The sequence below is a fragment of the Cryptomeria japonica genome, chromosome 3, assembly GCF_030272615.1.
Source record: "Cryptomeria japonica chromosome 3, Sugi_1.0, whole genome shotgun sequence".
NCBI lineage: Eukaryota > Viridiplantae > Streptophyta > Pinopsida > Cupressales > Cupressaceae > Cryptomeria > Cryptomeria japonica.
Window position 1 is genome coordinate 744,034,960 of NC_081407.1, and position 72,089 is coordinate 744,107,048.

General features: G+C 34.2%; 1 protein-coding gene across 1 annotated transcript; it reads left to right on the top strand.

Moving 5' to 3' along the window:
- The first annotated feature begins 31,102 nt into the window (after positions 1–31,102).
- On the top strand, positions 31,103–60,401 carry LOC131042283 (E3 ubiquitin-protein ligase DA2L). Its single transcript, XM_057975621.2, has 8 exons — positions 31,103–31,882; positions 35,216–35,267; positions 35,374–35,419; positions 35,543–35,624; positions 35,746–35,908; positions 36,013–36,148; positions 58,611–58,680; positions 58,945–60,401. Exons 1-8 carry the CDS (start codon positions 31,691–31,693, stop codon positions 59,728–59,730), a joined length of 1,527 nt encoding a protein of 508 aa, XP_057831604.2. The 5' UTR covers positions 31,103–31,690; the 3' UTR covers positions 59,731–60,401.
- Positions 60,402–72,089: the final 11,688 nt, after the last annotated feature.

Below are 72,089 nucleotides of genomic sequence, written 5' to 3' on the forward strand. Positions count from 1 at the left end.
CATAAAACATGAGGTAGTGTCGCTTTCCTCGGGGTCAGTATGTTGTATGATAACTCATGTATATCATGTATGTATATGTGCATATAATAATTGTCATTCCTTAAAGAAGGACAACACCTTAGAAGAAAGGGAAGAGAGGATGTCTTTTGAGTCAACATGAAAGAGACCAAGAAAATATCTCAATGCTTTGCATCATCTGCAAGTGGACAATAAGGGAACAATAAAAGAACAGGGATACATATAGAAGAATAGTCACAAAAGAGAAAGAAAGGAGAGAGAGAGAGAAAGATCTACAGTGCTAATATTTCTAATCTAGCATGACATCCACCTCTCGATCTTGCTAATCATTAATTGAGGAAGGCAAGCAACATGCCAGAGGAGCGACATAGAGCATAGCATATGGAGCTATCATAAGATCCAAACAAGGAATATGCTCATGTTGTAAGTCACTTTGTTCGATTCTAGGAGCTGGGATTAAGGTTTCTAAAAACTCATCCGATAAATGCTTGTCCACATCAACATACTCATACTCACTATCAGAAGGATTAGGAGTTGTATTGCCATTATGAATAACATTTTCACCCATTTCTTCATCAAAGTTTAGAGAAAGAGGAGCAAGCACACACATAGGAGTAAAACCATAACATGTTTTGTACAACTTATGATTTGGAGATGTAGGTTGAACATCTTGCTTGGGAGAAAAGGGAATCATGTCAACTATCAGAGTCTGAGGAGATTGAGTATTTTGAGGGATAGCTCCACGAGCTCGAACACAGCGCCTTCATCGATGTTCTCTCGCCCAACAATTCCGTCGATTCTTAGTGGAAGGCTGAGAAGGAGGAACATTGGAAAAATTAGGAATTTTTCTCTCCTTGATAGTGGAAGGTTTAGGTTGAGGTCTTTTTGGTTGAACAATAGGAGAAGAAGACCTCTTCTCTCGATAAGAGGAAGGAGGTGGAACCGCGCCATAGAAAGGAGGAATATTAGGTGTAGGAAGGAGATAAGGTCCATCATGAGGAGGAGCTATAGGTATAACCTTAACAAGAATATTAATTTTCTCCTTAAGAGAAGGCAAATTCACATTCATAGGAATAGGTTGACGATCTTCCTTAGGAGGGAGATTAGTTCTATCCGTGAGGGTAAGAACCTCATCTTGAAGAATAATAGGAATGTCAAGTGTTGGGGATCTAGGTTGACTTAAGGATAAAATCATATCGTTCTTCTATTTTTTATAAGATTGAAAAAGAGTATCGCTCCTTGATGAAAGAGATTGAAATTGTTTAGGCCAAAAGAGATCAATAGGAACACCAGGGCTTCTTTCGGATGGATGAAATAAGCTATGGCTCATAGTTATGATTTCTCCATTGTGAGGAAATTTTAGACACTTGTGGATTGGAGAAGCAATAGCCTTCATGGAAGATAGACAAGGATAGCCCAACTTCACACAAAATTGCTCAGAAGAAGGTATGATAACAAAGTCAACATCCATGCATTTAGTATGAACTTCAATAGGAAGGGTGATAGAACCAATGGTAGGATAAGAGAAGCCATCAAATAACTTCACAACCACATTAGAAGCATCATATATTAGTTTATGTAATCGTAGAGTGAAAAGATACTCTTCAGTTATGATATTAACCATGCAAGAGGGATCAATAAGGGCACCACGGCAAGGGATATCCTTAACCTTCGTAACCATGTATAAAGGGCCATTGGGTTCTCTAATGGTCTCGCTAGGGTCAAATGTAATACAAGGATACTTAGGTGTATCTTGTGTTTCTACCATATTAACCAAGTTTGGAGCCATAGAGGTGAATTCTTCAGAAGAGAAAGAATTAGGCACAATCTCAATAACGTTAGAGGTATGAGAAGGCAAAGGATCAGTGAAAATCTTAAGATTTTGATTAGGAGGAGCTACTGATTTATTCCCTTTATCATTCACACCTACCACATATATAGTATTATTATCAATCAAGTCTTGAATCTTATTCTTCAATACAAAACATTTCTCAATATCGTGACCAAGCTAACGATGAAATTGACAAAAGGAATTGTTATCAAAATAAGGGGATGCAAGTTTAGAAGGATCAATTTGTTTTATAGGAGGAAGTTTGATAACATTTCTATGCAACAACTGAGACATAAGACTATATAAAGATTCATTCAAGGAAGTAAACTGTCTTTCTCTTTGGAAAAATTTAGAAATAGAAGGCACACTTGTTGTAGCATTCACATTGTAGTTGTTGATTATATCATTGAACTTGATGAATCTTTTTGTTGGTTTGAACTTCACAAACGGTTGTTGAACACTCTCGCCCTTATCACTCAAAGCCATAGGAGTGGATTTCTCCATTTGACTCACAGCCAGTTGATAATTGTGGAGTGTTGCACACAACTGCAGAAAGGAAGTAAACTCAGACAAAAGAAGCTTTTCCCTTATATCTTTTTGTAAATTAAAAATAAAAATCCTTTGAATATCATTACTAGGTACATGAAAAGGAATTTGAGCACACAAATGCTTATATCTACCAATGAAATCAGTCACTTTTTCTTAACACCTTATTTATAATGCATTAAATCAATCAAAGTGATTCTAGGACCAATGTTGTTTTGAAATTGTTGGATGAAAGTATATGTCAGTTGTTGAAAAGAAGTGATATAATAAGAAGGCAAAGCGCAATACCATTGTAAAGCCTTATCTCTTAGTGTTCTTGTAAACAATTTTGCAAGCAATTGTTGATCATAAGCAAAATCAGTGCACAAGGTTTGAAATATTTTGACATGTGTAAGAGGATCACCTTTTCCATTATAGAGTTCCAATTGAGGGATCTCAACATGTTTAGGTGGCACAACTTTAACAATATCAAGAAAAAGTGGGATCACAAAAGTCAAAGGTGGGCACACTAAACTTGGATTGACTCATAGAAGCAATTTGTTGTTGTAGGAAAACACGGTTTGAGCAAGATTGTTAATTGTCGCTTCGGTAGAATAATTGATGTTACACATAGGTGATTGAGAAGGTGGTGTAATGTTATTGAAAGAAGGAATGGACTGAGAATAAGGTGGTGGGACATTATGATAAGTAGGCATAGGTGATGATTGGGTAGGAAAAGGGACACTTAAAGCAGAAATAAAGTTGTTGAAGGATTTGCCCCCTTGTGTCACACTGATTGGTTAAGGAATAATAAGAACACTCATGGAAGACATAGGTAAAGATGGAGGATTAAATGAAGAAGAAGGATTTTCCCCATGACCAATGGTTGTAGGAATGACATTTTGAGTTGAAGTAGCCATGATTTTGGAGGTAAAAGTAGGAATACTAGTCATAAGAGTAGTCAAAGGAATTGAAGGATTGACTTATGTTGGAGGTTGTGAATAACCTAGGGTTTCGGCACAACTCTTGATAGGCATGACATTAGAATCAACAATATGTGCAATGCAACACAATATATCAATTTCATTCTTATCACTTTGAATCATGCATTTAAGGCCTTCAATTAATGGAAGAGCTTCACTATTAGGGTATTCTTAGGACATCCATTGTTGAAAGTTATCAAATTGATTGTCCAATTTGGAAAGTTGATCTATAGAGACCCTAGTTAAAACTTCTTCTTCATCATGGGATTCATCAATGGGGTGAATAGACACATGATTAGGATGGGAAGAATTAGCATGATCCTCATTAAAGAAGTCACCCAAATTAGGCTCCGTCTCCTTGGTAATTAAACCTTGGGAAGCCTTAATCCTAATGATTCCTCTAATGGGGGTAGGATAGGTAGCACTAATAGTGGTAAAACTCATGCACTAGAGGGAAAATTTAAATTTTGAATTTTGGAGCAAAGCTTACAAAAACGATTAATACAAAATTTAAGAAAATAATGATTACACAATTTAAACTTTGTTGGGGAAAGAGGATGACACAATTTCCAAAAATGAAAGGAAATTTAAATTTTAAAATTAGGGCCAAGGGAATACCACTTAATTTTAAAATCATAATTTTTTAAAATCAGGGCAGACTATAATTAACTTCTTAACTTAAAAAATTTTCTTGAAATTTGAAATGTTGAATTTTGAAGGTATTTTCAATTCTAAAGGGATCAAAAATCGACAAAATTAGCCAATCTTCTATATTTAAGCTATTAAATATAGTCATAATAGTCTCCCAAAATTTCAAGAAAAAAGTCGAGTACCGTGGTGGGAACGCACATGGTCCGACCAACTTTTTCGAAATTTTCAAGGATGGATATTACGATGATTTTAAAGCTAACCCCAAAAAATTGATGAATTTTACAACTTGTAGATGGGTGAAATGAAGGCACAAATGTGAAAATAGGACCCTGATAGGGTTTTGAAGAAAAAGAGGAATTGAATTGCAAATTTGAAAAAGGGCAAACCTAATGGATAGGAACACCTTGGAAAATGTTTAGAAATCTGAATTGGAATGAAATTGATTTGAAAGTTGCACAAAAACCAATTAATTTTGAAAATTAGGGTTTTATGACCTAACCACTTAATTTTAAAATTTTAATTTTGGGAAAAAGGGGGGAAATTAAAAGTTTGAATTGTAGGAATGAAGACACATTTGAGAACAATCAAAAATCTGAAAATTAAATGGAAATCCAATTTTTGCACAAGTTCAAGATGTTTTTTGAAAATTAGGGTTTTAACAAGTAACCTCTTAATTTTGTAAATTTTAATTGCAAATTGAACAAGACAATGAGGAAATTGAATTTGACAATCAAAACAATTTTTAGATTTGAGATAACCACAAGCAATTTTTACAAATTACAAGTTCAATTTTAAATTTAAAAACTAGGGTTTTTAATGATTTAACCACTAAGTTTGCAAAAATTTGAAACTTGTACATGAAAAATATGCAATTTTGTTCAAAGGAAAGCATGCAAGACATTGGGTTCACCAAAATGTAATGTGGAAAAAAGGTGAAGGATGGATCAAGAGGAAAACTACCCTTTCCCTCCAAGGAGAGATGAGAGTTTCCACTATTGATTACCCTTCAAACACTTTTTACCATGTTACATTTGGAAGAGGAGAGGAGAATTCACTAGATTCAACCTTCAAAGATGAAGATTGAATTCTTAATAAAATGGGAATGATAAGTTGATCCCCTCTTCCTTATTTGAAATGGAAAGGAATTGATTGAATTATGTAGTGCAAAAGTAACAAAGAACTAATTATAACTTAAGATCGGAACATGGGATGTAGTTGTGCACCTGGATCTGGTAGTAACATGTCAAGACAAAGTTTCCCTGTGAATTTGGGGAAAAGTTGCTTAGACATGGCAGGAACGTACATGGTCCTCTGAAAAAATCTGTGAAACGAAAAAGGGTTTTTCCGCCTTTGCAAATGGAGCCCGAATTTGAAAGTACAATTGCGCACCTACAACCTACACACAAAAAAGAGAGGAAAATGGGTTGGGATTGGGGTTTGCCTTTAGGTCAAACCCTAGTTTTGGAATTAACCAAGTAATGAAAGAAAGTACTTGCAAGTAGTTGTAAATGAAAGATTGAATTATAAATCACCTCAAGGGAGGTTGTGATAGCAATGTTGATAGAAATGCTTGTGTGGAATTGAATGTTGGAATCAATCTCCTCTTGAATGGTTGAATCCTTGACTTGAATGCAACACCTAGCCTTGAAGGGAGACTTGAGAATGCTCAATCCTGGAAATGAATGCTTGAATGCTCTTGAATGCTTGATCTCCTATAAACTTCCCACTCATCCAACTTCAACTTATTGAACTTGAACTTATGCAAATGAGAGGATGAATTCCCCTTAAATACACATTCGTGAATTTGATTTTTGTCACAAGCTGACATCGGGGGAGTTTCCCGCCCAATGCACAACTAACAATGCAACCCCAGGAAGGGTCCTGCCCTAAAATAGGGCAAGGATAGGGGTGCCACACCCCTATCTTAGGGGGGGTAGGGGTACTCCACCCCTACCCTGGGGGGGGACTTGGGTGCTACGCCCCTGTCCTACCCCTTTCTCCAGGGCAGAGTGCGGACAGGGTGATGCAAAGGCCAAGAAAGAAGTTGTTTCTGAGGGTTGAGCAATCTTTGGTCTCTAATCAGGCTAGAGGATTCGATCTTGTGTGGTGAGGACCCTAATGCAATCAAAAATTGTTGGGGTCACAATTTTATGACACTGCAAAAACTTATAATAGATTATCTTTATTTACTATGGATTCTTTATGACTTTTATAATGTCTAGTAGAGCTAATAAGATTGAGAAATCTAATAGGATTGACAAGATTTTCCACCACCAAAAAATTTCAAGAGGTCGTGTAAAACCAACCAAGATTGCTTTAATAGTACAAGATATCATAGACGCTAATTTAGAGCATGTAAGTTTGCAAGAATTTTATCAAAGAAATTTTGGGGATTTAGTTCCTATTCAATTATAAATCATTACAAAATTAGTATTAACACATATTGCATGTTCCCATCAATACACAAATTTCAAAGTTAATCTTAGCATGTGTCTAGGAAAATGACCCTAGCTTAAGAACATCCACAAACAGATATAGAATTATATTTTTAGATAATACCCCACTAATTGTATCACATGCCTTCTACCTTTTATTTTAGTCACAATTAACTACAATGATGGAATAAGTATCACTTGAATAATTTAAAAAAGATGAAGCATAAATTATGAGACATTTAAATAGGAAGTGGTTGAATGAATGAGAGGAAGGTCATTACCAAGATACCTAGTAATTTAGCTAGGTAACACTTTTAGAAAGAAGTAGGGGATATAATTATATTACTAAATAGATCTATAGGAAATTATTGTTCTATACAAATCACATGAAGGTGGATATTTGTTTGAATTCACTAACCAACTTTAGTAATAATATATAAATAGAGAACCTGATGTGAACTCGCCTTTTGTATAAAGCATTTAAACTTTTAAAAAAAATTGTTCTCTCTTCTTCTATCATTTTCTAAATTTGGTTGAGTGTCATGACACTACAACCTAGTCTACTTCTGGACATGTAGTCAAAATGAGCTTGAGACATAGCATAACTCTAAATTGCTATAGTCCTACTAGACTTGGTTTGATGTTCTTTGGTAATGTCGATCCCTTTAGCTCTCAAAATTTTCCTCCAAGATTTGAGACTTCCTCTACCTCAAATTATTATCCTAACTATCAAGGTAGTACCCCTCCTCTCAACCATGAATGTGACCATAGTGCTCCTATGGAGAAAATTCAATTAGTGGAGGATAACTTGAGGGATTTCAAAGGCTTTCTTAATCATTAGACTATAATATCACAAATCAGTCCTCTAGTAAAAAAATTGATACTTTCTCATCTCAAATTGCAAGGGCTTGAGTTACTTTGAGCCTTGATGCATATCATGGAGACGCATGTGCCATCTTATTCAACTATTTTGCCTCCTCCCCATGATACCCATTCAAACATCATTGGTCTCCTGTTGAATTTCTCGATGCTTGAGGTGTAGATTAATATGGTTAATATAGATCATATTGCTAATCCTCTATCTTATGCTAGTAACATAAATAATGCATATGTGAACCCTCCCATTTCTAGTGTCAATGTTCCTCAGATCATTTGGGGTACCATATTCCCCTGCCTCCTAGTTTTGCCATTGTTACTTTCATAGCTCATGCTTCCATAGTCAGTGTCGCCATGGGTAATGTTTCCTTAGCTCAACTTTCTACTTGTATGGAAAATCTACCTCCACCTCCCCTTCCAAGTAATATCATCCTAGACACCCTATTGTAAATATGGGTCAAATGCAATCGCAACTCGCAAATATAACCAATTTCGATACTAAAACTTCACTTACTCCCCATTACCATTGCAACCCTCTTGTTGTGCACATCATGATTGCACCCATACCCCAAGGGATCAAGATTCCTAATTTCAAAAATTTTGATGGTGATTGTGATCCACAATTGCATGTTAATGCTTTTACTACACTGTAGTGACTTTTATCATCATGACCATAATTTTCTAGCACGACTATTCTCATGATCTCTTAAAGAGACCACATTAGAATTTTATTGTTCTTTGTTTGATAGATCTATCGTAATGAGTTCCTATAGAGGTTCCAAGCAAATATTGGCTCCAAGGTCACCATGGTTGACCTTGTCCATTACAAACAACAACCAAATGAGAAACTCACTGAATTTATCTCTCGATACCAATATATTTCTTCTAAGATTTCATATCTTTCCTTGAAAATTAACTTTAGAGGATGTTCATTAGCAGTTTGCAACCAACATTGAGTGGTTTGGTTACCAAAAGATACACTAGATTTATGTGGAGAATCCCCCACCAGGAAAAAACTTCACCATAGAAGGAGGAAAAGTATATTATTATTCTTCAAAAGAGAGAACACAACAATAAAACACTTCACTACACCTCTATAGCTAGACCTTAAACTACTTAGAATCTTCAAAGAAACTAGTGATGAAACAACTAGATGCCTTGCTCCAACTTATAGCCAATGGAAGAGGAAAAACTATTGTTGTTTTCCCAAAACAAGGGGCAAAAATCACTTGCAATAAACCCACAACTTGGAGGATAATAGTCAATAGACATAATAAAACAATAAAAATCTTCAGGTGACTCATCCTTGGGTGCCAAACCCAAATCCACTTAGACTATTGACATTCCAAGTGTTGTGTAACTCTTAGTGAATGTTTAGATCCCCAAATTGACACCATTTGTCTTCCCAAACTTGGGTGCCTAATGTATGAACCTTCAAGTCTCAAAGTGGACATGGGAAAGAGTGTATTTTTTTCATTTTAATTTATCTTTATCACCTCTTCATGCTCACCTCTTGAAAATGCAATTACAATTAGCCATAAAGTACAAATATTAAATATTTTTCTCACATGTCCTACGAAACATTTTTCAAGGAACATGGAGACATGTGAATGGCTTAGGATTGCAAGGTAAATATCACCTTATCCTAAAAAATTCAATCTAATAAAATGTATGGTTTGAATTTACTCTTTATAGTGTCAGGTATTTTTTTTGTGGTCAAATTAATGAACTCTGCAAATTGCTATTGTGTGGTCAACCCTAGTATTTTATCAAATGAGCATTTGATGCAACAACAAGGTTAGAATAATAAAAAAATCCTTTGTATCAAAGTCCTTAAACAACCACATATTAGAATTCTTTATTAGGTACCTTCTAAGCCAAATTCTAGTAACAACAATACTTGTAGGATATTAAATATCTTCCACATCAAAAGTTATGATAGTCAATTTATTTTTAACCTCTTTAAAATTACACAAGTAATAATCTAATATTTCTTCATTATTGTCACTAACAACTATTATATATGCATGACCTGTAAATTGAATTATATATATGAATAAATTACTTCTACTAAATGATCTAAAATATAACAAAATGGACTAAAATATTAATTTAGATTAAATAATAAAAAAATAGAATGCATGGTTGCATTAAAGGTCTAAAACATGGTTAGAGTTAACCAATTTACTTCCATTTTTTAAAATTATAGCGTAGATATAGGTTGGTATGCAACGAGTGGAATTAAAGATATATAAGACAATTCATCAACTCACTTTTAAATATTAATAGAAATTGATGCACTTATTCATCAAAAAAGAAAAAAAATCACACATGAAAAACAAAGATATATCTTCTCTCTTGTATAAATATCTTTGAATTTGTATTTGAAATTTTAAATGAGTGTAACATACTTAATTACAAATTATATAATAATCTTCAATTTTTTAATGTTAGATTCTTGTATCAACCCAATAAATCTATTAATTATAGACCTAGTTTTGTTACTTGAAATAATTATTAATTTACATCATTCCATAATCATTGTTACACTTATTAATTTGCTACCACATGGGGTGCATTAACTTTTCTAGGGCTCTTTTTACACATGCTCCCACATTAACATGCTCCCCTTTTCATGATCATTCTTAGTGAAATTCTAATTATGTTGGATACCATTGATCATATGCATCATGATCAACAAATAAAACATCTATGTTTTTTTTTAATTTTGATGTACAATTATCTAACCATGTAATGTGTTGACTAAATATGATATTTATGGTCCTTCAATTAGCATGGGACATCTAAAAGAAACCTTGTGTAGAAGTGATATTGCCTCAAGATATTTTTGGATTCATCTATACTCTTAGGTGTATGAATAAATGATATATGTATAAAATTAGTAATCTAGATAGAGTTATAATATTATGATTAGACTTCACTTTGCATTTGCAATGTATAATTCTCTACAAAAGTTACAATAGACACTATGGTACTAAGAGGAAGTGTTTTCTTACTTAACTTGTAGTGTTCATCTAACCATCGATGTTTGTACATATGCATTGCATACTCATATACTTTCTTTTGAAATATTCTCATAAGTTGTAATTATATTTTTTCTAACTAAGTCACATATCTTTAACTCTATGCCATCTTTTATTGATTTGGTCTTTTCAAACTAACTATTTTGTTTCTAATCATATATGTGTATTCTTTGCATGTATACAGTTTCGTAAATATAATAGACTATCACAACTAACACATGATTTCTTAAATAGAAGAAATCATCCATCCACTTTTTAACATAACACATTCGAAATCAAAATCTCTTTTGATGATTTTGCTAGGAATTCTATTGTATGTTCTTGCAAAAAATTATTAGTATGCAAAGTAACACGTATATGATGAAAAATATCACAATTCATAGAAACTTCAATATGCATCTTAGAACAACAGGTAGTGCATGAGTGGTTTATTTTAAAAGAGAAATATTTGTCCATCTAAGAATATATTTCACTAGTTCTTATCTCGGGATAACTCTCCATGAAATTTTGATTAAATTATGTTGCAGTCGTATCCAAAAATGCTTAGGATGTGGTTCATTAATTATTCAAAAACCATATATTTTTCTTACAATATCTCTTTGATTAGGTGAAATTGTTGCTTAGCCGCAATAAATTATAAAATAACATTGAGAATGTTGAAAAATATGTAAAATATTATGGAAGCTTATTGAAATAAACATTTAGCGACAATCAACAATTTGGAGGTAAAAATTAAGTCAACTAACTGCAAATGGGACAAATGGGGCATACGAACAATGAACAACAATTAATAATTGGTAATTGAATTAAAACAAGAAATGGAGTTAATAATTGATAATTGATAATTGAGTTCGTGTGAATTGTAATTAATAATTGATAATTGAGTTAATGTGAAGTGTAGTCATGATAGTACCATTACTTTATTCACATCTATTCAATTAATTATTTCAAGACATCAAATAAAACCTTATCTTTGTATGAAAGTCTACCTAAGAATGTCCACAAACTCTTTTACATCTCCTAACAATTTTTAATATTATTTTTTCATTTATTTTTAGTAATTTATTTTTTGTGCTAATTAAATTAAAAAAATATATTTCATTAGTTATTATTGTTGATAGAAGAATGCATGTAACTTTAAAGTGTGAGGTTCTTACAATATTTTATTTACCGTGGGTAGTGGACGATCTTAGTGCATGAATCTTTATAGTGTCTATAAAATTAACTTTTTTTTATTAATTCAATAACTAGTTGGCATATTATTTTTCATTTAATTTTTCATAAGTGCATTCTATAATTTTATTATGAATTGGTTTTAAGATATTTTATCAACTTTAATTATATACTTTAGTTTCTTATGAATAATTTTAGGTGGTGACTTTATTGACAAATGCTCTTGGCCTGTTATATTAGTTTTAATAGTTTTTTAATTTGGTAATGTTTTTAACTTTTTTAATACAGATATTTTGTTTATTTCTTATAAATTTGATCATTTGGTATGATTTGTAAATTAGTAAAATAAATATCATTTGCAATTGATGTTTTATTAACAATCATAATTTTATGGTTTCTTATGTCTTTATGTAATTTAGCACTTGTTTCTACACTCAATTTAATTTGTAATAATGATGTACCTTCACTTCCAACTTTTCTCATTAAATGAAACCTTTACATATGCCCTCTTTATGTATTTTTCAAAACTTTAATTTTTTCAAATGTTCTCCACTTGTTCCTTACCATCATAATTGTCAATTCTTTCTTTTCACACAAAATTATCAAATATAATTTCATTGAAATTGACAGTTAAATAAAGATATATAATGATCACTCAAAGTGAACATAATGAATACACTTATATTTAAAATTAAATTAAATAATTGTTAATCAAAAAACTTATAAATTACCAAATTTATATTAATAGAAAATAAAATTGACGATTAAAATTCTTCAGTAAATAAAAAATATGATTGAATAATTATTATTTTCGTAACAAATAAATCATTTGTAATGATGTAAAATCAAAACTCTCATAATATACCATAAAAGCATGTAGACAACATGTGTAATGTATATGGTTGGAACAAATCACATGTAACATTTTATTTTTTCTTGTTTGTGAGCTTTTATGTCCTCTACATAAAATACTCGCATTGCTTATTCAAAAATTTGTTCCCTCTATTTTATGTATGATTTCAAACTCCAATAATGAGCATAAGTTTCAGAAATTTATTTTTGTCTCTAATAGACATGTTTTTCGTGTTCATTAGCACTTTTAAACTTCAATGTCACCATATTTACTCGTCTGATAAAATTATCTCTAATATAACATTTTTATTTATATTTTTTAATACATTTATATTTATTTTTACTAGTGCCTTCCTCTAATACATGTATTGATTGTTTTTATAACTTAAATAAAAATAAAAGAGATTATTTTACACATTAAAAATTTATCAGTTTTTTGAAGTTATGTGATGTATACACTCAATAATAAAATTTTCAAGATGCATTCAATTTGAATATTTTTTAAATAATAATAATAAATTAAAAAATGCACAATTTGTAGTACTTTCTTAATATGAATATTTATATCAAATCATTATAAAAATATCTTATGCAACAGAAAAGGGGGTGCATACTAGAGAATGTGTTATTTGATAAAAATAGAACCATTTTTGTGCGCACTCAATATATCACCCCTTAACCTTAACCATTTAAAATAATAATAGTTTATAAACTAGATTCAGAGAACTAGAATTCTTATTTTTATTATCTCTTAAAATTTGAAGTGTACACATATTGAATTACATACCCAAGTTTAGGTTTAATTGAATTTGGAAAAAAAGTGTTCCTAAATTTCCATGCAGTTACCCACTTGATGGCTTCTTGTATATATTTTTTCTATACATGGTTGCTAAATTATCATTAGCATGATAAGTGGATTCTATTATTGTGTTATATTATTTAGAATAATACAACCAAGTAGGTCTCTTTGGGGTGGAGTTTTTTTCAATGATTGTTTCTTCACATAATATTTATAGTTTGCATTTAATGAGTGTTAATTTATTAAAATGTTTCTTCATTATTTCATTTATTAAAGTTTATTTGCTTATTCATGTTATATTTGAAATGAATCTATTGTTCATTATTTCCATTGTGTTGTTTACCCTATTTCAACAAATATTATATATGTAATTTTATCTCTAAAGTTGATTGTCTCTTATAATACGAATCGTATGGGTTATGTATATTATTTTATGTGCACAGTTTTGGAGTAGTTAACAACTCATATATCAATGTTTTACTTAGTTGGCATGAGAAACTGTAAGAAAGCTAAGGTAGTCGAACAACTTTCTACAAAAATATTTAGAGGAGAGTTACATATAACTTTTTCAAATCTATACAATAGTTACATAAAGAGAAAAATATATAGCATTAGTTATAGGTATTAGTGATTTCCCAACACTATCATAGATTATCTTGGTTTTTGGATCATAGCTTTTAGCTAGTAGAATTATCAAGTCGACACTCACAAAGACATTGGGAACTACCAATTTCCCTATATTGTAGACCCATGGGTTGCATGTCGGCTATGCCTTGTTTCTCTTTCTATAATGGTACAATACTAATTCATATCCTCTCATTAGTGTCCATATGCCCCTTAAATCTTCATATTTATCTCCTAACACATCTGATTTCAACTAGGAAGATCTTTTAGATTTAGGGTCAGAATCTGGAAATAGGTCCATTAAATCTTGATTCAACTGTCTCCCTTCCCTTTTCTATTTTTTTGGCTTAGTCTCCTGAGGGATTTCTACTTCGATAGCCTTTTCTTTTTGTTTTCTAGCCTTAGGTATTTTGGAGGGGCCTTCCATTGTAACAAAGATAGAACAATTGAACCGACAAGGAATCGAGCACTTACTTGGAGTTAAGGCATCGATCTTGAATCTTTGCTTGCTTCTTGCTCGCCCTTGCTCTTGCCTTCACTTTCAATAACCTTCGACATTTCTTATACTTATCAAATGTATACGAGATTGCCCCTTTAAATTCAAGCCAAAGAGTTTGTGTCACTTTAGAAGTAGTTGCAGAACGGTTATTAGTACTTGAATTCAAAAATTCGTGTGATATGACTTCAAATTGGCACAACATTAATGTCAAGAGATCTCATGGATTATTACATCGACACCTAGGCTTTTCAGTGTAAGTAACCATTTCAGTGAAGTCATTTTAGCCTTCTCCATAACTATAACCTTCTACAAACTTCTCTGATATTGCTTTCCTTAGTGTAATATTGGTTATTATTATAGTATTTTTCACTTCTTTTAGATCCTTACACCTATGCCGATACTTGTATTTCATCTATACAATCAAGTAGATTTGTCAATAACCTCCTTTTGGTAGAACAGGTGATATGTTTCACTGGTACCTTTATTATTGTTATCTAGCATCCATGACCATACCAAAGTTAACTTTGGGTGAGACCCTGCGCATGTTTCTCCAACAAGTGTCTTTTTGGTGTAGCACATGCTTTCGGCAAGATATTTTCGCTCTTGGCAAAATAGCCATATTATACCGACACTTATGTTTTCGGTGAGACCTAAAGGGAGTTGCATCGATAAAGAGGCTTTTCGGTGTAACTTAGTTTTTTGGAGAAGGTTATTTTCACTTTGTCGTTGTTGCTTGCTACTCCAAAATGGTGTCTTGTTGATGTAGAGTTCAATGTACTTTATTGAAATAGGGTCTTTGACACACTGAGGATTATAATATTCTTCCTCTATCATTGAAAGACATATAATGCATTATCAAAAAGAAGACTTCATTATAGAAGAAATTTCAGTATTCTCTTGTTAAGCTATACGTTGGGCCCTACCCTTGTGGGAGTCGCATTTTACCCCACATATAGCATGTCTTTCATTAATGAACTTGTAACGATATTAACCTCCTCTGGTGATTAAATAAATCATTCTTCTTAAACCAGTATCCATAGATAGGAGGAATTAAGTGTTAGCAAGCTAAAGAGGTTTTTCCTAGATTAATGAATTACAAGGTCTAGAAAAAAGGCTATTTGAGAACTTGAGGAAGACTAAATTTTGTCAAAAATTAAGGTTCCAACACTTTCCATTTTGTAACTTAGCCATTGCTTTAAATTCTTTAAATCAATTGAAAAAATCACATTTACTCTTTAGAAAATAAACCCTTGTCCTTCTACTATAATCATCAATAAATAAAATATAAGATGCGAATTTCCAATGGAAGGAACATCTACAAGAGCACACACATTAGAATGAATAAGATCCAACACACCATAAGAATTATGATAACTTGAGTAAAATTGAATGCAATTTTGTTCTCATAAAAATCACAATCAAGATTACAATCAATCAAACCTTCAATAGGTATTTTATTTTTCAAGATCCTTAGGCTCTTTTCTCCAATGTGACCAAGTTTATGGTGCCATTACATGGTCCTCTATGTAGGTAACTTTGATTCAAAAGAAAGATCACCCTTGAGTACACAAAATACATGACCATCCTTTGTAGATGAAACCCTCACCTCTTCCAATTAAGTAGTCGTAGAATTAATTTTCATAGAAGTATGTTCACCCACCCTCTTCCATTCTCAAGGAATACAATTTCTTCCTTAAGAAAATTTTAATCACTAAATATTTGGTTTAATACATCTCATCTTCTTCCATAGCTTCTTTACAAATGTATCTTCATGGATATTGATTAAAATATATGTTGCCAAGCATAATTTGATTAGAACCTTAGCTATACAGTCTATAAAATAATATTGATCAACCAAAGTAGCATCTATAGGTCTTATAACATTATCGTTGATAACATTCCACATATCTCAATTTATTAATAAATCCTCGATCTTTAGCTTCCACATCTCAAAATTATTACCAAAAAAAAGTCCACCTCTATTCTCCTTGGTGAAATTGCCATCTAAAAAAATCTTGCACAAGATCACAACATACCTTCTACACAAGCTCCCACTCAAAATTGGATTAGCTCAAAAAAATCAACAACCTACAACTGAAACCAAAGTTGATTAAGATCTAATATAACTTTTAGGAAAGATAAGGCAACAAAACAAATTCCAACATTAATCTTGAGAGGAGGATTTTTAAAAAAAATCTTAGATGTTTACAATAGATACAAAGATTAAAAAAAATAAACACGAATTCTATTCATACAACATAATGATTTACTTGGAAAAAAACCCTTTTGAGAGAAAAACACACACTCCAAAAGCTACCAAGTATATTATTCTAAAATCAACAATATTACAATATTCTTGCAAAGAAAGCTTCTCATAGGAGTATCAACAACTAGAGATTTTGAGGCAACTCAACAACTATCAAACTCTCACAATACATCAAATACTCAACTACAATATAATTCCTTCTTAAAATAGAGTTTCCTTCTAGGGAAAATAATGACAACATAATCTCTATCATCAAATCTAGGACATAATGATGAACATTATATATTTATAATAATAAAATACACATAAAATGTGGCTTTCAAGGGTGCTACCCCTAAACCCTATGTAGGATGTGTGGCCCTTGAATCCCATAAAGGGGACCTCCCCTAACAACCCCCACGCTAAATACATTAACTTGTTATAATTACAAGGTCAAGGTACCATTTTTCCCAGTGGAACTATAAATACAACAATAACACTAACTATTGGAGCAGCTAGAGACAACAACTCGCAAACCAAAGGAACACTTCACAACACAACGCCAGGGAGAAGCAATACAAAAGATTCTAGTTCATCAATGAATTGAGATGATAAAAAATGTACAAAGGGACCTATTTAGAAAGGCAAGGTGAGAGTAGGTAGAGACAAATAATTGTCTAACAATCACAAACAATTATTAAATGCACCATCAACATTATTAAACAATGTCTACCTAATAATTAATATCTAAAAGCATAATGTGCTGGTTACCTAAGTAAACTTAAGTAAATGTAAGTGTGATTAAACCACATGCACCAACACCCTACTGAAGTGCAACTTAGGGAGATTATTATCCAATATGAGATGTAAGATGGATCCCAACAACAAAGCCATGTTAGGCACACATGTACAACTACAATGCAATGCAATGAAATCTCTCATAAATAAATAAAATGAGAAAAACCCTATGGGAGAAAACTCCTATCCAAAAGAGAGAAAATGAAGGACTAAGAAACCTCCAAAATGATGTTGCAAAACAAGAGCATGAAGAAAACCATTGAAGCACAAAGAGGCTGCAGATAACTATCGAACAAAGAAGACTAATATTGTATTGTAATTGAAGAACCTTTGATGAAACAAGATGATGACCATAATCAAGAAGACAACAATCTGCATGAGTGCCCCTCATATGGAACAAACAAAAGAATGAGAAACAAAACAAAGATTCAATTCTACCAATGAGACAAAAATCTTTGTAGTCAAAGAATAAATTCAAACAAAGACAATATTCTCTGCAAACAAGGCTAAAATTTTTCTTTCTTCCAATGTGCCTTTGTGAGGAGAAATATACAAATATATAGGCATTAATATGCCTAAAATAAAGGATTTGGAAATATTTTCTAAATCTTAATGTGAGATGGAAATAAATAAAAAAAATATGCTCTTCCAAACCTCAATGTGAGATGGAGAACAATAACAAATAAACAAATACAACCATCATATAAAAACTAATAAAAATAATACTAAGCTAATAACTTGTATATATCATATGCACACCCTATGAATCCTCATCATTTATCACAACAATATCAGCATTGGACTCCAATGCTCGTAAAAGTGAAGGAAACTCCTAAGATAGCTAATGGTGAGATATCTAATGGGCTTGATGCAAAAGTTGACCTTAGTTTGCAACAAGGTAGGAAGTGGTGGAACCATGTTGTGTTTGACGAGTCTTTGTATCAAAAAATCTATCAGATTCAAGAGGAAGCTAAAAAATAGTAACAAAATTTGTAGAATGGTAGACAAGAGGCTCAATTTCTAGTGTTGACTCATGGTAGTGCTTGAGAAGATCAACATTGATAACATCATGGATGCCTAACTAAGCTATAAGATAAAGTCAAAAAGCATTATCAAATACCTATTGAAGAATGGTGTAAGGCCCATAATGGAGTGGCTTGACCTTACTATGTGCTTTCTCCTAGAAATGATGTTTGTCCAAGTATAACCAAACTTTATCCCCAACTTGAAAATTATGAGGGATACAATGATGATCCCTAAGTTGCTTTTTTCTTTTTTTGAGTTTTATGGAGAATCTAGACTACTTTGGATTGGAGATTCTACAATTATTGAATGAAGGCTTGGGCCTTATCTTGCTCTTTCTGAATATGCATAGTGGCTAGAAAAGGCAGAGATAAGAGCAACTCATAGGGAGCCAAAGACTAAGAACCAAGACATACCTCAAAAGGTGAGTGACGTGTAGATGAGTGAATTGCCTAGTTGTATGCATGCTATATTTGGGTTAATCTTAAGTCCCACTTGGAAGGAAAATTGTGGTGATAAATCTTCAAACCTTTTAGAAGAGTCTGGTTCACAACTTTAGTTTGACCATCTAACTAAAGATGAAAAGTAATGGAAAAGTTAAGGGAAACTCCCAAAATTTCCACAAGGATAGCCAAAAATGGCCCACAAAATATGAGTCATGATTAGAAACAATTCTAGTTGGTAAACCAAAAGGTTGCTAAAAAAATTCAAAGAAGAGTTAGGCTAAGTCATGTGCAAAACTTGTCTTGCGACATGGAATGAACTTAGCCATCTTGCTAAAGAAATCAACAACCACAAAAACACAAACATGGCAATGAATAGTCAATGGAAAGCTACTAACCAAATCCATGGAAATGCCCTCCTAGGGACGAGAAGGATAGGAAAAAGAATACTCAAGCCCATCTTTATGTTGGTTGGTTTTGAGCAGCAACAAACTACACATCTCTTGAGGAAATGTAGATCATTGTGCTACATATGTAGCCAATAAAAGAACCATTGCAAATAATGAAATATTTTTTGTTTGCCAAAATGACCACCATAAAGAGTAGAATGTGCCTCCTTATGAAGTGAAGCTCAATGATCTCAAGGGACACAAAGTTTATCTAACTTGTAGAGTAACCTTTCCTTGATATGTAAATATTGAAAAGGTGTAAAAATTGGAAGTTGAAGGATTTGAAGACTTGTGTAGGTGACACCAAAATCAGGATTTTGAGCATATTGAGAAGACCATGTCTAAAATCCCAAATGAGGAGTGGACAAAATAGTTAAAACATGTGTTGTAGGAGGGTGACTCAAACAATCGAAAACATTATTGGTGCTCCCCTTCTTATAATTGATGACCAAGTGAAATTGTTGTAACTATTAAGTCCACTTCATATGCCTAGCTTATTCAATTTTGTTCTAAGATTGAAGAAACTATAGAGGCAAGTGATCAGTGTGAACAACTGTTTCTTTCCCCATAATATCGCCAATACTTGATGTCTTGGACCAATTCATATAATTATTTATCATATGTGGAGTAGTTCCAAATATTTTTGAATGATAGACTAGATGATGACAATTTTTCTTTAGAACATCTCCTCATGCACATTGTGAAGCATCTGTCTCAATCTCAAAATATTGTGAGAGATCTGCTAGAACAAGAATAGGTGTTGAGCACAATTATTCTTTCAATGTGTTGAAATCACGTGAGTGCATTTATGTCAACTTGAATGTAACATTGGTCTTTTTCAATTGATGCATAGGTGTGTCAATGTCCAAGTAATGTAGGATGAACTTGCAGTACAAGTTGGCAAGATCAAGAAAACTCCTCAATTCAGTGAGATTCAAAGGAGTAAGCCACTTGAGAAGAACTTCCACTTTTGTAGGATCTACTTGAATGCCACATGAATCAATAAAAAACCCAAGATAGGAGATGGATGTCAGACCAAATGAACACCTGGGAAAGTTGACATACAAACTATTTTGCTAAAGTGTGCAAATAACATGTTCCAAATGCTAAAGATGGACTTTCCATGTGTGAGAATAGATAAGAGTATCATCTAAGTATATGATAAAAAAATTATCCATACAATCACAAAATACCTCATGCGTCAATTGCATGAAAGTGGTAGGAGCATCAGTGAGACCAAATGGCACCACAAACCACTCAAAAAGATTCATTTTGGTCTTGAAAGTTGTCTTCCATGTGTCCCATGGTTGAAATTTGACCCGATGATACCAATTTTTCAAATCAATCTTAGCGAAGAATTTGGCACCTTGAAGTTGACCCAAAAGGTCATCATATCTATTTTTGATGGTGATCTTATGTAATGCCCAAAAATCAATGCAAAGACGTCAAGTTCCATATTTCTTAAGCACTAGTAAAATTAGTGAAGCACAAAGGGGATGTACTTTGTTTAATGAAAATTTTGGACAATAAGTCTTGAATTTGACTTTTTATTTCATCACTTTGAAAAATTGGCTGTCAATACAATGGGGCATTAGGAAGAGATGCAGTAGGGACAATATCAATGTTCTGATTGATTGCTCATTCTGGGGAAAGTATTTTAAGCTTTTGAAATACATGTGAATATTCTTGAAACAAATATTTAAGGGTAGCATGTAGTTTAGACATAATGACTTTTTCTTTATAATTGTTAGATTGCAACCTTTTGAAAATTAATGCAAGCTCTTGTGCTTGATGGATAGTTTTTCTTGCCTGTCTGCAACTAAGTACTATATTTGTAATGCTCTTAGTACATTTGATTAGGTATGTCTTATTAACTTGTTGCAGTGCATAGGAATTATTAAAGGCATCATAGTGAGCTTTCCTATCATATTGATAGGGTTTTCCAAGCAACAAACCACAACGATTCATGGTGATCACATCACAAGTGACCTTATCAATGAATTTGGGACCAAATGCAAAAGAGATGGTGTAAGTATGTGTGATATATGAGGATGAATTTTTATCCTTCCATCCAATTGAATATGGATGAGGATGTGGATCCATCAACAAATGAAGTTTGTTGACAATGGACTTCACAATCAAATTTTTCTGCATACCATTATCGATGATACAATCCACAAAAAAATTATGTGTTAGATGAGCACGAGTGACAAACAAATTGCCACGTCCCCTTGAAGTAGAATGATAGTTTAGTAAGGTGAATCTATTGAGTCTACCTTTTAGGTCATCATAATTCCTATCATCACCAAAATTCTTGATGGGAATATTTTTTCTTTCCTCATCATGAGACTGTACAATTAGATTTTTCTTCTTCAACTTAAAACATTCAGACTTTTCATGTCCCTTCTTTTTACAATAAGACAAAATTTAGATTTCTTAGTATCAGAAGAAGGAGACTGAATAGAAGAGGAAGGAGAAGAAGTTTCCTCTTTAGATTTTTTTTGTTGTGGTTAAGAACTCGAAGCTTTTGGAGGACCTACAGAAAATGAAGGTCGAGATGCATGAGATTGGGTAGCAAGATTTTCTTCTGCCAATTGCACTTGGTTGAATACAGAGTCAAGTGATTCTAGGGTAGTATATTTCAATTGCCTAAACAAATATTCTTGTAAACCACTCTTGAACTTTAAGATTGGAGCAACACCTGGATCTTGCATTCATAGTAGCATTCTTAGTCAATTGAACTAGTAGATATAATCTTGCACTGACATCTATCATCCTTATTGTAGAAAAGCCACTTAATGTGCAAAATTTTCTTATAGTTGGAAGGATAGAATGTATCCTTTAAGGCTATGACAAGTTGATACCATGTGGTGATAGGGTCTTAAGCATATTATCACTCAGTGACCAAAACCTTAGCAACTCCAGAGAGCTTCAGTTTGGCAAAAGGAACCTTATCATTATTAGAAATCTCATTGTAAGTGAACCATGTATCCATGTCAAGAATTCACTTGTAGAGCACATCAAGATCTTGCATAGGTCTTTACTTCACATTTGGCAGATTTCAAAACTAGGAAGCCAATGGATTGCAATATCATTAACTTTATCAGCTAATGTGGTTATCACATTGGTAAGTTCAACAACTCCCTCGACCAAATTAACAACCATATTATTTTGAGTTAAAGATAGTGAAGTGCTTTACACCTCCCAACAATAAAAATAAACAAACACTATGGACCAACACTCTACCAGACTTGGAGGAAAATAATTGAATCGAGAGATCTATGAGTGTTGGAATGAAACCAATTTTCAAGGAGGTTTGGAATGCCACTAGATACAATGTGACATGTTTTTAGAGGAAAAGACCCATTAGATCACAACATATGGAATTAACACTCTCCCATTAAACTTAAAATATAAGTATTTTTCTTTTTTCTTTAGCTTTTGGGAGGACCATAGTAAAATTTTATTAAATAAAGAATATAAATTATTTATTTTTCAAATAAAAACCATGTTTTTTACCCAAATAACACATTTTTAGGTTCAAAACCACTAACAAAACCACTTATATATTAAGCAATTGGGGCTGGCAGATTAAAACTGCTATAAATTTCTCAAAACTAAACGAAATTCAAAATCATAAAATGTCTCAGAAAGTGCTCAAGAAGACACTTCTATCCACACAAATCATTTAAAAAAATAATTCATATATTAAAATCTATTAATGAAATAACAACATGGCTTTTAAAGCAAATGCACAAAAAAAAGTGCTTACTTTTTCAAGCAAACATGTCCAATTGCTTATGGATGAATAATTCTCCTGAAATGAGTGCAAAAGCTTCAAAAACCAACTTATTTTGTTAAGAGCTTCAAGATTGATTTCTTTTTTGATAAAATGGATCTGGATGATAAACTCAAACATAAGGATCGAAGAATGCTATGATACCAACTGATATGGAACAAACAAAAGAATGAGTAGAAAAACAAAGATTCAATTCTACCAATGATACACAAATATTTGCAATCAGAGAACGAATTCAAACAAAGACAATATTATTTGCAAACAAGGTTGCAAACTTTCCTTCTTCCAATGTGCCTTTGTGAGGAGAAAGCTACAAATATATAGGCATTAATATGCCTAAAATAAAGGATTTGGAAATATTTTCCAAATCTCAATGTTGGATGAAAAATATAAAAAAATTTAACACGCTCTTCCAAATCCCAACATGATATGGAGAACAATAACAAATAAACAAATACAACCATCATATACTAACTTATGCTAACCTCCTAACAACTAGGTAACTAACATTTGACTTTTGACTTTTGACTTTTTATTTTTGACATTTACATAGGATAAAAACTAATAAAAATAATACCAAGCTAATAAATTATATATATCTTATGTATACCCTATGAATCATCATCAGTACATAGTAACACTACTCAAACAATGATTAGATGACAACAAATACAAAACATCTATCAATCCAATTGAAAATATAGCTGGCACATGAATATGAACGAGTGACCCCAACGATACTACTCAACTAGTGAAGTTAAAAATATAGGTGCAATAGTCTGAAGAACCTGATTAATTATAGAATGAAGGTTGCCTCACTTTGAGAGAAACCAATGAAGCATCAGCACAAATAGTATAATACCCCCACAATGTTGACTTGGGAGAGGCATGAGAGGTCCACTAAAACTGTGTGTCACCAAGCAATGCATGAAGGGGAAGATACAATATTTGAAGTGACCAGATGATAGTAAATGCAAATAAAAAAAAGGTGTACACCAAAACTACACACACACAAGGCAAGAATCTTGGAGATCCTATTGTTGTTGTGGAGGGATGCTCACTTGACAAAGTTGTGATTAGCAGACAACAAAGGCACTACACAACCCCCCATGAAACTTTATAATACAATACAAGTGCAATAAAATGGCACAACATTTGTGCAAAATCCCCCAAAGTATATGAACAAGATGTGGTACTTTTATCTCAATGTGTCTACAAAAAGAAATTGCTTACCAAAACATTCCCAAGTGCCAAAAAAATCAAGCAATTAACTAGTGTCAAAACACAAAATCTTGAATTAGGCAAAATCTAGAAAATATGCATGGATAGACCAAAATTTCTTTGAAAGACCATTCCAACGACATAAGAATTGAGAGAAATAAGAAAAATAGTCAAAGTTATGAGCTCGAGAGCCCAAAATGCACTTCTAACTTGATAAACTATAAAATGCACCAATAATTTTTTTGAAAAAATTACCTCCACTATTGGAAAGTAGACAAAACCACTTTTTCGACGATATTTTGTTTTCCAAAATCTTATGTCATACACCCAATTTGTGATCAATTGAAAAAATGCCTATATGAAGCCCAAAAAGTGGTCAAAAGCCCCCACCCTTCTAAGAACCTAGGGGTTAGAGTTTGGTCCTCCATAGGATCATGACTCAACAACTAAGATAAAAAGGTTTGTCACTCTTAGTAGCAACAAAATTAAGGATAAGATTGTCAATGGGGTGGTTCACACCCCACCCCCCATTCACACATCCGCAATCCATCATAAGCACTACTGATAAGTAAAAAGCCAACTCACAAAGTGAATATGCGAAATAATTTGAAGATAGGCCACTCAAAAAATTGCATGGAACCAATAATGGTAATAAAGCCCAATTTGACAATAAGGTGGAGACTAATAAAATGAATGGCTCCGACTTGAATGAAACAAGCAATTTGAAGAGAGTATAAGCCGTTGTTAGAGGACTTCGGGAACCAACCAATATGGTACGCCATCACCAATCAAACATGTTGGAGCAGCCATCAACAACAACTTGCAAACCGAAGAAACATTTCACAACATAACATAAGAGAGAAGCAACGTGAAAGATGTCATTTCACATATGAATTAAGATGATGATTACAAAGGTACAAAGGGCCTTTCTTATGAAGGCAAGGTGAGGGTGGAGAGACAAAAACAATCTTGTAACAACTACAAACAAATATTAAATGCTCTATCAACCTTATTAAATAACATCTATCTAATAGAAATTAATACCTAATTATATAATGAGTTGGTTACCTAAGAAAACTTAAGTAAATGTAAGTGTGATTAAACCACATGTACTTCAACACTAACACACTTAAAATAATATACATTCAACATTGTCTTTTTTAATTTGTCTTCATTTTAACTCGATATTTTTAATACATAATAAAGAGCTTGCTTAGTATTTTATACAATATCTCATAGATAGTGAGGGACTTGAAAAATTAAAATGTTAGTTGATAGGACTAATGAGCTTCTAGGATCACTTGGTAATGTAGCCATTAATAATGATGGTATAGAATGAATAACATAGCCACATTATCCTTCTAAGGAAACCCCCTTAAGATACTTAATATGTCTCTCATAAATGGCATTGAATATTGGGTAGAAGACCAACTAAAACTGAAAATGAATTATAATGATCACATGAAGGAAAATATCCAATAAATTAATGCTATATATTTTTCTTAATTGAGTTGGTTGGATAATCTAAATGAAGATTGTTGATAACCTTTGGCCAATGATGTACTATTGTACACAAACAATTTTATTTTTAACTAATCAAATTTGAACATTAAAGTTAACATACAAATCTCTTAAAAACACAATGTGTTTGGATACTCAAAGTTTAAAAAATTAATTGAATGAAGATAACTAAAAATATGTATACAAGAGAAATGAAGGGCAAGAGTCACTACTTCATCATCAATGGTTGGAAAGGAATGGGTTGCAGTTTTTTCTAAATTTCTAAACACATCCTCTTCATAATCTTCCTTCTTTCCAATTTTAATCTTTATGTATGGTTCATCTACTTTAACTTCTTCACTACTCCTTTTGGTCTTCATGTGGCCATACCTATTGTAGAAAGAGTTGTCAAGGGGAAAGTTAAGCAAAGCCTTATCCTTTCTCATCTTAAAAGTGACATGGTTATGTGTGGCACTAATGACCTTTGCCATTTTAAAAAGTACTTTACCAAACACAAGTTCTCTGCCTAGTGGAGTCCCGATTCTTTACAACATGCTTCCCCAATATACTACAACAAACTCCTCTATAATGTCCCTTCCATGAGATTGAAATCTCAAGCGATGAACTAACACTCCCCATTACCACCTGTTAATTTGTCTCCCAAAATGTCAATCAAATGTGAGATAATTAAAATTTGAGTTTGCAATATTCATGTTGATTTGGAGATGCAATTTTTTAAAGATTGACATACTCGTTTTTTGAATGGGGCAACAAGAGAGTTAAGTATGTAGTTATTATTAGGTGGAATCAACCATCAAAAATGACAACCATTTATGATTTTGATGTTATCAAATACATGTCTAACATTTATGACGCATTTATGTGTACACGACAAATACACGTACCATCACTCAAGTTTATTATTTTTAGAAGATTAACTAATATTGAAAAACTAATATATCAACTTGAGATTATACATTATCTCAACCATTTATCCCATACTATTTTTTTTAATTATACAAATCATACAAAATCAAAGACACACTCAATACTAATCTAATATTAACATTTATTAAAGTTCATAAAACACCAAACATTCATGAAAAAATCTCATCCAAATTATTGAAATATTTACATAAAGATATATTAATCATTATAACTTTAAAAAATCCAAAACAATCTCCATAAAATGAAGATTTAAAATTAATATAAATATACACCCAAAAAGTCAACATAGATTTACAACAAGTTTTATAAAACCAATAAAATATTCATTCAATCAACTTACAAATCCTTATCAAACATACCCGTTATTCTTTTATGATGCAATTGGTAGTAAATATATCCTTGAGCAAAAGAGTTAGACACTCCATCGCGAATTGTCGTTGGCCCCCGCTCAACTACCATTTAAAGTAAGGAAGAAATGTGCGGCACGCAGGTACCGTGTTTTTATCTTGGTCTTTTTAAAATAGTTTTAAAGCAAATGGTCATCGTCCCATTTACGTATATTTGCTAAACAACGTATATCTAAATCACTGTCTTTCATTATCAACGTCAATTGTTTTAGGGTGTCACATTCTAGGTAAGGCTAGTATATGCAGGCCACCCATCCATTCTTTAAAATATGAGCAAGAAAAAATATGGGTGGGGTTAGAGCCCAATGAGATTGAAATTTGTCTCAGGGAATCATTATATGAGAAAACCAAATTTAACTCACATAGGGCTGAATTTGTAAGATGGAATCTTCAAACAATAATTTGGCTCAAATCCACTCTAGAAACATAATATCACTCAGTTAGGAAAATCAATCATATAAGCTCTCCCAAAAGTAGTTTATAATAAAAAAGGATCTAGTTAGAATGTATGATTTAAAAATAAGTAAGATTATTTAGCATTTTCAATTGTTGTTTAATATTTTCAATTGTTATTCGGAGATGAATCTTTGGGAAGTTCTATGTGTTGTGCTAAAATTTTCTCATTAGTTTGGATTATGGTCTATGAATATTGTATTTGATGCTAGTTTGATTGTTTTTGGTATAAGATTAGTGCTTCTAAATTAGATTGTGTGAAGTTTTCTGACATCAATGTTTTGGATCACGCTCTGTAATCCATCATTAGGATAATATAGAGCAAACAAATTAAGATTTGTTTGCTCTCTATCATCTTGATGATGGATCACAGAGCGTGATCCGAAATGTTGATCTCAAAAAACTTCACACAATCTAATCCGGAAGCATTGATTCCAAACATATGGATTGTGGAAACTTAATGTTTGCTATTGCTTTTGGTTTCTTTTATGTATTACAATTGCCTTTGCAGCTTGTTTTCATCTTCTATTTTATAAATCATTCTTTTCTTAACCCAATAAAAAAAGATGGTTAAGACAAATTAAGTTATGCAACATATTTAAGGGGTGGTGTAGAGATAGAGTTTCATCACACCTAAGGACCATCCACTAAGCATGGTTATTGGGTAATTAATAACCTTCTAACCATCTTGCTACTCCTACATAGCCAAGAGGACAAGAACAACTATCTTAGCAATAGTCATGATTATAGTCTTAATGCTAATGTGTATTGACCTAGAATCTTTTTAACATAGGGATGCAAAGAATCCTCATTGTTGTGTAGGAGACAAAGAAAAGTGGCCTCAGTACTATATAAGAGGTCAATATAAATGACCTTGATTGCAAGAGTAGCTTTGCCTATATGGAGCAAGAGGAGGAATACGAGTCACACTATTATGATGAACTTGACTCATAATACAATGAGTGCCACTTCTTAATGATTAAGTGAATTCTATTGATGATATAATTCTAAAATAACCTTTTCACCTTGGACTTGTATTTGTAAGTAAATTGAGGAAACCACATTCACTTTCTCAATCAAAGAGAAATTATAATCAATCTTATCCTTGAAAAATAACCTCATTTATTAACTTCTATAGCTAAAAAAGGTATAATAACTTTAAATAATTTTTTAAGTCTCTTACTATAAGAAAGTAATGGATTGTATAACCCAAAAGAGCAATTCTTGAAGAAAAGAAATTTGAATGGAATTGAGAACACAAGGTATGAATCTATTTCTAGGCTTATTGAAAACAAGAATGCATGTAGAAGATAGAACTTACAAGTGTCATAGCATTGACAAGCCAAACATTTGGGTATCATTACACCAAGGTGAACCAACCCTTCTCCTATGAGCAACCTCTCATAATACACAACAAATAAAATAAGCAATTTCTTGGTATCTTGTCTCAATTTTTTTATTTTTTTTTGAAATATAAATATGGGGAGAAGAACAAAGATCTCAATATCAATTCAACTTATTAAGAGCCAAGGAGAAATGATTAAGAATTATATAATATAATTCTTGAAAGCAATATTGCAATACAATCAAATTATCTTTCCACCAAGCTCTAGGAGGATGAAGTTCCAACTTATGAAACACAATATCATGGATAATGTCTTGTATGCAAATAATAGAAAATAAATCTAACATAATAAGAATGAAATTTTTGTTGTAAGATAGGCCATGAGGTCCAATCTCTAGAAGAAATGAGATCACTTATAGTGTGAATTTCTTTAGCAAAATAATCTAAGATCCTTAATCTTAGGAATCTTTACCAAAGGTAAATTAGAGTTATTGATGATAAGGGACTACCACAAGTTGTGGTCATTGGAAGATAGCCCATTTTTCAACCCATCGCAAAGCTACTTGAAGAAGACTTTCATATTCTTAAGATGATGTATGGAAAGAATGAAGATAATGTTCTCATGGATTGGGATCTAATTGATGATTTAAAGGGATTGCTTAATGGAAGGTGTTATAACCTTGATGATTGGAACACTTCCTCCTCGTTTAAGTTTCATAACTTTAGTAGCTTAGTCTTTGATTTCATTATGACTTAATAATTGAATACTACCTTTCTAGGGCTAAGTGATAGTCATGCAATTCATTCCCTTTTACTTTTCATGACCGCCAACAACTTTGTTTTTTATTTGTGTGACTTCAAAATGTAATCCCATTCTATAGTACACTTTTTGTTTAAGATAAACATTTGTTTTTATTAATACTAATAACCTACAACCAAAATCTCGTAAATAAACTTTACCACTTGAATCCAAAGTGAAAGGAAAAAAAGTCTCATGAATGTAAATTCTTTAAGAAAAATGGACTTTTCAACCACCCTCCTAAACTAAATATCCAAAAAGCACAAAATAGACTTCACAACTCTCATTTTACACATTTACTTCTATTGACTCTACAAATACAAATTGAAAACTAAAGGTCCTTGTCATGTTGCCACCACCCTATCACACTTCCCACCATAATTAAACAAAAATACATCCTTTAAAAACCCTAAATTTTCATTGTCAATTAAAAAAAGTCACATTTCACAAGCAATTGGTCTTCAATTCTAATCATACAACCTTGACATTCCTTGTGTTTGATGGGGCGAAAAGAATCTCATCTCGTCACCGTTCTTCGGTAAACGTCTATACAACTAACAATTTACATCAGATTAGACAAATTTTTTCATTTATTAATTAAATTAAAAATCAGAAAATAATTTTCATTCTTCCTGGTCTCCTCCACTCACCGATTAAAAAAAAGCCGTATTGTGATGAAAAAGGACTTCCTTTTAAAGGGCAGGGCTATATGTGGTGGGGCGCTACTAAATGATATTTTTGGTCCAAAATGCCTAGTAATAAATCCAACACGAGTAAAATATTCTCTTTTTGTGGGTCCCACAGGAGCATCTAGTCTCCCTTATGGTGGGCCCTACGACAGGGAAACGTGTTTTAGAAGACTGAACAGGACAAAAGGAAAAAAATTATACACGCTCGAATTTCGAAACGTGTAAGGCGCTGATTGATTCCAGAGATCTGGGAATATATGCACGTACCGGCAATTTGGTCCACGTTAAGGCAATTCTATAAAAGGACCGTTGAAAAGATTTGGTAACAAAAAATTTACGGCTAAATAATTTGAAGAGAGTAATAATATTGGATGTTTGAATACGGTGCTCGTAGACGTTAAACGGCTTGCTAGTTAAGGGATAGCGGACGGGTAGATTCTACCGTTTGGTACGTTAGGGAAGTTATGTACCGTACGATATTTTCAGGGCACGTGGTTTCTGAAATTGATGGCGACAAGTTACCGCTTTCACCTTGTATTTCACCGCTCCTTTTCACCCCGAACGAGGTAAGAGCTGAGATTTTACCTTTTGTACTGCGGTAGTTTTTTTCCACCCTCGTAAAGTTAACCATGGATTGGTATTTCACATGTAAGATATTCGACGTTAGATGAGATACCTTCGCTTTATTTTTTCGGTTTGTGTTTTTTGGTTGGTATATTTTTCGCCTTTAGAATGTATGCATAGAAATGCTGAATAATTGGGATTCCGTATTTCTCGAGGCGTCGACTGCAATAATAAGGAGGGATCGCGATAAGTCTGTCGATCGGTCGCCGATTGAGTTAGGGATTGACGAGCGCTTTGCAGTGAGACTAAATTTGTCTGATTTGGCTGAAAATTTTGTTAAATTTGAGCCGAAGACCTACTATTTTTGGTTCATTCATTGCCCTGATTATCGGCTCCAGGGAACCTTTTTGTTTATTGCAAATTTGTCCGATTTGGCGGTTAATTGTGCGAAATTTAATCCAAAAACGTGATATTTACCCGAGGTTTGAATTTGGGGTTTGATGGGAAGAAATTCGGCGCGTTTCAACGGTTTGAACTCTATGTGTTTGGATTTTTACGGATATCGGACAGGTTTTGATTCTGTTGCGGTGGTTTTCGAGGTCATGGAAGAATTGAAAAGTGCTGCCAGGGTTTGTGACGTGAATTTTAGGGTTTAGTTGGAAGTGAAGTGAAGCGGAGCGTGAAGTTTGAAGGAAATATGGGGAATAAATTTACTCGGCGTAGACATGTCGTGGACGAGCGGTTTACGAGGCCGCAGGGTTTGTATCAACACAGGGATGTTGATCAGAAGAAGTTGAGAAAGCTTATTCTTGATGGTAAGTTGGCTCCCTGTTATCCTGGAGGTGAAGAGCACATCGGTGATCTTGATGAGTGTCCAATTTGTTTCCTGGTAAGTTTGTGGAACTTTAATGCTTTTTGTGCTTCTGAATTTTGTGGGTTTTTATTTCTTTGCTATTTTGTGCGGAGGCTTTATCGGGGGATTAATTTTAGTGGGATATGGTAAGATTTTGGGGTTTTGTGGGGTTATTGTTACGTTTAAGGTTTTGGAATTAGCATGCCATTGCTTTAGGTGTTGATGAACATTGTAACTTGCTCTGAGGGCGTTAACCTCTGGGTATAGAGTTGTGTTTGTTGAAATTGTTGATTCGCTGTGATTGAATTTTGTGCCTTTATACCATTGGACTGTGACCGCAGAGTACGTGGAGTATTATGTTTAAATAGTGCGAGTGATTTTTCTCTTTAAATTGTAAGATTTTGAGGAAAAAGTATTGTCGTATTAGGATAGAAATGCCAAGTTTCTGTAACAAGCTAGTCAAACTGTGATGACTAGTGAGTTTGCAATTGAAATTGTGAGTTTCTCTGGAAGCGATATTGGCTCTGTACAATAGAATTGATTGCGAACTCCAAGACGATGGCCTGGATTCAATTCCTGTAAAGTTTGCTCCCTTGCTGGTTAATTAAGCTTGTTGTAACTTGTAACAGGACAAGCTTTGCTAAACGTACCTGGTGAGTTTTGATGGAAGAGATACTCCTCGACTACATAACAGAAAAGTTTCACTAATGGTATAGTACTTGCCTACATACCGAATCAGTCGAGTTATAGCTCTAGGTGCTTCTTAGTGCGATGGCATTAAGGGTAAGGGATATGAACTGATACCGCATACATCAATAGAAGACTTTAGCTTGTGTGCAAAATTATCTGTAGGATTATTATGGTTTCAAAGGAATTGGTTCAGCATCAACATTTCACTATCAGGGATTCCTTGATTGTCAAACTGATGGAATTATGAGGCCATGCTCTGTTAATGTTTTACCGCTGTAGTGAAATTGGGTATTGTTTTTGAATATTTGACTGTATTTTGATGGGCACTTTGAAATATATTTGACTGCCATGAAGGACATAGACAAAGGGAATTGAACTGCAGTGGCTCCTTACTCACCAATTCCATTCGCCAGTTTACCATACAACATGAGGCATGATGTTAGTTTTGTCAGAATTGTGAGAAGATTCAAGGGAATCAGTATTGCTGTGAATGCTTTTAAAGAATGACATTGGGGAAAAGGGAATTGAAATATACTCCATTTACATTGCAGAAAGGCACAAGGACGTATGCAGAATTATATATAAAAAACTTGGCATTAATGGATTTTGCTTGAGATTGCAGAGTTATGCATAGAATTATACGCTTAAGGAGATTCTTACCATCGCTATTAATAAATTAGCACTCTAGATAATTTCCATATTTTTATTTTTTAATTGATATTGTGTGGTTTTAGGGGAATGCTATTCTTCTGGGTACTAATATGTGAATTCCATTGTAGAGAAAAGAAATGTCAGTACATTCCACGTACGTCCAAAACGGCATTAGGATGCATTAGAATTTAACTGGCCTTGGCATGTCCGTTTCACAATTGATTTTATGCTTAGGACATTTTCACTTTGGTTGTTGAATTGTTCTCACTTTAAGTGCCAAGCTTTGTTTATAAATTATCACTGCAATCAATATGAGTATCTCTATTTTTCCTCATGTGAGATTCTAGTGCAATGCTATTATTTTGGATGTATGTTTGGGAAGGGCTTTGATGAGTAGGGAATTAATACAGTCTAATTATGTGCACTAAAGACATAATTATGCCCACTAGAGACATAATTATGCTCACTAAAGACATTAAGATGTGTGCAGGGTTATTTCTAGAAATACTAGGAATTCAAGATCTAAAACTTGAACATTCTTACCATTGCTTGTTGAATCAATGCCACGTTGAGGACCCAGCTCTGTTTCCATATTATCACTGTAGTCAATTTAAATATTGCTATATTTTCTTGAAAATATAAGATTCTTGGGAAATGCTACTTTTCTGGGTGCTTCTATGAGAATGGCATTGCAGAGAGAAGAGAATTTGAGCTCACTTCAAATACATGTGTAAAATGTATCAAGCTGTATGCAAAGCTATACATAGAACTATAGAAGAATTAATATTTCACGTAATTTAATGCTTTGGATTTTTGTACATGGGTGAATCATTGATAAAGGAATGCCATTCTACATGTCCACCTCTGTTGACAATTTACCTGAGTTGATCTGGGTATTTCTTGCGTATTTTGGAATTGTGGTATTCTAGGGGAATGCTATTGATCTGGATGGTTCTTTGTGATTGGTACTAAAGAACTGGAGATTCAAGCTAACATCATATCCATTAAAATCATTGAGTTGTGTTTATAAGTTTTGTGATTTCAGGGAACTGCTATGACATTATTCTTAGAGTTGGGTACTGTTACTTCACACAAGGTAAACACAGAGCAGTGCAAAATGTGGAAGCCGTATTGTTTGGATATGGGTTTTGAGCATTTGAACTTGTGTCTTTTGACATTTTCATACTTTGCTTTGTTATTTTGAAATGCCTTTACTTGAGTATTGGATGTCACACTTATAGTATTCTAAAGGAACGAATTTATGCTGTCATGAAAGGAGGAATCAATATGCTTTTCTCCTTTTTTGTGTTGAGAATCTGAAGAACTTTTTGCATTGGTTGGTTCACAATCCATAGTTTTATTCTGTAGTTTATGAAGATTAAGGCTTTTGTGCCAATAGATAATAGCATTTGACTATGTTTCTGTGTATGCACCACAGATTCTGATCACCGCTTAGAGATGAAGTGAAATTATTATTGTATATGATAGCTGATCCATCAGCTAAAATGTTTTACTATTTGGTTTCCAGTTATTTACAATGATGTATTTGCTTCATGTTCTTTGTTGCTTTTTTTTCTTGTTTGATGCCCACTTTTCCAGTGTCTTGCAGGAACGGAATTTATTGTGACATTCATTGAATAAATAATAAAACTCGCACTTAATTTTGATATTTCAGTATTTTACTCTAGTGAATTTCATTCTAAATGGTTCTTATAGTTGTTATCCTCTAAGATTAATTGCCCTGTAAGATTTATTTTTATTAACCAATAGCACCATGTTCTTCGTCTTCTTTTTTGATTCTTACTTTTCTTGTCTTTAGGTTGTGGACTTCACAGGTTTACAGATATCAATCTCAAATTCTTTCCTGTAGAACATACAGTTCACATTTTCAATTTTTAGTTAATGATCCATCAATTTTGACAAAATAATGGATCAGTTTTGTTTTAAACAGTCCATTTCTTTTTGTTTAAACAATTCTAATCCAATGAAAGTGATATTCTGATTTGTGTTTTCTTATGTTGTATTCAGTACTATCCAAGCCTTAACAGATCAAGATGCTGTATGAAAGGAATTTGTACAGGTGAGTCTGTCAGATCTTAAAGTTTACACTTTGAACAAGTTATTCCATAATTGGTTATGATATATGATGACAATGGACCAATGCACTGATTTTACCTGTGTTACAGAATGTTTCTTGCAGATGAAATCTCCCCATTCTGCTCGCCCTACGCAGTATCCTTATAGAAGATTTTGAGTTTACCCTTTTCATTTCTCATCTTCTGACCTAGAGATATTAGGATATATGAATATCTCGTGGGGCAGTTTATATGTTTGCTGTTTCTTTAACTTTCTAAGATGTCCCTTTTGCAAAACTTCAAACTATGCTGTGGAGTATCGAGGTTGTAAAACACAGGAAGAAAAAGGCATTGAACAAGCTGTAAGATACTATGGGAGCATTCTTGGATTTTCAAATCTTCTTTTGCTTGAGCACATTTTTTTTTTTTTGCAATCGGTTGCTGAATGTGTAACTGACTTCTTCCTTATGATTTTGTCTTCAGGAAGAGCAGAAGGTGATTGAGGCAAAAATAAGGATGCAGCAAGAAGAACTTCAAGCTGAGAAAGAGAGAGTTCAGAGAAGACAAGAGCCTATACATGGTGAGCAGATGATGTCACCTGAAGAAATAGAGCGACTAGACCTTACTAATCCAAATGCAATGTCAGGTATTGCAGCAAAATTCTGGTATTCTGCATTTTCTTCACTTTCTGGAATCTGTATTTACCAGACTCCATTAAATTATGCATGACAAGTGAGTTGATTTTAACAGATGAAGATGTAAATAGTGTCTGTGGTACTCATGGTTCCTCATCAGAGCCAAATGAGGTTCATGCTACTCAAAGTTCATCTGGTGTTGCTGTTGCAAGGCCACAAGACTTACAACCCTTGCAGGGCAGACAAAACAGGTAGTGACCACGTCTTTCTTTTATTCTGGCTTTTTCTATCCTTTTTTAATTTTATTGTGATTGTTAAGGATTGTCATCTTTAATTATATGCATGCCTTGTTAAGAACTCATGCCACTTTATATCTTTCATCTATACAAGGAAAGGTTTAATAAATTAGGCATGCTGTAATGTCCTCAACCCAAAATGCAATATTATTCTCAGATTTGGAAAATAGATTCACAAATATTAAACCAAATTTCTCTGAAAAAACCCAAATTTCACTGATACTGTTTGATTTCCAAATGGAAAATACAGAGCATATGATCTGATACAAGATTAATAACAGCAACAAACCCTACAAAACACATTTGGAATCACTGCAAGAATATCAATGAAGCCCTTCACACAAACAATGGAAAACTGCTGAACTGCTAAAATCTTGAAGCACCAATGCAACCTCTGGATGAAGCTGCTCTATATGAACAATGGGGTCTCGTCCACTATCCACCTGAAACTTATGGGTTTCCATCCACAAGCGTCTAATCTCCAATGGGTTTCCGTCCAGTGAAGAATATTGTAGAACATGAAGTTCATACAAAAATGGCATAAAGATCCAATTTCTCAAAATATGCCAATTTGGTGGGAAAATCATTAATTGGAAATATTACAAATTTCCTAGGTTACCGAATCGTCACATTTACAGGCTGATTTCGGGTACAAAATGTCCTGGAATCGGATATTGGTTCGAATTGTCGATGGATTCGACCAGGATACGGATTTGCTTTGCTTGAAACGTTTTTTAGTTTTAAATGTCAAATCCAACCGATTCTAGCGACAAAATGGGGATTTTGAACCTGAATTCGGAACATTTCAACTACAAACATGATATTTGAAGGGTTTATTTTTCTCCTTGAACATTGTCACCTCAGGATTCATTGTCGGTATCTCGTTGTAAATCTGTTTCAATGAAGAGAACCATCTGAATCATCCGCCTTTCCAGTCTATAACAGTTCTGAGTGACGGGAGAGAGGTGTGACATTCCATGAGCTAGGTATATTTCAACCGTATTGGGGGAAAAATTTAATTTAACATGATTTTTTATGCATGCGGAAGAAAATATTTAGACAATCTTTTCGCTTAACTAAATATATTAACATTAGCGTATAAATTGACTTTCAATATCGTTTTTAATTCATTTGAATTTTATATTTAGAAGTCTAAATATTACTAGGGTCTTCGGAAATGCTTTTTAATTTATTAGAATTTTATTTAATTAAAAGAAAATTCTTAGATGGTTCTATTTAAAATTGCTTTTAATTATTGAAAAAAGTAAATTTAATATCTTATTTAATAATTATTAATTTTATTAATTTTTATAAATGAAGAATATTGTTTACTAAACTTAATTTATGGGTGTATAAAATATTTGTTAAATATATAATATATTATCTATATTAATTATTATTAATTTGGTTATCTATTAAGTTTAATATTTATTATTTAGTTCAATTTGTGACACACACACACACACATATACATATATATATGTGTGTGTGTGTGTATAAGCATTACAAAAGGGGGTGGCTCCCTCTTTTGAACCGAAAAATCCAGTTACATAAACATGTGCATGACAAACATTAAGCTTTCTGCACATTCTGAAAGACGTACTCAATTTGTTTTTTTTTAATATATATATATATATATATATATATATATATATATATATATATATATATGCATGTCATATTAAATGATATCTATATTAGAAAGTTTTGAAAAGTAGTTCTAACTTCTATCCATATTTGATATGGTATTCCTATCATACTATGACTTTTCAATATTTACTATTACTCTTTTATGTTAAACTTTTTTTAATATAATATAACTTTATATATATATATATGTGTGTGTGTTTTGGTGTAAATAAATATTCATTATGGATATTATTACACTTTACTTAAGTTAACTTAGGATAATGCATTTCTTCGTAGTTTGGATTTGAGACACTTAGGGAAGTGTGCACATAGGGATAGAGCTTGTAGGAGAAATTCCACCTTTTGTGGTCTTGTTTTGTTGTTACACTCCCACATTCGGTGGGTCATCCACCTCTTGTGGAATATTATATTATTTTTCCTACCTACCCCTAGTATTTCTTACCTACCCTTGTTTCTCATTGAGCCACATGTCATGATTGTGTGCTCGTACATCCATATGGCCTTGCCTATATAAGAAGGCCTGTATTCATTGTATTGGTGAATCCAGTTGATCATTTTCATATTGATGAGAATACAGTTTGTTCTTGTCATTCTTTTGTCTCTATTTTAATAATTTTCATTGTGCCCTTGATCTTGGCAAAATCTCACATGGTATTAGAGCCATTGGGGCTTCATTGATTGGTTTTTGGAGACATCGTGGAAGGCTTCTATTTTCGGATCTGAGGAATTGCGCTTTTTGGAGGCATCTTGGAGCGTTTTCGACCTCACGATTGCGTTCGAGAGGCCGTTTCCATAAAAAATGAGTATAAATTCGACCTATTTTGGCGAAAATCGATTTTTGGGTGTGAAGGAATTTTTGCCCAATTCGGATGGTACGTCAGCGTCTGCCTAGTCAGCAGCGCACAGCCAGCGCCCAGTCAATGCCCAGTCAGCATTTTCTTTGGAAATTTTTAGACCCCTCTCCATTGAGCAATTTGGATTTTTGGGTCAACTTTGGAGGCCCATAACTTGCTCAATTTTGCTCCTTTTTGGGTGCAATTTTTTTTGATTTGGGCTAATTTTTCGTGCTCTTCGCAATGGTGTGGTTATTTTCTGGTTTTGGTGCACAGGGTTTTTGGAATTTTCAGATTCTCTCAGCTGTACCTGTCCAATCTTCAATTCTGCAACTTCAAAGGCCTCGTTTGAGCTCATACGACCTCCTTTCCAGGTGTCGTTTTTTTTGAAAGTGCATGTTTTTTCATCTACTTTCATAATCTATGATCAGATTTCAGAGATTTTAAGTAGAAATTGTACTTTTAGATATTGGTCTTATTTGGCCTATTTGGTACTTGTAAATTGCTTGGATCTTAGTTTTAGATCTCTTGCATTATTAGTTTGAGTCTCTTTTGGCTTTATTGAGGCAGTTGTAAAATTGAAATCAGAAGTCCACTTTGCCATTTTTTGCAAGTGGCCCATTGTACATGCACTAAGTATAAAGTGCCAAATCATCACTTTTGGGGGGGTTCTTTGATTGAGTGAATTTGGTGGGGTGTCTTGTGTGATTGTGCCTCTCTTTCCTTGTGCTCTTTCATTTTTGTTGCAATGAGTCCTCATAAATTTCCACCTTTAACTCCACATAATTATGCATCATGGAAAATTAAAGTATGGAGCGAATTAATGGAAAAAGGTCTCACGCATTACATAGATGGAACAATAGCAGCACCCCCTGATCCTAAGGTTGATCCTAATGCTCAGTTAGAATGGCTCACTAAGAATTGCATGGCTCTTGGAACTTTGTGCAAGTTTGTATCAGATGACCTCATCTTTCATATTGAAAAGTGTACTACAATCAAAGATGCTTGGGATTTGTTTTAGAAATTGTATGGTCAAGTTGATGAAATCAGAGGTTATAAGATTGACAATGAGCTCACCAACTTGGATCCCAAGAGTTTTGATACAATCCAAGATTATGTCACCAAAGCAAATGAGCTAAGAGCAAAGCTTAAGGATTGTGGAATTGACAAAAAGGATGCTTAGTTGATATTCAACTTGTTGGACAAGCTTGCACCAGAATATGCAACATTCGTGTCTAGCTTCCAAACTCATCGTTTGACAGTGGGGAGTTTCTATGTTATGCCTTCATTTGATGCTTTCACAGAAATGTTGATATTGGAACAATCTAAGTTGTTGAACATGGGGTTTCTCAAGTCTTCAAAGTCCAAGGCTTTGGTGGCTAATCAAGGGAATCAAGGAAGTCAAGGCAAAGATTCCAACAAGAAGAAGAAGCAATCTAAGTCACAGCCACAACAGGAAAAAGGACAATCATCCTCTTTTGGGGTGGAGTTTTTTCCCACTAGGTTTTCTCCCTTTCTCGGTTTGTGAGAGATTGCATTGCATAGTTTTTCTTGCATTTGCATATTGTACATGTACCTATCATGGCCTAGTAGCCGGGACCCATCTTGCATGGTTGACTTGAGTCTTCATTCCCCTAAGTTGCACTTAAGGGGGGGTGTTGGTGTAAATAAATATTCATTATGGATATTATTACACTTTAATTAAGTTAACTTAAGATAATGCATTTCTTCGTAGTTTGGATTTGAGACACTTAGGGAAGTGTGCACATAGGGATAGAGCTTGTAGGAGAAATTCCACCTTTTGTGGTCTTGTTTTGTTGTTACACTCCACATTCAGTAGGTCATCCACCTCTTGTGGAATATTATATTATTTCTTCTACCTACCCCTAGTATTTCTTACCTACCCTTGTTTCTCATTGAGCCACATGTCATGATTGTGTGCTCATACATCCATATGGCCTTGCCTAAATAAGAAGGCCTGTATTCATTGTATTGGTGAATCCAGTTGATCATTTTCATATTGATGAGAATACAGTTTGTTCTTGTCATTTTTTTGTCTCTATTTTAATACTTTTCATTGTGCCCTTGATCTTGGCAAAATCTCACAATATGTTTTTTTATATTTTTTTGTACGGGCGTACCCAACCTCCCCACAAAAAATTGTCGTACCGGCATACTGTACTCACATCCTTGATTCTGATTTGGCAACTTAGGCTAAGGTCCCATGGAGGGGGGCTTCCTAAGATAGATCGGGTGCTGCAGAGATTTTTTAGGAATTTTTCTAAAGTGGGTGGTCCCATGAAATGTGTAGCATAGTTTTGCTTAAAAATTTAAGCCCCTAAATTGAAGGAAGCTATTGGTCCCATGAGCAGCAGTGAAAAATGAAATAATTTGTTTTTTCTATTTTCCCTCTAAAATGTTTGGTGAAACTCATCTCAACTTTTTTCTGATTGCCAAGTGGCAAATACAATTCCTAAGCTAGTGGGGCAATTTCTAGCCCCACCCTATTTTCACTTGCTTAAAAATGGAAGCCTAAAAAGTAGGAGCTTCTATTTTTTAGGAGCAGATTCCAAATAATCCTGTAGCCCCCCCAAAAAAATCTCCATGGGACCGCCTCTTCCTTAAAAATAGAACTTAAGCCCCTCCCATGGGAGGCAGGGTTCCCATGAGGGGGGCTTAAGCTCTATTTTTAAGGAAGAGGTGGTCCCATGGATTAATTTTTTTGTGTGCTGTGGAATTATTTAGAATCGTTTCCTCAAAAATAGGAGCCCCTACTTTTTAGGCCTGCAAATTTGAGCAGGTGAAAAAGGGGTGGGGCTAGAAATTGCCCCACAAGCTTAGGGATGTTATCTGCCACTTATCAAACATCTAAGTTTAATTTCTATTAAAAACTAGTTTTGGAGGGAAATGAATTATTTTTATTTGTTTTAATTATGCACATAGTATAGAAAACAAAGATATTATATTCATGAGACCACCAGCTTCCTTAAATTTTGGAGCTTAAATTTTTAAGCTGAACTACACTACAAAGTTCATTGGACCAGCAACTTTAATTTTTTCCTAAAAAATCTCAACAGCTCCAGCTCTATTTTTTAGGAAGTCTCCTTCCATGGGACCCCAGCCTTGGCAAATTTCCACTCCACTCTTAATTTCCAAATTTGCACTAGGTGGGAAAATCATTAATTAGAAATATTTTAAATTTCAACTCCACTTTTTCATTAATTAGAAATATTTCAATTTTCCATTACACTATTGGTGGGAAAGTCATAATTAGAAATATTTTAAACTTTCCATTATGGCACAAAATCCAACTACCCACTAAGTGTTTCCAAATATTTAATTTAATATTTGAATGTACTTTTGATATTGAAAATATTTGGACATTCATAAATATTAAATTAATTATTCCCTTTAATCTTGTATGATTAACCCATAGAAGAATACAATGGGTTAATATTGACCAAAAGCCAATTTTTAACAAAAGGGGACATGACACATACTTATATTAATGTTAAAACTGCAAGCTTTGTGGGTGTTTCCACCTTACCGAGGAACCAATTTGCAGAACATCCTCCACAGTTAAGAGAGATTCAATACATGTTGTTGTATTGAGTTAAGAGGTATTTTACAATGAACATTAGCCTTGCTTAAATAGGCAAGGGTAGTAGGAAGAATGGACAAGGTTGAGACAAGTGTCTCAACATGGAGGAAGTAGAGTCCTGATAGAACCCAACAATATCCTCTAGGATAATAGATTCCAAATAAGACTCAACAATATCCATCTACCTCATTAATGTGTTCACCTAAGTAAACTTAAGTAAACTGTAGACAGTAGGAACTGTTTACTCCAACAAGCTTTTGATTTTACTAATCAAAACACTAGTGTGTTTTTCTTTCAATTATGAAATTTTATTCCAAGCTGAATTATGAAATATTATTCCCAGCTGAAATGCATATTGTGAGGTGAAACTGTCCAGTCAGTTTAGGTTTTTAAAACATGGAGTTGTCATCCATGGATCAGACAATAAAATCATACTCTTTTTTAGAATAAGAGATGCAGGTTATCCCTAGTTGGTCCACTTTTGAGCTCGTGGGCGTTACTGCTTGCAATAGAAAGGGTCCAAGAGTAAGATTAATTGACAAAATGTTCAGAAACTACTGTTAAAAAATTGTTAAATCTGAAAATTATACTGCTATACTCACACAATTCAGCATAACTTCTCTCCCTTATTACGCAACTCAGTGTCAGCTGTCAGTGATCACCATTGTGCAGAGGGTTTGTTTCAAAAGCTTATTAAAGATTTCAATTTTGAGTTGATGTATATATGGTATAATACTTTAAGATCTGTTCATTGTGCTAAATATCATATTAATCATTGTTGAGCGGTGAGGAATGAATTACTGCCAGAAAAGCAAAATTGGTGGATTATATTATCTGAATTGTATTGGCCTTAAATATTATGATGGCAGATTAGGAGTTGTTTGAAGACTGGTCATTGCTCTATAACTAAAGTAATATTGCTGCCTAAATCAACTTTCTAAAGTTCAATATCCTTTATATAGCCATCACATTCTAAAACTACTCTCCAAAAGTAATCAAAGGGAGATTTTGAGTGCCAAGGATCCACAGTGCAGTCAGAAGAGACAAAAATGCTGATATTATTAATAAATATGGCTAGAAAAACGGAATCGCTGCATCTTTGGTAAAGTTTTACATATTTCATATTTGTTTGTTGGGATTCAATATCATTGAAAATTGTTTATTTATACTTTGAAGTGGGCCCAGCTGCAGCATGCTAGTAAGGGCTACAAGAATATTCCGATTTCATCAGCAGAATAAGTAAACCTGCAAGCAGTACAAAAAAATTGGGTTATATTTTTTTAATTATGATAAATATTAATTGGAAAGATTATAGTTTTCTGCAAATATATCATTCTATAGAAATTAAAAAATTAAACTTGATCAGGTGTTACAAAATATTCTCTCTGGGATGCTAAAAATTTAAATGAGGCATTACACTCAGGCTATATGGGTAGGGGCTCAGCTATAACTATTTAGTATTAACCCACATTATAGCCCCTCTATAGATGGCTTGGGGCAAGGAAGGGGAGGGGTGGCACAACACCAAGCATTAAGTAGGTATTGATCCTTTCTATGTTAGACATTATATCTGTATGCATTGATTCATGTGACATATGTAATGGACTTCTTGTGGATGCCTCAATAGTTCCTCTTCTATAGGATTGGAGACCTGCATTGAAGGAGTAGAGAATATTTATTTGGCATCTTCCAGTACACGAGTACCATGATTCATGTGACATATGTAATGGACTTCTTGTGAAAGACTCAATAGTGCCTATTCTATAGGGTTGGAGACCTGCATTGAAGGAGTAGAGAATGTTTACTTGGCATCTTCCAGTACATGAGTGCCATGATGCATGGCTGATTAAATTTGATGTTTCATTTCATATTACTCACAAGGAGTGGTTTTCTGAATATGAAAATTTTAATGGAGATTGTATCTTTTTAGGACATGATTTGAGTGCCTCTTCTATAGGATTGGATATCTGCATTGAAGGAATACAGAATGTTTACTTGCATCTTCCAGTACAGGAGTGCCATGATGCATGGGTGATTAAATTTGGTGTTTCATTTCATATTACTCACAAGGAGTGGTTTTCTGAATATGAAATATTTAATGGAGACTGTATCCTTTTAGGACATGATTCAACTCTTAAAATCAGTGTAAAGGTTCTGTTTAAGAAAGTTTAGGAGGATTATGTCACTCCATGGAGCTCTCCATGTTTCAGTTTTAGCAAGAAATCTGATATCTGTGAGTAAGATGAATGATGGAGGTGTGCTATTCTTTGACAAACAGAATTGCAAGATGGTTTGGGGAGCAGTGACATTGGCAAGAGGAGTTTGCACTAGATCACTAGTCAAGTGTATGGTAAGCACCTAAGTCACCAGGTTCGGCCGAATTTCATCCTTGAATTTGAAATTCGCCGAACTTCAAAACATGCAGTAAAAATCGTTGAAATTCAATTGGTCAATTTTTTTTGTTTTTTGTTTTTGCTTCTTCTGTTAATATTTTTTAAACACATCTTCAGTCTGTCATGAGTTGCGGTAGTCGCAGCCTGCAGGAGAAGTCGCCGGAGAAGTAGTCGCGGACCCGTGATAGTCGCAGCCTGCAGGAGAAGTTCACCTGCAATTTTTGCCTGCCGTTTTTGCTGTCGTTCGTGCCCTAGCATATGTTTTCTATGGTTTATATTTTATAAATATGTCATCTTTTTGTAATGATTTCAAATCTATTTATTAATGTTAAACTATTTAGGCAATTTTATAGATATATTACATATATTTATTAAAAAAATTTAAAAATTACATATGGCGAATTTAATTCGAATTTTATACATTTCGAATTTTTTCCTCATCGAACTTCATTCGAATTTCAAAGTTGTCAAACTTCGAATTCGAATTCGAACCTGGTGACTTAGGTAAGCACTATGAGTGATTAATCGGTTGTTGTTGAGGCTGGAGACCATGTATTACCTACAAAGAAGGTTGATGCCTTGAAGAATGTCACTGATTCATTGATGAAGTTAGTGAGCATTTTAGAATTCTTTTGGTGTAGGAAAGCTATGGGCATTGCTGCCCCTAGCTACTAATTTATGTTTTGAAGCCCCATTGCAAAGTATACAAGTGGGAGATTGTTAGAAAGGTGTTGTACACCTTGAATACATATTTGGAAAGCATCCCACTTACGTAGAATTGGGTCCCACATTTGGAGAGGCAATTTTGAATTCTCCTCTTTGAAATTAATCTTGCCATTTGGATCTCCCTTGCAGAACATCTATGATACAAGAATTTCATTGTAGTAGTACCTATGATTTGGGTTTGCTTTGTAAGAGATCTATGACAAGGAAGTTACTAAGGCATCTTTGACTCCTATTTTTAGCTGCCATAAGAGAATCTTGTAAGGTGAGATTGCATGCATGCAAATGGGATGCATGTGTGATTTTTTACGCATCGTTTTGTGCTGGCAGCTTAACAAATTTCTTTACTTTTTCACATATCTCAATTCCTTGGGAACACTTGGATATCCTCATGTATTGTTTGAAATCTGGAAGCATGCCGGGGACATCCAGAACGTCCTTGGGATGTGAGGAAAAATTCAAAAAAAGAGGATGTGTTCGTTTACACATGTAAAATACAACAAAGGTTTTGAATTCTGATATTCATTTTTTCAATCCTAAGGATTATATGTGATATTATATGCTGTAGTTACCATTTTCTTATAGTTTATTCAGTCAGCTTGGTTACAAATTTACAATGCTTAAATCTCCAAAGATCTACTGATCTGAACTCTTATCGGAAGTTTTTAATTTTGTATAAGTATAGTTGTGTAGTTACTAAACTTTCTCTATCATAAATTTATAAATATGATGTGTTTTTCTCGATTATTTTTATTGGTTGACATGTCTTTGATTTTTCTTGTGCTTGCCAGCTGATCATGGTTCATAAGTCCCCAGGATATACAGATTTGAACCTACATACTAGAAAAATTGTAGCAATCTTCAATCCTAAAATTGTGCATAGCATTTTTTCATCACAAGTATTATGCTACCATGTCATGCCTCTGTCTCTTGTAGTGCTCACTATCAATTTTTTGAAACTTTTGCAGTGTTATTAAGAACATATTTAGATGAGGTTTGGTGTTATATTTCAAGGGCGTATTGTCTTTGAGTATGGTGATTTGCTGATTTGTTTAACCAGGGTTCGGTACAGTTGGGTATGATCATATATATATATGTATAGTTGATAATTCATTTTCAATTGTTAATGTCAAATCAAAACATTTTGTATATGTTCAAGATACAACAATGCTTAGTGGTTAGTTTTAGGTTAGTTAATTTTTTTCTATTTTTAACTCTTTGATTTTCTGTTTTTTTTTATTTAATTTTTTTCTTTGTCTGGGGCCTTGGGGTACACAGTGATGGCCAAACGCAACCTTGGATTATAGATTTAGCTTGGGCGAACCCTGGCCGGGCCCATAGTCTGGCGCTGTACTAAGCATATACCTAGGTCATACCTTGACTGGGACCCTTAACCAGATAACAGAGGTCTCCAGTGGGACCCTTGGGGCTATATCTTGGATGCACCTTGGGCACACCTTATAACAGAGGTGTTAACAAATGTTGGGTGATGCAGCAATAAAAAATGTTTCACCTTGGATGTATGCAGGTTAAATATGTTTTCTGGGGCTATACTTGAGGCATACCTAGACCAGAACTGACGTCTGGTACATGTACACCTTGGTTTTAAAGTGTTCCTGTAAACAGAGGTGTTAACAAATATTGAATTTTGCAGCAATAAAAAATATTTATTCTTAGACCACTTCCTATGTATGGAATAAAAATGATACGGGCAAAGAAAATCAGATTTCACATAACCAACTTATAATATTGTTGCCATAAAGCACATCAAAAAGGTCACACTGATCAACTTCCCTCTCAATTCATCAATCCAGTTGTTTAAGAAGGGATTTTAGTTTCTTTGAGTCTCAAGCATTGAACCATGGGGACGCGTCCCCCCCACCAGAGTCCCATCCCCTCACCAAGATTCCGATGTTTTCAGGATAAGGGGATGTGGAGGAAACGTCCCCCCATTGTACCGCCACCGCTGCTCGGACACTACCAAGATGTGGGGGATGTCAAGGATGATGGAGTATCTTCTCGTCCCCAGTTAGAAACTCCAACCCTAAACAAAAAAAACGGTCAAAATTTTGTGAAAATGACATTCGTAATGAAGGTTTGTGAGGTTTTGGGGGCTCTGCCCCCGGGCTTCCACAAGGGGTGCTGCCTGTTGACCCCGTTGGGGGCTCTGACACAAACCCCCACAAGGGGCACTACCCCTTGACCCCAAACCTCCACCCACCATTCTAATTGTTAATGCAAACATTCCCATATTTTTTATGCTTATTAGTTTAAACTTCACTTAGTATGCCAATGTTTCATTTGCAATTCTTATACTTATTCTTGGTTCACTCCCAAAGTTCCAAACCCCTGCCCACCATTGTTAATGTTCAAATTTCAAATTTCAATGCAATCATTCTCATGTTTCTAATGTTTACGAGTGTAAACTTTACATAGTGTGGCAAAGTTTCATTTATAGTTCTTATACTTATTCCTTACACATCATTTTATAAGTAATATTTCAAGTACTATATGCATATGCGACACCCCCTTACTGCCCCCTTGTCCTCGTCCCCCCACCAAACTTAGGCCCTTGGTTCCCTCATCCCCTCGTCTGGTTTGAAGTTTATCCTTAAATTTGCTCTTTGAAAATTTCTATACAAACTTTGTTACACGCAAAGAAACGGGACTCGAACTCGAGACTCGAAGTCAGACTCAGCTTCAGACTCGGTTGGACTCGGGAAAGTGAAAAACTCAATAAATTTAGAGATTTTTAAAGATTTAAAACTTGTTTCATGCACCCTTTATTGAATACACCTTAAAGACACAATAACATCATCAAATTCGGCTCATTTGGTTACATACACAAGTATACATCAATCACATAAGCATAAACGCAAATTGTAGATGAAGGAAATAACAAACATAGATATATAAATATTGTCAAATGTATACAATATTACAAAATTCGTGGAATAAAAAATCCATGTCATCATATGATCATCATCAAATGTTCCACACAAATACCAAAGGTAAATACAACTACAAGCCTATGGCTCAGAGGAGTGTGCACCCTCTGGCCCCGACCCCCTGCAAAGGCATCTAAGATAGGTCCTGGATGATTCGGCAGCCATAGCTGCTCCCCGTGACACCATACCATGCTCACCAACATCAGGAACATCTGTGTCACTATCAGTATCTGCCTTTGAATCTCCTGTCTCTGCTCGTGCTCTCTACTCCTCCTCTGCCATGGCTACAACCTCGACCTCTATATCTACCTGGTCGATCCAATCAGTGTCATCATCACTAAAGACAGCCGCAGGATCTGTCTCAGTGGCCTACTCTGCATCAGGATCAACCTCACCTAGAATGATAGGAGAGATGTTAGCTAATGCATTCTTTCTCATTCTGAGGCGGAGGTTGTAGTGAACAAAGACGAGATCATTTATCTTCTCCACAGATAATCTATTGTGCCTCTTGGAGTGTATGTGCTCAAACATACTCCAATTGCGCTCACAACCAGATGCGCTACGTGGTTGGCTCAAGATGCGAATGACCAACTTCTGAATATTTGGTGTCATTGGGCCAAAAAAGCTCCACCAATTATCTTAGTTTGAAATGAGAAAAATAAATAAAATCAGTCTCTCATAAACTCATTTAACAATATACAATAAAACTAAAATTAAGCCTTACAATTTATTTTTTACCCGGCATCATAGTTGTCCTACTTTCTTTGGCAATAGGACGAGAGAATGTCCCCCCTTGTGCATTTGAGAACAACTGTAGCTCTCGAATAAGCTCTATCTGAGTAGTACCAGCAGGTGCCATCTTCTCCATGATAGAGTATAGCCCATTAAGGACATCCACATCAGCCTTGAAAGAAGGGATAAAATGGAATGTCGGATTCAGCTAATACGTTGTGCATGGATGGGCCTATGAAGCTGATGATGCCATCTCCTATCAATGATCTCCCAAATGGGACCATACTTGCTCTCATCTCCTTCGTAGATGGATTTGATGCCCTCCTTCGCCCTATCCATGCCCTCATATATGTAGCCCATTGCGGGCTTTTCTCTATCCGCAACTCGCAACAAAACCACCAAGGGCTTAACAAACTTCAAAATTGAAAATATTGTGTAATTTAGAAAAATGAGCAAATAAGAGAATATGATGAGTAAGTTATAAAACAAAAAGTTAAATTGTAGAATTTATAAAAAATTTACCTTCACTATCTCATCACAAGGGACCCAAAAGTCTCGCTCATAAAAAATGCAGTTTGCCATATCTTTCCCTGTAGGGGTGGCAGCATAGGATGATGAAGACCACTCCTCACCAACAATCATACGTCTCAAGGCCAACTTACATCGAAGCATGGACTGCAATATGATGAAGTTTGTGGCAAATCTTGTGATTCCTGGATGAGCTAACTCCTTCTGCTCTGTGTATTGTCTCATAAGAGCCAACACCCATGAATGATTATATACAAATTTGCACACATTTCTCTCCCTTTCTACACATCTCTTGACCCATGGTAGTTTTCCAATATTCTCCAACATGAGGTCAATGCAATGGGCAGCACATGGAGTCCAAACTATAGATGGGTGCCTCTCCATCAATAGTCTACCTGCACCAACATAATTTGTTGCATTGTAATTAATGACGTTCCAAATAGTAATTAATTTGCAAACAAAATTAGTTTGTAATCAAAAGTTTACCTGCAGCAACATAATTTGCTGCATTGTTGGTCACCACTTGTATCACGTTCTCCTCACCCACCTCATCAATCACCTCTTCTATTTGCTCACATAGGTAGGTGGCATTCTTGCAATGGGTAGAGGCATCAATGGACTTGATGAAAACGGTGCCCCCTGAAATAAAAAAATAAAGCAAGATCAATGATCATTCAATAAATCATTAAATAAAAAATAAAAAATTAATGACTAAATGAAACTAAAATTAATCAATCACCTGCGGAAGAAACAAGAAAATTAAGGAGAGTTCTATTTCTCCTATCCGTCCAACCATCAGTCATGATGGTGCAACCTTTAGTGCTCCATATCTGGCATTGTTCACCTAATTCCTTCTTCACATCATTCACCAATTGAGTCAAAATGGGTCCCCTCAAATCAGACTCAGAAGGAGCTTTGAACCTCGCCTTGCATACGGTAAGGGCATTAACCATTTCTTGCCAATAAGGAGACTTGTCACAAATAAATTAAATGAGATAAGATAAGTATGTACGAGAAAAAATAAAACGAAGAATCGAAGTATAAAAATTAAAACAATCAAACATAAAACATTCATCTGGCTGTAAAGAATGGAACACTGCCGTAGACCCAAAACCTGCCAACTGCCATTTTAGCGGCATCATGGACCTCCTTGTTCCAACCCATGCTCTTAAGCGACTGTTGGGACCTAGGAGTAGTGCGAGGCACAAAGAAGGTATCCAACCTAGATTTACGAATCCTAGGTCCAATGCTAACACTCCCACTACAACTACTAGTGCTAGGAACATGAGAAGTGGCAGTGGCACTGCCACTTATAGAAGTAGAAGGGGAAGCACCAACACCAATAGTAGCAAACTGAGTGGGACAATATGGAGGTAAGGAAGAAGGGTCTCCAACACAACCTAACTATGTCCCTCTTCCTCAAGTTGCCTCTCTCCCAATGGCCGCTCGATCCTCCTTTTGCTTCTTTTTCCTTTCAATTTCCTCAACCATTACATAACAATCACGTACGGCCTCAGGGAGTGCTTTTAGGCATGGTTCGGCATCATGTCCACGCACACGAGAAATATGATATTTCAGTCTATATATACCTCCATGGAATATTGTTTTGCAAAATGTACATTTTGTTTGCCCCTTTCCTTGCCCTGGAAAATCCTCGTGATATTTCCAAGCAGGGTCCTTTTTAATGGGGGGTCTAGAAGCTGAAGTAGACATTGTAGGATAGTTTTGTGAAACTTGAAGTTGAGGCAAATAAGAAAGTGAATTTTGCTGCAATAAAACATTACAAATACAAAATGAAATTAATACATATTCAAAAAAAGTAAGGTAGGGTTTGTAAATTTAAAAAAAATAAAAATTATAGGGTTTGTCAAACCCTACTTTTAAAATAAATAAATTTACAAACCCTACATGCAACCCTACATAGTACAGCTACATACTACATACTACATACAAATATACAAAAGATTTTGGAAGAAAATGTAAAACTTTCAAAATAAATGAATAGAAAGTGGAATTTTTGCATACAAGAAACAAAAAAATCTTCAAAAAAACAATCTCACCTCTTACAACAAGCTTGAAATGAGCTGCAAACTCTTCCTATCCAACTCTTGATGCTCCAAATCCAAACACAATGCAGCCCCAATGTGATTAATTGAAGAAAACTTGAGCTTCCTCCTTGCTGTTTTTTCTTCTATGCACCCTTGTTTTCTTCCCAACTCACTTTACTCCTCCTATTTTTGCAAGTGAATGAAATGAAGTTCACTTTTAGGGGTTAGAGATAAATAACCAAAAAAGAAAAAGTTGAAAAAGCTTTTTAAAATGTTTATTTTTTGCTTTTTTTTTGACCCTGCCGCTGGCCGAGTTTGAGGCTCGGGACTTGCTGAGTTAATGCCAAACTTGCCAACTCAGCGAGACCAGACTCGGCCTACCAGACTCGGCTGAGCCCGAGTCCGAGCTCCAGAGACTCGGCGAGCATGTCTCGGGCTCGGACTCGCCAAGTTTGGTGAGTTTTGAGCGATTTCCTAATCTCTGGTTACACATAATTCAAGATTTAATCAACATTTCATTCTTAACTTTTAGCAATTATACGGATGATACATTTGAGTGGAAGATTCTGTAGTTTATAATTGTCAATAGTTTCGGACCTTTTAATAATGAATTGACATTTGAAAAAGACGTCTTTTGCTCCTTCAACATAAACTTTATCTTGTGCCTTGGTATTCAGCTTCAGTGTGTATGGACTTTCTTCTCTTGTTCGGTATTTGCATCTCTCATTATTTGTACTTATTTCAAAAGCCTTATCTTTTCTGATTTGTCTAGAATTTACTTTATTTAGATGCAACCTGCTGGTTATGAATTTTCTGTGTTTAAGTGTTAGTTATTCCTTTCCAGCTTTTGGAGTTCTTTACACTCGTTACTATTAGCCTTTTAGGTCATTTGTGTACATTGATATGATATTTGTTTCCTTTTATCATATGTGATAGGATATGGTGGCCGTGGAGCTGGAGTGATTGAATTTCTTTAAAATTTTATTTGGATGGTACAAATGAACAAATTAAATGTTTGTAACTTTTTGCTACATGCAAATCAGCATTAAGATTCAGCACATAGAACTTTTATCTAATTGCTGTCCAAGCTCAAGAGTCACATAAGAGTGGGGCACCAACTGTATCATCATTAAGTTTCACTGGTCATCTGATCTAGGGTTGAATATCCAACAATTTCAACGAGGTTCTGTTTTCTGTGAAGACCTTTTAACCATTTGAAAATTGTGAATCGTAATCTTTCAACGTGGTATCTATAATCTGCCTAGCATAAGCAATTTCCTAGCAACATCTCTAAAGCTGAAAATTAGCAGTAGTTAATTGTTTAGTTGTGATGAATATGTTCTTTTTATCATTTCCATGCTCAAACAGACATGACAGACCCAATTTCCAGCTTCAAGATAAAATCTATTATCTTTATGGTGATGATAAGCCATAAGCCAAAGCTGATGCTGATTTACAAGCAACTTTGCACTTGCAAGTCCATTCTCGATTCTCTTCTCTAGCCAAAAGTTGTACCCAGACTTCAATTCGGTATATTGTCATCAAAAAATAATTACTTTTCTATGCCAAATTTCATTTAGTGTGTAAGTAATTAGAAAAGAAAACCGCTGCTTGTTTTGACACAACTTTTTGGAGAACAAAAAAAGTCTCAAGTGGCTATCTGAGACTGAGTTGCTTGTTATTTGTCTGTTACACAGACAAGCTCAGCCTAATTGAATTTCTCTATTAAACAAAAGAGCTTGATGGATTAAAGATGGCAAAGTAAGAGATTGAGCAGGATCTTATAGAAACACCAGTTTCCTGCCTCAAAATGGGTCATAGAAGCATAAAAAGTTTGGCCTGCGATTTAAATTTTTTTGATGAATCATGTGTTGCATTTGAAATTATTTGGAAGAGGTGGATTATAGATACATCATGCAAATGTGAAATATGGGATGAAGAAGGAAAGGAATGAGATGGAGCCTAACTGAAGACCTCCATTACACACAGCTTGATGAGACAAAGAAGGCAAGGAATGAGATAGAGCCTAACCGAAGACCTCCATTATACAGCTTGATGGGACAAAGAAGGAAAGGAATGAAATGGAGCTGGAATACTGGAAACTTATAGAAACACAACATTCTCCTGTGCTTACATGGTTCAAAGATGATTTTGGAAACATTGACCTGTGATTAATAAATGACTTGAGGAACCATGCTTTGCTAATTTGCTGGCCCTCACTTATATTAATATATAGGTTTTTATTATTTGGAAAGATTTGAGGTACTTCAGTTAGCCGTTTTTTGTGTTTACTTTGACTTTAAAATTGTAATATCTAGAAAGTGGGCTGCATTTATGGATAGCCATTTTAATTAATTGGGATATGGCATGAATCTTCTATATATATTATATATCGGTGATTGGCTGATATTATATTTAAGGGGATTTTAAACCATAGCGGATGGCTTGAAGCCTATTACCAAATATGCCTCTCAACCTGAGGCTAATATTAGATGAGGTTGGACTGATTAGTTGAGCTTTTTGAGAAGAATTTATTAACTTATATTATAATCGGTCTTGAACTTTTTGCTTTCCAAAACAATGAAAATGATATGGTTTGGTTGTAAAATGAGATGCCTTTCTTCTTGTTTATTTTGATCCATTTTCTTAAGATAATTCTTGGTAGAAATGCTAATGAAAGTGAATATTTATATTAGAGATATGGTAAATGTTGTTGAAATTCTCCTTTAAATGGCACAAGGGCATGCACTTTATATTTAACAGTTTTAAATCCTTGAAGTAACAAAGATACTCCTTTAAGTAATTCTGTTTGCATCACTGAAGAGAAAAGTTTTAAAAGGGTTATGTACGTAGTTTTAATAGTCTTCTGTTTTTTTGAGAAGCTGGTAGATACTGCAAGACACAGTTTCATTTATATTATACATATATGGCAACATAAAAGTATGTTCAATTTACATGGGTTTAAAATGGGAAAAAATGGCAAATTAAAATATGCTAAAATACTCAATCTTGGAAAAAAAATGTGAAAATGTTATTTCATCCAGTGAATGAAAAAACCAGCGGTTTTTTTGAATTACTGATTTACATGTGTATAAAATATGCTTTTTCAAATGAATACATCATATTTCCACAATCTATGATATTGATTAATCCTGCTTCTGGATTAGATTGAAATATCCCAGAGCCTGAAATATACTGAGATATCTCTGATCCTAAAAAATTCCCTGGCTTATAGAATTATTTTTCCTCTCCAGAAATGTTATTACATTCAGACTTGAATAGTAGACAGGTTTTGAACTATAAACAGATTTAACACCAAACAGTTTGGAAGGCAACTATCATTGATTCTTATTATCAGCAAATTCAGGAATACAGCCTTTCAGCTTCAAACAGACTTACATCAACATAACACCATAGCTCTTACAATGGTTCTATCTTGCGATAGATGTGTGTCCCCTGTGAACTGACAGATATGCTGCCGCCGCCGATAGTCGGGTATTCTTTCCCTCAACTATCACTTCCGCAATAGTTGCTGCTGCCAAGTATAACATATATATTTTCCAGCAAACGGACTTTGTGCCTCTTTATTATCTGAAACTTCTTCTATTGCCTGATGAAATATCAACCCTTTTGCCTCAATATTGCCACCTAAGCACTTATATTGATATCGACCAATACTAGGAACTTTGAAGAGTTTCATTTCAATTCCACCACACAGACTCCTTAAGGAAAATATAGCAATTCAGAATACAGCAGACCAATAATGAATTTATACTTTAATCAAGCACACATGCCACTAGCTCTAAACCATATATAAATGTCTCCTTCTGTCATAAGGCAATATTGATCATCAATATCCGCAATTATTTCTGAAACAATCCCTAACCTTACAAATTTGTCTCCAATGGAGACTTCACAAATTTGTTCAGCTGTGAACTCCGTCGCGAATCCACCTCTAGAAAGAACCAGGTTTCCGTCCACTCCTTCTATCAAACTCCTGAAGGTTTTTGTCTCCAGAAATCACCAAGCGTTTATCAAATCAAAAGCATTCTTTACAACTCCCAGTAAGCCTCCTTATAACATTGGGAAACTTAATTTAATAAAGTGACATTATAATAATATTTTTTTTTTATTGTTATTTAATTAAATTAATTAATATTAAGTCATCGTATGAAGATTTTAGTTATATTTTGATAACTTTATAAAAATCAATTTAATTAAATGTCACCTTAAAAATTGGGGACATTACATAGACTCTGTATAAAATGTGTTTTCCCTATTGACAGTTTTATTTGAGATTTGACCTGCGTTGACCTGATTGACTGGTTTTTTGAATAAACAGAGCGCTGAATGTTAGAACCACGTGGTTTTGTTGCTATGGTTTCAAGCAATGGAAGCAAGCATCTATGAAAAATTGTGATTAATAGCGAGTATATGCAAACTGTTGGTGTGAATAAGGTTTTGTACCTAGTAAAGTCTTATACCTAGCTAGTTCTTGGTACAGGACTTATTCACATGACTTAAGTTTCCTTAGGTCCTAGGTGTCATTCTAGAAGTCTTAGTTGTCTAGAGAAAATCTTATCCATGTCTGATCTTTTTGACTTTTATTTACTTCTTGTCCTAGGTCATTTAATGTTTGTGTCATGTTAGTTGATCATAGTAATCATACTACATCACACCTGGCCTTTATAAGCAAAGCCTCTCATTGTAATATTTCATATTCAATCAATAAATTTTGCAAAATGAAGCAAGCTATTCTTGCCATTTTCTCTCTTGGAAGTTGTTTTAACGGCTGATCTGGGGGGTGTTGAAGAGTCACCTACACAGTACCAGTTCTGGCCATTTTTTCTTTGAAAATATTGGAGCTTTTATGAACTCATGGGTGATTGTAACAGCTTTTTTTCCAGCTAATCACAATTTAAATGTCCAAATTGTGTGTAGGTTATTCTGATTTTTAACTGTTTTTCATTGATTTTGACTTCATCAAGCATTTCTTTGGAGGAAATTGGATTTTATGTGTTACTAGGTTATGCCAATTTTCAGCCATGTTCATTCCCTGTTTGCACTGGCAGGGAAAGTGGGTGAATGAAAACGAGATGATACAGCTAGGTTATGTCCAAATCACTGTTCTTCATTGTCTGCTACATTATGGAATTGTACTTTTAAATAATTTTTTGCCATATTCTTTATTCGACTTTCTTTTGTTAAATTTGTTGCCTTCTTATTTTAAACAAATCAATTGTGAATAGAATTTTTTTTCTTTTGCAAATTATGAATATTATAAAATTTTAGATTCATACACATTATATTTTTATAATTTAATATAATATATATTATAGACACACAAAACCATACCTGAATCTGAACCTGAACCAACAACTTAAGTTTGATTGAACAAATTTATCTTGCCATTTTCTCATTGTTCACATTATGGAATTGCACTTTTAAACAACTTTTTGCCATATTCTTTATTCGACTTTCTTTTGTTGAATTTGTTGCCTTCTTATTTTAAACAAATCAATTGTGAATAGAAATTTTTTTCTTTTGCAAATTATGAATATAATAAAATTTTAGATTCATACACATTATATTTTTATAATTTAATATAATATATATTATAGACACACACACAACCATACCTGAATCTGAACCTGAACCAACAACTTAAGTTTCATTGAACAAATTTATCTTGCCATTTTCTCATTGTTCGGAACATGATGATAGCAACTTGAACAACTGCTCCTTGTGATGACTTTGGCTCATGACTGCTCCTTGCTTGGTTTGTCCTGACTGCAAGTTCAGACTTTGGCTCATGACTGCTCCTTGCTTGGTTTGTCCTGACTGCAAGTTCAGACTTTGGCTCTTTGGGGTATGTCATTGTTAATGAACAAGAGACTGAGAAGGAATATTTGTGACTTTTTAACCTTAACCTCATGTGAAAATGGATATTTGATGCAAACCCCTTTGCTGAATATTTGTGGCAAGTATTACTGAGGAGGAATAACTAGTTTTAATGCTCAAATCACTTAACTATCAAATTGTTTTTAAAGAGAAAAGAGTTCGAAGTGTCAATGGTGGCCCTGCAACAATCAATTATCAAATATCAAAGTAACGAAAAGGCCCTTCAACAATCAAATATCAAAGTTACGTAAATAAAGACAAAAAATTTCAAGTTCTCTTAACAATCATTTTTATTTATAAAATTAATTTATAATTAAAAAAATATGACCATCCATTAAATCACCGTAAGGAACTGCAACCACTTACTATAGCTCTCTTCGTGATTTGTAAGTTCATAAAAAATAGATTGAATTGAAAATTTGTATTCTATTAGTATGTAGTTATCATTTATGCAGTGTCCATCGTGTAATTCAATGCAATTGACGATATGCACATAAATGAAAAAATCTATATTTGTGTAATTCAATGCAATTGACGATATGCACATAAATGAAAAAATCTATATTCCACAATTCATTTTTGCTTCCTCTCTATATCTCTATGCTATTGAAATGTCTTAAAATATAAAAGACACCAGGGTTATCTTTTTCTATGGTTTGTGTTTTTCTATGTTTTTGAGAATCCCACTTTTCCTGATTTTTCAAAAAAAATCTTTATACTTTTGGTTTTCCAATTTTCTCCTAAAGATTTTTGCTGCTATGGTTTCAAGTTCTAATTATTGACACATCTACAAATAAAGTACTTCAGTTGATGAAGGAAATATTGCTTAAGATGGCGACATTACATAAAACATTTTGGATAGTGTTAAAAACTTAAATGTGGAAGAGACCCTATTTTTGAAGGCTAACTATCACTTCGTAGAGGTTCTTAGATTGAGGCCCCATGTGAACATTGCATCCTACAAACCCTGTCACTGTGCAATAGCATAACAAATTTGACCTGTTTTCAAATCAATGCACTATTTTTGTATTTAATATGGTTTTGTTTTTCTGGCATGCAGGGGAGAGGATGGTTTTGACCTGGACCTAGAGGACATAATGATTATGGAAGCAATATGGCTCTCTCTCCAGGTATATCTTCTGTTCTATGTTCCATATTATGTAGATAACCATTGGAATGTATCTGCACAGGTAAGCAGTTTATGTAAAACAGCACACAGTTTTGTTTACATTCACGAATGCGAGCTGCCATGTATGCTTGTCCACTCCATGCATGCAGACATGGATGGAAGGGGGATGGAGCGAAATAAATATCCCTCCTGGAAAAGATGATGTGGTGGTGAATGCGACACCTTATGGCATTATGCATAATTAATTGTAATTTTCTGTTTACAGGAGCATGGTTCCCACAGAATCCCTGGACCTTGTATATCTGGGTTTGAAAGCACTATTCCTAGAAGACTTAGTGAAGCCCCTGGACTGGTAGAGAGTCGTGGCTCTACCATTTCAAACACTGTATTGGGCGATTCAAGAGAGGCGACTCCAAACAGCTCTGTAACAGGGGGACTTGCTTGTGCAATTGCTGCACTTGCTGAAAGACAAATATTAAATGTCGACTCAATGGCTGTAAGGCAAAGATCAGAAAGTCAACGAATTGATGGAGACGTCACTGAAAGTGGCATGATAGAGAGTCAGGATGTTTCACAAGACAGTACATCTGGTCAACAAGATTTATCACCATCCAATATTTGTGAACAAGCATGTGACCACCTAGAAACAGATGAGCATGAACAGCAGGCATTCCCTGAAGAACCTGTCAATAATAGTGAACTAGAGGATGAGAGAGAACCAGAGGCTCATGCTTCAGAGAATTGGATAGAAGTTTCCCCAGAAAGTGGACGTGCACTTTCACAATGTTTAAGGGAAGGAAGCCGAAGCTCAGTGTCAGACTGGATGTTTGATCACAGCTCTGAAGTTGTTGAAGTTGGGACTAGTTTTTCTAGTAGTATTCCATCTGCTTCAGATTTACCTTGGGAAGCCCCTGATGTTCCTCAAAATGCTGATGTTTCTGCTGATCCACCTTCCCTCAGTGCACAGCCTTATGTGGTCCCAGAAAGTTACGAGGAACAGATGATGCTAGCGTTGGCTATTTCGCTTGCTGAGGCTCAAGCACGGTCATAAATTTGTAGAAGCTTCTATTATGACCACCTGCATGCATGTAGGAGTGTGAGATGCCAACAATGTCTTTCAATCACATCTATCAGTTCCAGTTTGCTAGCATTTTCTACGTCCTGTGGCAGCCACTGACTTGTCACTGACAGGACAGTTGCATTAGACTGCCTTGTCAATGACAAGCCAGTGTGGAATTGTTTTGCGAGAATGGTTTTGTCCATGCGTTCTGAAGTTTTCATAAAAGCTGCGCTTCTGGGATCAACGAATCAGGAACAAAATTGTAAAGTAAGGCTGTATGTAAAAGATCTACAAGACAGACTATAACTGGCTGGAGCATGTGTTGTAGATACTTGTGGTAATCCTTGCATGAATATGTCTTGTACCTTGACTGTTGTGTTGTCTACAACAACTGCATGGAGAATTTGATAAATTTCCTTTGCAGATTCTTGTGGTTAAAATAGTGTAAATGGAGTCTTTGGCCTCTTAAGTTTTTTGATTTGCATGAATTATGAGTGGTCCCTGTTCAGAATTTAGAAGCTTGCATAATGGAGCAAGTATTTTGTAAAGATTTTTTTTCTGGCTGAGTTGCATCCACCAGTGTGGATGGTGTTACCTATTTTTCAAGGCCATGTAATTGATCTTGATAATTGGCAAGGTTCATGCAAATATTTATTGCAGCACTCTTCCTTTTCTAAAAATATTGTCATACAGCGTAAATCTTTTGCTTGCTTCAATTCTGGAAACATGGAGAAGTTGTGTAATATAGTGCAAACAGAATTAAAGAGGAAAGTAAATGAATCTAATTTAATTAAATAATCCAGTTCTTTAGTTTGAATTAATATTAAATTAACTCATTAGTCCTTGACTGATCAGAATTACAATGTTTGCACAGAATTAGAGAGGAACGTGATTGGAGCTAATTTGAATAAAAAATATAGTTCCCTTTTTTGAATTAAAAATAATAAATCAACTCATTAGACCACGACTGAGCGGAATTCAAATGTTTGCACCCAATAAAACATTACGATAGAAAGAATTAATTTGTTAGAAAGAATTAATTCAAATAAAGCACTTTGATTGAAAATATTAAACTGCATGATGGAATGATTTGTGCTATTTTTGGATTCAATTGTGTGAAATTCTTTTGGATCACACTCCATAACCTATCATCAGAATGTACAAAGAGAGCTGAAGGATCGCACTTATATTGATTAGTTGTAACAGTAAAACATAGATAACATTTCATCGACAGAGTAAAATGCTAAAAAGAATAAAATTTTGGAAATGTTTTTAGAATATATTCCAATTATGGAAAAGATAATTTACATTGTCAATATAGAAATTAAAATAATACTGGGAAGTTGGGGCTTGCTATTGAACTTGGACTTTTCACGTTGGATGTTAATTACTTTTACAAATTTAAGAAACTACTCAGGGTTATATTAATTACTTTTACAAATTTTAGAAATTACTCAGGGCTGCCAAAAAGTACTGTAATATTAAATGTAAGAGACGCCGATAAAAAGCACACGCAGATAGATATGCCTGTCTTATGGCGAACTCCTGCAATGTGAACATTGCAAAAGAGGACAGATTTAAAATAGTCATTGTAAAAACACCTTTTTTGTATTAGCTTGGGAGATAAAATTAGTCATGTTCAAGTGCAATATCAATTTGTTGTGCTGCTGTAGAGTGCTTCGAAGACAATAATTTTTAAAATCACAGTGCAAGTAGTTGAACCTTCTCATGTGCCTAAGGCTGTAGATTTTTGGGTGCTTTATTATTGTTAAAATCTCCTCATTATGCTTTTTCAATCTCTTCACCATTACCATGGATCTGTTTTCCACAAGATCAGTTCCTCTCTTCTTCTTTCTCTCTATGTATTGTGTTCTCTGTGGAATTTATACCTGTTCTTATCCTCTATCGATTTGTATTTTATTATCTCATTTAATGAATGTGTCTTGACTTTGAATTATTCTTTTTACTCACAATAAGTTAATGCTCTAGACCACCTTTTCTTTTTACACTCAATAACTATTATTTCTATTGATTGATTTGGCTAGCATTGTCTATCAACAACAAAGAGATCTAAGTAGCAGACAGATTTTGACTGTTAAAATTAGACAAAAGAGTTCTGACAAAAGAGTTCTGATCTGATGTAGTAAAAAAAGACTTTTCTAATGAAACTAACACACTATCTATGCCATATTTTTTAAGCATGACACCTAGTAAAAGTAACTAAGCTATTATGTACTTTTTGAGAGACACTTGTGTAAAATTTACCCTTTTTTTTTTTTCTTAAAAAGTAAAAGGCCACGGTCTATAATATATTAATAATAATTGAAGATTTACATATACTTAGATAAAAGAAAATGACACTATCTCCTTCCCCCTACTAGGTACAATTCTGAAAGAGTAGCCCCCATTAAGTGGACATGGGGTCATTTTAAAAAAGCCCAGTTGGAGCTATAAATAAATACCAACTAGGGCTTGCATGGAGGAGGTGTCATGCGACACAAGTCCAAAAGGTTACAACTAACTTTTTATCAGGTGAGGTAGATGTGGACCTTGATTAGATGAAGTGTCATCTAACTACCACCAGTCAAGAATTGATGAGGTAGTGGTGGCACCTAAATACATCAAATCATATGAAACATGTAACTAGTGGACAGGTGAACAAATAATTATCCAGAGTAAATTTAATAAAGTGCAATCATACATCATAGCTTATATTTTACTAGGTGAAATATAATTTACACTAACATTGTACCTTAAGTGTAACTTAGGTGGCAACAAAAAATGGATCCTAACAAGGAGGTCATGTTAAATACTTACATATGAAGAAAGAACCCCCAAAAATGAGAGAAACTCTCCCCCAAAAGAGAGAGAGAGAACCCCCATAAGAGTGAATCAAAGACAAAGAGAGAGGGGAATAAATAACATTCTAATGTGTAGCCTCCTACATTAGAAAATGATAGACAATAATGAATATTAAAGAAGATCAATGTTTTTTGAACAAAAAATCTTCTCTTAAGAATAGACAAACCCAAAGGTCTATGTTGAAGGTCTCCCTAATCTATTAAGAGATACAAGAGAAGAAACAATGGATTACAAAATTTGGAAAACATTCATTGGTCTTGTTAGTGCAAAGATGTGTTTGTTACTATTTACTAAGTTGTCATTAGTTTTATGTCCAAAATCATTCTATATACTCTAGTCGGTTATTACTACCAAAATATTCAGTCAGTAAGCATAGAGCAGTCGGTTACAGAAGTTACAAGTCACAAAGTTTAGTATACACCGAGTTGTCTACCGAGTAACGTTCTATGACTACCGAGCAACAAAGATGGTATATCGAGTTAATACACACCGAGTGAAACGTGTTACCAGATTCATTGAACCTAGACACATATGGGAAACATGTTACAAAGATCGAGGAACAAGAAACCGTTAACATATTGGAAATTGCACTTATAGATTTTATATGATTTTGAGGACATCTATCCAATGAAATAATTTTGTATGGTTATTCATTTAATGAATCATGTTTGTAAGATCGAAGCATGAACAAGATCACCATTACAAGAGATCTATTTATATAGCATGAATTGAGGATCAAATATATGTGTGTGAAGCAAGACATATGTGAAAAGCAAAATCATGGGAAAGCACTGAGTGTTATGACTGTTACGATTGACAGAGATACACAGAGGTCACGGAGAAGGATTTCAGAGAACAGTCAAGGAACAGAGTAAATAGAAAGGTTTACCGAGTTAATTTATGGTTTACCGTGGTATGCTATAAGCAAGGTAATTTCATTTTGAGCACATAGAATCTGCTATAACATTTCAGATGTGAAGTTGCAGATATTTTGTAGGATTTTGATTGTAATATTTTGAGTTGTAAGAGAAACCTTTAACAGGGTAAAAGACTCTAACAAAGTTTATAAATTGTAAAGCCTTTAATCAGGTACAACATTTAGAATAAGTGTTGTAAAATCTTTTAGCAAGGTAGATCTAAAGATCTTGATACTCCTAACAGGGTAAGCTATCAGAAATAGCTAAACATGTAGCTCTAACCGAGCAACCTTTATTATTGCAGTAGTGAAGTTGTGGGTACCATCCCCACTGCAGTTTTTCTCTCTAACCAAGAGTTTCTGCGTAACCAAAATATATGTGTTATGGAGTGAATTATGTATGATTGTTATTTATTTGTTTTAGCATTATATTATGTTACAACAGTTTTCGATTTATGCTTAACAGTAAAGTTATTGTTGAAGAAAAGATTTGAAGTACTGATTCACCCCTTCCCTCTCAGTACATTAGCTTTCCATATTGGGCCTAACAATTGGTATCAGAGCTTTAATCTTGGAAAAGGGTTTAACTGCCTAAAGAGAAAGATCTTATCAATGGAAGGCTACAAACAATCTCAGAGAATTGTGAATCTTCAAAATGAATTGGATCATGCTAATCAAGTGATTGTAGACATGCATAAACAAATGCAAAGATCACAGAAAGTTAAAAGAAGATTGTCTGATGATTTGCAGGACTCGCAAGAGCCGGTGGAACAAATTGAGACATCATCTGAGAATAGTATATCTGAAGAGATTGAAGAAATGATTGGAGCATTGAAAGAAAAGAACAAAGCACTGACTGATCAACTAAAAGCAATGAAAAGAGAACATGAACATTTCAGCACATAGATGACTGAAAATCTTGATGCATTAAGGACAAACGAGGATAACATAAGAGATACAGAAAGAGAAAAACAATAGCTTGAAGCATTAGTGTTTGAAAAGAATGATGAAATCACAAGGATGACTGGAATTCAACAAAATCTATCTGATCAATTGGGTTCTGCACATCATGAAGCAAATATGAAAGAAAATGAGAATCAAGTATTGAAACTTGAAATATCAAGATTAATTGATGAACTTGAAACAGAGAAGAAATCCAAAGAAACACTGAAGAAAAGTTATGAAGCATCAAGGATGTTGGATGAGCAACTAACTACAAGAAGACCCAACAAAGATGCAGGACTCGGTTACAAAGGAAAGAACTCCATCGAGAAAGGGATCAACACCACCGAGAGAGGAGAATCATCAAAACAAGCTTTAAACAAGAAGAACATCAAAGGAAAGAAGCCTATTTGCAACTACTGCGAAAAACAAGGACATACTGCCAACATGTGCCAAATCAGAAAAGGTAAGCAACCAAATGTCACTAGGTCCAATGGTTATTGTTACAATTGTAATAAATATGGTCACACATCTAACCAATGTAGGATAAAGTCTGCTAGCAATTATTAGAAGGCAAAAGTCAAAGGGTTTTGTAAAAATTGCAATAGATATGGACACAGTACCGAGAAGTGTTGGTTTAAGCAGAAGAACTATATGTGGTCTGCACACCGAGCAAATACTAGAGGCTACCAAACTCACACAGATCTTAACCAACAGTATACTGCAGTACCATGAGATTATAAAACAAGGATATGGTGTGAATGCTGTGGAATATATGGACATATAAGTGCCAAATGCTTTATAAGGTTTGGAGTGAACAATCAAAGATCATGGAGAAATCCTGGTATGGCATGTTTTCATTGTCACAAAGTTGGACACTTGGCTAGAGATTGCAGAGATCAACCTAGAGGAGATATTGAAGAAATAAAAAGCAAATTCCAGATGATTTGGAAAAAGAAGGAAATTGTGTCAAATGAAGAAAGCACCTTACCTACTGAGTTATGTGCATCTATTCCAAATTAATCGGTAAAAGTATGAAGGGACTGCATTCTCTCAAGGTTAAATCTTAATAGTTCCTATTTTATCATGTACTTAATTCAAAATCTGCATAGCTAAGATGCATTAGCAAGTTTGAAATTTTATCAAGTCTTTTGGAGCACTAGTCAAGTTGGTAAATGTAGGAAGCCTGTCAAGTTGGTAAATGCAGGAAGTCTGGCTACTCAGTAAAAGCATAAAAAGGAAGGTAAATCGGTTTAGTGGAATTGAGTGCATTTAATATTTTTTGACCTAACTGCACAGAGCCCGATAAGGTAAAATGTGTACTTAAAGCTTTTGCGCGGTCATTTTACACTTACCAAGTTTTCAGAAAGCAGAGCGAAGCGATTCAAAGGCGATCAAATCTCTTCCGAAGTGAAATTCAAGTTATTTATATCAATCACAACGCATTGTCAAGCAAGTTAACCGATCATATCAGTTGTGAATATCTGTTTTATATTTACTAAGTGGAAAGCGTTTGTTGGTTAAAAGTTTTCAAACCCTAAGGCTCTTTCGTTAGTGATTATCCAAAGTTTGAAATGGCTCCTAAGATTCAGAAACCCGTTGTTGTTGAGAACATCGAGAAGCCCTCACTGAAATACTCACTACCTCCCAAAGTAGCATCTGAACCAAATGATAAAACTGCATTTTCACTCATTCCGTATAGGGTTTTATTAGTTGAGGATGTCAGATTCTTCACCAAGTGTCGTGTTGAGGAACTAGGTCACACAGAGATCAAGGACACGTATGATGAATTGTGTACTGATGGAAAACTGGATAGCAAGTTGAACAAATTAAAGTCAAGGGATTGACCGAAGCCCTAACCTACCCACGAGTCTTCAAACCCCAATGGGTTAAATTTGTTTTGAGTAGAGTTCATGATGACTTTATGTGGTTAGAGGAGCAACCATTCAAGATCACCAAGGAAATCATCCACTTGATCACCGGTTACCCTATTTTTGACCATGCCTGAGCTCAAAAAATGATTTCACAGAAGGAATTGATCACTTTAACCGGAGTTGAATCTGATTGCAGAGGTCTGAAACTGAACAATGTCACAGATGCAGAGCTGAAGTTTGCAATTAGAGTCATAGGTTATTGTTTCTTTCAATCGGCAAGGGAAAACAGTGTACCCTGTGTTGCTGTTGATTTAACCTATAAAATTGTGAAGAAAGGTATGAAGATTGATCTATGCGAAGTGTTGTTGAAAAATCTTTTTGAAAATCTCAACACCATAAGGAAGCCGAAGAAGAACAACTCAGCAAACACACTGAAGTTTGGATCACTTTTGGTATGCATGTTTTTCTATTTTGAGAAATTCTTTCCATCAGTCAGTAATGTAGTTTGGGAGCTACACCGACTAATCACCCATCAGATCAATGACTTCATCAAACAGCTAGGTGATAACTTCAATGAGATTATGGATGATTATTTTAGCAAGTTTCAGGAAAAGATGCATAACAGGTACAGGATACCACCCCAGTTAGTGGAAAAATATAAGGACAATATATGTTTTAAAGTGGACATCGACTACTGCTATGTCAATGCGGTAGAACCGAGAACTCAATCTTTGCCGCCTATGGGTTATGAGATTGATTTTAACATTGCACAACTGCAGATAGATGCCTTTCTTGCACCGCCAAGGCATGCTACCGAGATCAGATATGGTACATATGAAGAAGTTAAAGAAAAAGTCAAAATGATAATTATAGTACCAAAGGCTACAAGGAAAGCAACCAAAATGATCAAAGTATTAACAAAGAAATTTGGAGAAGGTTCTTCCTCCACTCCTGTCAAGAGTGTTCAAGTCATCACTGAGGAGGAATCTGAAGCCCAAGAAGTAGCAATTACATTGAGAACGGAGTTGCCAAAAGGCAAAATTTTGAAAAGGAAGAAACAAGATACATCACAGGTATCACCTACTCCTCCAGTGAAGCACCCCAATACTAGATCATTTGCAGTATCACCGAGTAAGACGTAGAAAAATGTTGCAATGCCTAAGGTAACAAAAACTTATTAGAAGTCTACTCGGAGACTCATTTTAAATAAAGAGTCAAGTGACACCGAATCTGAAGACAAAAATAAATTTCAGATTGTCAAAAGCAAAAAGGAAGATGTACATAGTGTTGATAATTTTTGTGCCAATTTGAAACAATATGGTGGATTTGGGTCATTTAGGTATGTCAAATATGACTCTCGGACAAAAGAAGAAAAGAGGCAAATAGAAGAGTCAGTTGTATGTACACTTCTTAAATTTCGATTAGTCCCATTGGAAGTAACTAATTCTCTTCCAAAAGCATTGTACTTACACATTGATAACAGGTGGAAATATGCTATGGACTCGGAAAAGAGGATGAGAGAAAGAAGTCTGGTACATCTCTTTCCAGACATGTCGGTAGATGAGATAAGTGAACATCTGAAAAACTACCAGACAAACTTCCTAGTCAAGCAAAGAGCCTTGAAATTGATGAATGGCCTTTATCTTGAAATAGAGAAAGAGACAAAAGAAAAATGGCAAGAAATTTTTCGAATCAAGAGTGCTGATGAGCAAAGTGAAGTTGAAATAGTTGATATCACCGAGCAAGATCTTGCTGAAACTATACAACTTGATGAGGATGTCAGGGATACTGAGGTACAGGAACAGGAAATGATAGAAGGGAATGCTTATGCCAAACTGGTATCAAGTGAGTCATTTTTGGAACAAGTCAAGTCCTATCCTCCAGTAAGTCAACATGTTTCAACCGAGACACCTCCGAATACTGAACAAGGAAAAGAGGGTCACCAGTCTACAAAGGGAGAAGCTACTTCTCAGGCCATCGGGGAACAAACTTCTCAAGCCCCTTCAAGTACTGACAATGTTACAACTGAGACCTCGAGCAAGGATTCACCAAAGGCTACATCTGAGGCTAAAGAAATTGACAAAAGTGTTGCCTCTATCGAGCAACCTACCGAGGGTGAACAAGCCTCCCAAGCCATTGTATTAGTTCAATCTGTGAAAGCCTCCTCCTCTAAAGAAAAGAAAATGAAAAAACATAGTTTCAAGTTAGATTTGTCAAAACCAATTGTGTTGTTGAATGTAGACATATCCAAATTAAAAGGGCAAGCACTTATTGAATTCGGTGAACTATGCAAAGCTAAAGCCGAACAAGAGAAACAAATGACTATACGAAAGAAAAACAGAGTACTTCAGAAGGTCAAAGCACTATTAACATAAATGCTACCTAAAGCTACAGTGACAAAAGATGCAGCCATCCATATTCAACTGGATGAACTCCTCAATAAGATCGAGAAATCTGGAGTAGACGCATCTGAATACCTGAGCAAATTGAAGGACAAAGAGCTCACTGCAAAAATGATTGAAGAGGTATAGAAAGCCATTGCTATCGGTAAAGTAAAACTTGTCAAATTTATTGCTGAGGTGTCCCCTCAACTCAAGCACATTCTTTATTTATTTCAAAAACTCTGTACATTTTCTTTATTCATTAAAGATGTCAAGAATAAAACACAAGTGATTGAGAAAGAGATCACCGATCTCTCCAATAAATTGACCACTGAGCCAAATTCTATTCAGAATTTCTATACCAAGTTACAAACGCTCATGGCTCAACAATTGGAACTTAGGAATGAAGAGCACAAAGTAAGGATGGACATTATGACTCTTCAAACCTTATTCATTCCACACTTGTCCTCCGTCCAAGAACAAATCAACAAGGCTACCTCCTTATCCACTCAGCCAGAGGGAAGCACTTTAGATGGTTTGATTTCACTGTTAGTTGATATTACAGCTCAGAATTCACTCATGGATTGTGTCAAGGATGCACTCTTTGCCGCTCTCACCGATGCAAGAACAAAGTATAAATCCATTTTTGACCAGTTGCCTCCACCGAATGGTAACTAGTTTTGATGTTTGTCAAAAAGGGGGAGTATAGTGTATACAAGAGGAGTATACCGATCAGATCAACATATTCGAGTATACAGATAATTTTGACAGGGGGAGTAGTGATCACCGAGTAGTGAATACAAAATATTGATCATAGCGCATGCATAATCAAAGTTATGTACATTATATTGATAAGGGGAGTATATCTGAGTATACTATTTTATTGACAATTGTATATACTGTTAGTTTAGTCAAATTTTGTAAGTATATAGATTTTTTGAGTTATGACTTTGAAAGAAGTTTTGTCAAACATTTCAAAACTAATGTCAAAAGGGGAGATTGTTACTATTTACTAAGTTGTCATTAGTTTTATGTCCAAAGCCATTCTATATACTCTAGTCGGTTATTACTACTGAAATATTCAGTCGGTAAGCGCAGAGCAGTCGGTGACAGAAGTTACAAGTCACAAAGTTTAGTATACACTGAGCTATCTACCGAGTAATGTTCTATGACTACCGAGTAGCAAAGATGGTATACCGAGTTAATACACACCGAGTGAAACGTGTTACCAGATTCATTGAACCTAGACACATATGGGAAACGTGTTACAAAGATCGAGGAACAAGAAACCGTTAACACATTGGAAATTGCACTTATAGATTTTATATGATTTTGAGGACATCTATCCAATGAAATAATTTTGTATGGTTATTCATTTAATGAATCATGTTTGTAAGATCGAAGCATGCACAAGATCACCGTTACAAGAGATCTATTTATACAACATGAATTGAGGATCAAATATATGTGTGTGAAGCAAGACATATATGAAAAGCAAAATCATGGGAAAGCACTGAGTGTTATGACTGTTATGATTGACAAAGATACATAGAGGTCACTGAGAAGGATTTCAGAGAATAGTCAAGGAACAGAGTAAACAGAAAGGTTTACCGAGTTAATTTATGGTTTACCATGGTATGCTATAAGCAAGGTAATTTCATTTTGAGCACATAGAATCTGCTATAACATTTCAGATGTGAAGTTGTAGATATTTTGTAAGATTTTGATTGTAATATTTTGAGTTGTAAGAGAAACCTTTAACAGGGTAAAAGACTCTAACAAAGTCTATAAATTGTAAAGCCTTTAACCAGGTACAACATTTAGATAAGTGCTGTAAAATCCTTTAGCAAGGTAGATCTAAAGATCTTGATACTCCTAACAGGGTAAGCTATCAGAAATAGCTAAACATGTAGCTCTAACCGAGCAACCTTTATTATTGCAGTAGTGAAGTTGTGGGTGCCATCCCCACCGTAGTTTTTCTCTCTAACCAAGAGTTTCCGCGTAACCAAAATATATGTGTTATGGAGTGAATCATGTATGATTGTTATTTATTTATTTTAGCATTATTATGTTACATCAGTTTTCGGTTTATGCTTAACAGTAAAGTTATTGTTGAAGAAAAGATTTGAAGTAGTGATTCACCCCTCCCCTCTTAGTACATTAGCTTTCCATATTGGGCCTAACATTGTTACTATTTGATCAAGAGTTGTAGGTACAATTATAAAAAGTGACATCCTAAAGTCATGTATAGTAGGAGAGAGATAAAGAGACAAAGAAGATAATGGTATAGTTGTTGGAGCACTATAATTAGAGAGGAAATTTGGGTATTCAATGGTGTCTTTCATATCCCATAGGCGAGACTCAACAAACATACACAATACATTCGTTACATGAATAATATTTCTAAAATTAATCATTAAACTCCTTTAGAGGGGTAACACTAAACTTTGTAGAAGTAGTATAAGGTGAAGGAATCTTGGTGCACATGTTTGTAACTTTAGTCCAATTAAGGACTTGATAGTTTTAGACAATTATAACATTTATCCCAAAATTTCTCACATCAACTATGTGAGTATGGAGTCTTGTAGAAGGGATATTAGGTGAAAAATATGAGATATAAATTCAAAAATTGCGATCTACCTTTTTAACTACAACCATGTCTAAATTTGTAGTTCTCAAATTACCAAAAAATGTAGAGAACTTTCAATGCTCTAACTTATGCCATTATGAGTGATCAAGTAGATAGATGGGTGATTAGTTGACATGGAGGCTACACAAATGATATCATGAAATATTCCATCAAACATACAATAGACAATCTTTCACATCATTCATTGAAGAGCTATTACCCATTTGAATTTGAGGCATAATATATGGATCGAATGAGGAAAACACATCATGTGACAAAGTTTTGTTATGAAGCTCCTAAATAGAAAATTCATGCCATTATCTTGAAACTACAACAGTTATAAGTGCTTTTCCATTGCCATTTTCTAACATATAAGGAAATGAGGAAGAATTTATGGAGAAGGAATTTAGAAGGCTATATAATATTGGCTAGTCAATTGATTTCTTTCTTTATGCATTTTGATTCTTCTTGTCCCATTTTCTATGGTAGCCACACTTAGAATTTTCTTCTTAATGCATCATCTTGTGAATATGGGGTGCTAAATAGTGTTTTGGAAGTAGATGATGACATGTTTATTAAGTGAAGCATAATTTTGATTGATGTTTGACTTTATTTTCTTCTTATCCTTGTTACAAAAACCTTTCTTATCCTCAATGCTTTGATTGAAGATTAAAGTGTGAAGCTTAGAGAATATTTCAAGGTTCCCTTATAGATAAATTTATCCTACAATCTACTTAGTGCATTGG

Bases quoted from the DNA above. Each gene is read 5' to 3' on its own strand.
- LOC131042283 (XM_057975621.2), top strand. From the start codon at position 31,691: ATGGGGAATAAATTTACTCGGCGTAGACATGTCGTGGACGAGCGGTTT. The intron at 35,420-35,542 runs GTATCCTTATAG...TAACTTTCTAAG, and splicing joins CATTCTGCTCGCCCTACGCA to ATGTCCCTTTTGCAAAACTT. The intron at 58,681-58,944 runs GTATATCTTCTG...TTCTGTTTACAG, and splicing joins CAATATGGCTCTCTCTCCAG to GAGCATGGTTCCCACAGAAT.